This window comes from Carassius carassius, chromosome 36 (assembly GCF_963082965.1).
Source record: "Carassius carassius chromosome 36, fCarCar2.1, whole genome shotgun sequence".
NCBI classification, from domain to species: domain Eukaryota; kingdom Metazoa; phylum Chordata; class Actinopteri; order Cypriniformes; family Cyprinidae; genus Carassius; species Carassius carassius.
In genome coordinates this window covers 3,559,859-3,625,601 of record NC_081790.1, presented here as the reverse complement: position 1 = coordinate 3,625,601, position 65,743 = coordinate 3,559,859, and the positions used below count along the sequence as shown (strand labels likewise).

Sequence of the window (65,743 nt, the reverse complement as noted above, 5' to 3'; positions counted from 1 at the left end):
AATCTAGAGCGACAGCGAAAATGTAAAATACAAAAACATATTTTGATAAGATTCAACATTTTTAATTTCTGGACACTGCGTTAGAAATACTGACATATTCTTATCTACTGTAATGGCATAGATAAATTGACACTTTGTATAAATATGTATATTTTTAGAATGAGGCACAAAGATAAAAAGACATACAATGAATTTGTCGCACTGTCCCTGTTCAAAACTGTCCGATTTACTCTCGAGTTTCATCTGGTCGCTCTTGCCTGTCTCCCCGTACACCTGCAGGAATACCTGGGCATCTGTGCCAGCACCTTTAATCTCAGATGTCCAGATCCACAGAGACCAGGGCAATTCTGAGAAACACACACACACACACACGCATGTCTCCATGGTGTAATTCAACAGTACTTTGAAATGTTATCATTTTTTTTATCATTTATTCAACTTAATTTTATTGTTGATGTTATTTTTATTAAGATAATTGTATCATCAATGTCATTATTTCTATGAAATAAATTTGAATACAGAATTGATCATTTTTTATTAATACAACTATTTGATTATTGATGTTATTATTTTTATAAGATGTATCATTGATGTAATTATTTCTATGAATATAATTTTATTTTAATACAGATTTTATCATTTTTTATAAATATAACTATTTGAATATTGATGTTATTATTTTTATTTATAATAAACTGTTTAATTTATGTTATTTTTTATTAATATAATTGTTTTTTATTACCGATTTCGTCAATTATTCATAGAATTGTGTTTTATAATTGATTTTAGTATTTGAATGATTGATTTTTTATCATTGATTTTATTATTTCTTATAATTTTATTATTGTTATTTTTATGAATAGTATTTTATTTTATAACTGATTTAATTTTGTATGACTAATATTATAGACATATTCTATTATTGATATTATTTTCATTTCAATATATTTTATTGTTGATTTTATAACTTTTTATGAACATACCTTTATTGTTGATTTTATTGCTGTTATGAATATAATTGTTTTTAATATTGATGTTAACCTCCTTTATAATTAGTTAAAAAATTCTAAATTTTTATTATTGATTTTATTTTTTATGAACATTATTTATCACTGATTTTTTTTTTCTATTTCTGTGTCAGCTAAAAGAATAACAATAACTTTTAAATTTAGCTTGAAGGTTTAGTTCACCCAAACCCGAAAAACCTCCATTCATACAAATTAAGATATTTCTGATCAAATCCGAGAGCTTTCTGACCGACAGCATAGACAGCAACTGAAATGTTCCCAGGTCCAGAAACATAGCAAGCACATCAGTAAAACGCTCCATGTGACATCAGTGGATACATTTTGTGAAGCTACCAAGGTCTTACTGGTTTGGAACAACATGAGGGTGAGTAATTAATGACAGAATTTAAATTCTTGGGTGAACTATCCCTTTAAATACAATGCAGCACTCTTTCTGCACATTTAGTGTCAGGTTACACTGGATTGTAGGTGATTAGCGAATAAGATGCAGGTCTAGTTTGATCACTTGCTCACTCTTTTGCTTTTTCTGTCTGAGTGAGACCATCTCATACAGTTCTCGCTCCACCAGTCCATCACCCTCATCTTCATCCAACCACCTGCCGCAGGGAAACACCTGCTCTAAACCTGTGAAGGGGCAGTATACCGTCACCTGTGAGAGAAACAGAGAGACAGATCACATGCTGCATGTATGAATAAGTAATGAAAGCTTCAAAACACCTTATAGCCCCGACACACACCTTTTCGCAATACCAGCCGCAGCTGATCCCAGCGTTGTCGTGTCCGATCGTGACTCTGCTGAGCGGGCTGATCAGCTCCAGCAGCTCCACGTTAAAGATGTCGATCTGAGCACGCTCAAATGTGCCTCCCTCCAGGAACAACTTACCACTGTTCTTAATACCCTTATGACCGTGCATGACGAAGTGGATCTTAGAGTTAGTTCCGGCTCCACGAATATCACCCGTCATCACCTGTACGTTATACACAATCGCTTCACGCACATACACAAACAAACAAATCCAAGTAAGTTTTAATCAAGTGCACTTATTCTAATAAACAAACACGCACCTTTGCTCTTACCCATTGGCTGTGTGGCTCCGGCAAGCACATCTCTTTGTATTTTGCCGTCTCCTTCTGAGATGTCAAACCAGGCATTGACCGGAAACTCATAAACCTCCTTATTCCCCATGTCATCTACTACAACCTAAAACACATCACCATAACACAAAGACATGATATTAATCACAGAGGACAGAGTCAGAGATATTCTTTATGAAGATTGTAGATGAAAAGTGCGTTTCTGTACTTTATCACACGCCCAGCCAGCAGACGACCCCTTGTTGTTATGTCCGATGGTGATTTTTCGAAGTCTGCCCAGATTTGGTGCTTCGATGGTGAATTTGTCTTCATTACCGCGCTCAAAATTGTCCTTTCCATCGCTGGCCAGCTTCCGTTCTCCTGCGAACATCACACCAAAAAACTAACACATAGAAACACTGACTGTATTTAGTACTGAAAATTTTAAGAAATTTGTCTAAATATTATAATTGTAATAAAATACTATATTTCTAATTAAAAAAATAAATGGCAATCAAAAGTATAACTTCATGGCACATTAAATTAAATTAAATTAAATTAAATTAAATTAAATTAAATTAAATTAAATTAAATTAAATTAAATTAAATTAAATTAAATTAAATATGATTTAACATAAAGGCATGTTTTATAATTGTACAAATATTCCAAATAATAATTTAAAATGTTCTAGGCAATTAAAGCTTGACCTTTGTGTGATTTTGTATGACATAAAATAACACGCACAGAATCATTGAGTGGTTTTACTGACCTGTATCCCCAAATTCTCCAAAAATATTGAGGTAGACATCAGCGTCTGTCCCACTGCCTTTAGCATCCATTGTGAAGACACTGGCTATGTATTTGTTTTCTGCAATATATGAACAGACAGACATTAACACTTTAAATATATGGTTTTTTTTTTTTTTTTTTTTTTTTGTGTGCACCGTGTATTTTTGACCATTAACTATCATTAAAACCACCAGTGAGCTCTTTCTCAGAAACAGCTTCTGCATCTAGTCTTTCTCCTATCTGTGGGATGTAATGTTATATTGTCTGTGGTCTCTGGGAATGTTGGATGGGTGATATTGTGATCCCCATCTGAAACTCTACTCTACTACTGAATTTCTCCTAATCCTTTCTATGCAACCTGAGTCTGGTGATGGTTGTATGCATGCATCATATATGATCATGATCACATGACCTATGTGATGTTATCTATGGGTTATATGGTATAAGACATGAAGTATATCTGTAGGTTAAATGTAGTTTTTTATTTATTTAAGAGTTGTAGTATCTTGTTCGAGGTTCTTTACTAATGCTACAGATCTTTATGGGATGTAAAATTACAGTGTCATTAAATGCACGTGTTATTTATGTAGTGTTAATGTGTGTATGACTAAATGCATAATGTTTAATAATTATAAAAAATGTGCCTAATTAAAATGTTTTACACTTGCAAGACATTTATCATTTATAACAACAACAAAAAATTTCAAAACTTGTTCTAGCCGATGAAAAGTTTGACTAGATTTTTGTCACACGTGATAATAAAATAAAATAAAATAAAATAAACTGGTCATGTGGTTTGTTTATTTGCTCTCTATTTTGCAAGCATACAACATACGTTTTGGGATGTCCATGGGGTTCAGGCTGCCCAGCAGATATCGGACAGTAAGTCCGTCCCCCTCGTCTCTGCTCAGCCAATTGTTGCAGGCATAAAAGAATCGGAGGTGTGGCCTGTTCATGTCAGTCACGATAACCCGGTCCAGGAACCAACTGGCACTCATGCCCGTGTTATCATGCTCGATTCTGCATTACAGGAAGTACATCACAAGATATATATTCTTGTAACATTGAAGACTTGCCTTTAAGGTATGTATAAGGATGTATACAGAGATATATGTACCTAATTTTCTTTATTGGCCCAACATTGTGTGTTTTGATCCGAAAGACGTCAGTCTTGTTCTTTTCAAAGGCTGTTCTGCTCCTGAAATGAATAGAAATCAATCTGTGAATAGTCTCAAACTAAACAATTTACTGTGACACTCAAACTTTCTAATGCACCGACATCTAAAAATGACAATGCAGGAGTGTGTGTTTATGAGAAAGAACCATCTGTCATTATCAATGACCCATATATCGCTCTAGGGTCTGCGTTGGCTTCACCAAAAGCATCTCTCTAATCAAAATGTAAAATGCATGAATTAAAAATCACCCAGTATGAATTACACATCCCACTCACACTGCCAAATTACTCACACACATACACACAGACTTACCGATGCGGAGAAACCAACACACATCTCACCTGAGATCAGCACACTGAAACCGCACCAGCAAACTTTGGAAATGATGACATTTAGACAGATTCAGAGATTCTGTTATATATCATCTCGATTCCAAAATGTTGCATTCTGACTGTCGGACAGAATTAAAGCATTTCTGTTCTATTCTGCTGAATCTTTTGAGTTACTGAACAGATCTACCTAATATATGATTCTTTCTCTGACTGGATGTATCCCATGAAAACATGTCATGAAGATTGTCACAATGCACAATAATCTTCCACTTCTGCGAACCCTGGAAATGTAAAAAAAAAAAGTGTCCAATGAGGTGTAATTTAACCTAGACATGTTCTTGACAAGATTCGTGAGATGCACCCAACTACCCAAATAAACAATATTTCTCAAATAGGTTGAAAAATCATTAATTTGGAGACATACAGTACAAACTAAGCTTAAAAATGATTTATGAATACGGTTAGTCTACTGGAGTCTTGCTTATGAATTGTTCTTAAAAATATTCTTCTAGACTTTTCTGAAGCTACATCTGATTTCCATTTCTGACCTTGTTTTAGGAGTCATTATGCAACATTAACCATTTGGACATTCATCTGAGCAAGTAAAAACTCTCCCATTAGTAATTAATTTCTGAATCATATGAATCATTGGACGATTGATTACTGTAGGGAGAGTTTTGAGGGTCTCTCTTTGTACTCATAAAAAATCAACATGCATACATGGGACATTATGTATGTTTGGAGATTTCTATGAGTAGCCTACCTGTTTGCAGTCATCATATGTGTAAACTTCTCATTTTTTGTCTAAAGACCACAAAAGGAAGTGATGTCACATGACTGTAGCCTCTCATTGGTTCAATGAGAAAGTCACATGAATCTCTTAACCTTCAGATGAATGTCGTGGTGATGCTGTACAGAGGAGAGCATATCCTTTGCTTCACCATGGCATTGTGTGTAATGGATGAGCCAAGCGTGATTAAAATTCATGCCATGAATAATTCATTTCATGAATAATCGTATAGCCCTACTAAGAAAACAATATCTATTTCCCAAAGATGTGATGGTGTGAATGTCATGGTCAAAGCACACAGGATGTTCTCTTGCAGCATTGTGCGCAAAAAAAGCAATGCACGGCCACACACGAGCAGATGAGGTGGCCATGTTAAAGTTATACCTCTTTTCTGTGCTGTAAATTAGAGAAGAATACAGAATTATAGAATTAACATGACATATATGCACTGTCCTGTCAAAATCCACAGAAATTTCTGCACTGTACTGAAATCAGTGTAGGATTTCCTTTGAAACTATTTTCACTCAGAAATCACTCGTAAATTAACAAAGAAATGGCAAGTGACACACTGAATTAAAGTTTTGAAGCAGAAATAATCCTGTCAAACACACTAATAGTAATCTTCAAAAATCCCTGGATTCACTGGCGAGCAAGCGATGTACAGTAAAGCTAAATTTCTCCAAATCTTTTCTGATGAACATCAAACTCTATATTTTGGATGGCCTGAGGGTGTGTAAACGTTCAACAAATTTTTAATTGTATAGTGAACTATTTCTTTAAAGTTTAACCACATTTTATCACTTGAGAAAGTTGAGAAAAAAAACTATTTTTGCATGATATTATCGGACCTATGTTGGAATCAGCCGATAATGATGTGAAATGTAAATATCGGCATCAGCCCGACATGAAAAATGCCGATATGTCTTGCTGATTAGATGAATATGTTAACTCACATGTGCTCAGGGTGTGCTGTCATAAAATCATGAGTGTGTTTTCATTTAAAGGTCAGAAGCTATAGCTTACATCTTACATTACAGCTTACAAAAATCACAAACATGACACTTGTAAATTAAATAATTTTATATATACTGATTTATTAATTAATGTGTAATGTATCATATTTTTTAAACAAATTATGAGCTCTAAAGATTTTCTCGCTTCAGACAATCTACAAATCTTAAATCTTAAAATAAAACGTTAAGGTTACTACTGCATCTTTCTGGGGAAATAAATGCAGTGATTGATATATAGTTTATTTATAGTTATTTTCAAAGCTTCAATGTACTGTCATTATAAAATAACTTCATTGTTGTTTATTTAATTCTAACAAATAAGTTCTTGTTAAAAACTAACCAAAATTAAAACACAGAAAAGACTTGGTAATGTTTCCAAACAAAAGGAAATATATCGGTATCTGCATAAGCTATTGGCCAAAATCGGCATATCGGATATCAGCAAAAATCCAATATCGTGTATCCTACAAAAAACAATTTGAAGTAGTTAGTAAACATATCTTGATATGCATTAAACCAACTTTATTAAGCTGCAATTATAAATAATGAAAATACTAGTACTGTCAAACAGTTAATCGCATTCAAAATAAAAGTTTAAAGTATGTGTGTACTGTATACATTTATTATGCATATACAAATACATATACATACAGTATATATTTTGAAATATTTACATGTATATATTTATATTCATATAATTTATATTATATATAAATATATTTAATATATAAACATAACATTTCTCTTATATATGTGTGTGTGTATTTAGTTATATATACATAATATATGTATATATTTACACACACACACACACACACACAGTACACACTCATATATTATGTAAACAAAAACTTTTATTTTGAATGCGATTAATTGTTTGACAGCACTAGAAAATACAGTACTAATATTAATAATGTCAAATAATAATTTGCAGTCAATGTCGATGTGCATCTGGAAACTCTCAAGATTAACATTGTCATGTAGAGATGCAGGATTGAGGCATAACTTACTTGCTGGCCAGGTGAACTTTGGGAGTCACTCCAAACTCTCCAAACAAGGTGACGAACACATTAGCATCAGTCCCAGCTCCTTTAACATCCCCTGTGACTGTCACCACCTCGTACACTGAGGAGAAACGAGAACATTCGGTAAACCAATTATACCTAACCCTCCGCAAAAGAAAGCATCTTGTTTTCATTTGCATAACATCAGAAGAGTGCTCAGGTATATCCCGTGTAACCCAACAACGTGCTTTTCTAAGCTCACCCATGTTCGTATATGCTGAATTGCTGTAAGCTATATCTCTGTAACCTAGCCATGTTAACTGAGTGAGAGTACGACATGGCCCTGATGCTCACCGTGTGACCTCTACCTTTCTCTGAACCACTGCAAGACCATGGAACAACAAAATACATGTCTGAAGCTGAGGAACAGCACGTCTAGAAGTAACGTTCAAACAGGGTTCATTTTGAATGTTAAGTTTCTTTAAAACCAAGTGCACTGGCCACCTGAAATGGGATTCAGAGACTGGACACCATCTGAGAGTAACTAATCAATATAGGTCAATTGTTGAGATATCCTTGTGCTCTTATTTCAGAAAATAACCCTGTACGAAGTTCCTTTATAACTCTTTAAAAATTAGAAGAGTTCTTAATGTATTTTATAGGTTATTTAAACAAATGTTTCTATTACTATGTCCTCCCAGCTCTCCTCAAAACGTACAGCAAGACTAGTGTACTACGATTCAACAAATTACTCTTATGAACCAGTTCACTTAAGGAATCGATAAAGAAAAAAAAACTACCAGGTGAATCGTTATCGATTTATTGGAATCAGTTAAAGTGTTAAAACTGCGCTCACGCTGACCCGAGTTCGAATCCCGGCTCCTAGTCCTTTCCCGATCCCACTCTGCTTTCTTGTATACTCTACACTGTCATTTTCTAATAAAGGCCTAAAAAAGCCCATAAATAAATCTACAAAAAAAATGTAACAAGTGATATATACATGCATGTGTGTGTTTTTATATATACATTATATACACAGTACATACACATATATTACGTACTCAAAAAAACATTTATTTTGCAATCACGATTAAACTTTGCCACACTCACACACACACGTTTTGTAGGTTTTATTATATTTTATTTATTTATTTATTCAGCTTTTGCTTCAGCCAGGGTAAATTACCCCTGGATCAGTGCTAAGCATTAACCTCGACCCGACGTGCTACGCCCGACTGAACCTGACAGCATGATGTCCATCTCGCTGAATGAGGTTTTGATGGCTCCATGAAAAGGCCGATTAGAGTGTAACGTTTCAGGACATAGAGAGGTGCCCGTCTGATTCAAATCCACTATTGGCCCACTGCCCGCTACCATTGTCTCATGATACCCTGCTGCCAGGACACCGTAATAGTCAGTCAGACACATAGTCCAGACACAACTCTGCTGTGCCAATCAGAGACCTCTAGAGCCGCCTGCCAATGTGAAATCCGGAAGGTTCTCTGACTGGACGTAAATGGAATGATCAGAATTTTACTGCAAATCAGTTAAACATAGCAGACACACTGAAACATAAAATTCCTATTAGAAATGTAATATATACACATTTTTTTATGTGAAGAACACTATAAAGAACCATTTGTGCATTGGAAAGATTTTAGTGATGTTGAAGGATCTTCATGGAACCACTGATGCCAATAAAGAACCTTTATTTTAAGAGTGTATAGCAACTCCAATGAAGATTCTTTATTTCTGTCTCCATTTCTCCCTTGTCTATTTCAGCTTGCGTTGTTCAACCTCCAACGTTCAAGTAATCAATTAAGAGATGTTCCAGGGTTAAAAGAAATCCAACCTGTGAGAAACCGAGAAGAGGGGTTGCCTGACTGAGAGTGAAAGCAGAGAAAGAGACGGACAGACGCAGTGAGAAAGAGAGAGGTCATCCCCAGAAGATAGTTTGACAGTAGGTTGGGTGCAGTGGCTTTACACTTAACCAAGTCTCCAAATGCGATCTGCTCATTTAAAAGGATAGTTCATCAACAAATGACAATTCTGACACTTATCCACCCTCACGTTGTTCCAAATCTGCATAAAGCTTCCAAAGGTGTTTTTTGCAGCAATGGCCAAAGAAATGTGAACAGTTCTTAAAAGAACCTTTAGTGTGAAGAACATTTTAATAATCTGAAGAAACGTTTGTGCATTCAAGGGGTTCTATATTGAAAGTTATTCGTAGAACCATCAGAGCCAATAAGGAACCACAAAACAGACATTTTGGGGGACAATTCATACTATCCCTGTTAAAAAGGACAAGAAAAGCACAGTAGAAGTAGTCCATATAACGTCTGAACTGAATTCCTTCACAAGGTGTGATAGCTTTGTGTGAGAAAGCTGATCATTGATTATCTTCTCCAAGTTCTGAATTTCAGTATTGGCTACTTTTATTTTTTTTAGTCTTTCATGAAACTCAGAGATAGTTGCTGTGTTCTGCATGATGTTCTTTCACAGTAAACCATAACAGCGTGTTTGGAGGAACAAATGATGGCAGAATTATCATTCTCGAGCAGACTATCCTTTCAAATAAATAAGTGCATTAAATTCTGACTTAATGTTTTGGGAAAACCACAGTTGATCTAGTTTTCTCTTTACTTTAATGAAAAGCATGAAAAGAAAAAAAGAAGAGCAGGGGAATCCTCTTCCAGAGTCTACCTTTCTTTTTGTTGAATTCATCTTCTTGATCATCTGATTCCTCCGTATGATAGTTCAGCAGCTCTTCCTGATAGACCTCAGCATAATCCACCTGTTTGACCTTTGACTTCTTCCCTTTCTTCGCTTTCTTTTCCTCGTCGCTGTCGGAGCCCTTCTTTTTCTTTTTATCCTTTTTCTTCTTCTTCTTATCCTCTTCTTCCTCTGCTTCCTCCTGCACAGCATCCTCATCCTCCTCTTCTTCTGCCGACTTCTTCTTTTTCTTGCCGTCTTTGCTCTTTTTCTCCTTGGACCCCATGTCTTCTTGTCCTTCTTCTCTTACGGATGGTTTACTCTTCTTTTTCTTCTCTTTCCTTACCTCCCGTTTCTCATTTGAGGTGTGTTTTTCTTTGCTGATGGGCTCATTGTTGTTCTGCTCATCCGTCCCGTTGTCATTCTCTGTCACCTCAACATCTTCCTTTTTCTTCTTTTTCTTTTTCTCTTTCACAGATTCGCTCTTTTTTCTCTTCTCTGTAGGTGTCTCAGTGCTTTCTGTCTTGTTCTCGGAGCTCTTCTGTCTCGTTTTTGAGTCCCTCTTACTCTTTCCTGTCACCGTTGGCTCCTTCTCCTCTCCTTCGTCATCACTTTCTTTGGTTTCTTTCGTTTTTTTCTCTTTTGTGGGCATCTTTTATTTATCTGGAGTGTGGCAGGGTGAAGGTGAGTGTTTCCTCGCCGTCTGCGGTGTAAGGTGTCACCGTCTGACCCGCGCCGGTCAATGGGCCCCTGGATGCAGCTGGAGCAGGGCCTCAGCTCGGAGCCAGAGGCTCTCTCGCGCAGGTCCTGCGGTGCAGCGCCGAGCTCATGAATAATTACTGTGCTCAGCATGGTCACATGATCTGTGAAAGAAAGCAAATGAAAACGGAGAGGACAGCGACAGAGAGGGGCTGGGCCTCTCAGCATTTATTATTCATAGTCTGGGGATCACTTTACTAAAGCACGGCGTGCATTTATATGCACACACAAACTTATATATGGCACATGTTTATAAAAATACATAAACATAATGACAAGGGAAATATATGCTCATTTATGCACATTGTACAATTCAAAGCCACATCAATAGAAAAAGGACATAGGGAGGAAAGGAAAGAGAGACTTTAACAAAGTAAGAGACAGACAGACAGACCGACAGACAGACGGAGAGAGAGAAAGAAGATACACCAGTAGAGAGGGAGTCTTACAGAACAGATAATTAAAGACGCTTCACTAACACTTGTAAATTATTAACAGTGATTTCATTAACACAAATAAATAAGTTAGTGCCACTGGATTAACGTGGTCAAACTATTTAACATGCTTTACCCAACCTAGGCAATAAAGAAGATCGGGATCCTAATTTAGGCAAATTGCCGTCTGGCTGTAAACGCAAGAGGAAGAAGTCACTCTAAAACACTTGTATAAACCCAAAGAGCAGCTCATAAAGACAGGTTTTTACATTCTCTTGACTGTTCAAAGCCCACTTTTATAATGTATATGATCATGAGTAGTTGTCAATTCCTAGTCCACCCTTGAACATGGATAAACAATACATTTTTTCTTTCTTTCTGCAGGCACTATTCACTAGCCTATATATATATATATATATATATATATATATATATATATATATATATATAATTTCACCAAATTGTACTGAAAAGAAAATTTGCAATAATACCTGGAAAGTTTACAACTGGAAAATAACTTCAAGGCACACATCAATTCCTGAATATTTCTGAAGGGAAATTATGGCATACATTTATTCCAAAACATTAATGATAGGTCTGTTATTTTCAGACATTATGTATTTATTGGTTTACCAATTAATATTAATATTACACCATGAGAAATTATATATACACATACAAAGGTATATACAAAACGAATGCATAATTTAATTGTAATGACAGGATACTAACGCTAATGCACATTTTTGTGGGAGTATGACTTACGTGTGTATTGTTTTGTCTTTGTAGATTCTGAAGTGTGGTGTGTGAATAGCGATTTGAAATTCTTGAGACGACATACTAATTTTATCTTCAGCCATTAGCTATATTACTATGAACACCTGATGCTGCTATCATCTGATAAACACAGGATCACACACACACACAAACACACACACACACCCTGCATGCACACGTTTTCATCTCTCCATCCCTCAGACACCAACAAGGAAGGTGTGTTTGTTTCAGGATTTATGAAAATTTCCAGTCCTGACCCTGTATCACAACAAATCATCATCCCTATACATATGAAAGAATATAACTCACCTTTTTTTTTTACTCAACTTATGCTGCACATATCTTGTTGTGGACACATACTGTAGTGTAACGATACCTGACATGACCAGCAGGCGGCGCAATGACAAAGCGCTGTCATAATACACATAGTGCGCATTAGGGCGAACACACACATAGAGAACACACACCATATGTTAAATAATTTACACTTCACTAAACAGTCTGTTGTAGAGACGACAAATGGGTCTATACTATACTTACATCTGACCCTCTTGTTTGCGTCCGTCCAGTCCGACGTCCTTGCAACTGTCCTTGCTGAAATTCTTTACAAGGAAAATTACATATTTTGTAGATGCTGCAATGGTTAATAAATTATGTGTTTAGAATAAATCCACTGTCAACTGTAAAAATATTTTGATAAAATCTATAATAAAAAAAGAAATCACTAAATTATTGATCGTAAGCTTGTAGCATGTTCCCCAATTAAGTTATTATACCTACAAAACGTGTTGTTTTTATTGCTTCCACTGTCCTCATTTGTAATTCGCTTTGGATAAAAGTGTCTGCTAAATGACTAAATGTAATGTAATGTTAATGTTTGTTTGTCCAATAACTCCAAAAAAATCTAACTGTGTTTGTCTTATTATCACTAATTAACCTCTGAAACTGATTAATTATTTACTGCTGGCTCAACACCCCACACAGACACCATAAAACTCACTTTAAAGAGCACCACAAAGCTTAGAAGCAGATCTGTGTTCTTTATTGGTGCTTGACAAATAACTGTACATTTGTGTTAACAATGACGGGACCAAAAAAAATGCAAATATGAATATTAAATTAAGAAATATTAAAAAGTAAAAAATGGAATAACTGATCAACTCTGTGCTAGATTTTTTTTGAGCAACTTAAGAAATAAATGGTAATGATAGATAGATAGATAGATAGATAGAGAGATAGATAGATAGATAGATAGATAGATAGATAGATAGATAGATAGATAGATAGATAGATAGATAGATAGATAGATAGATAGATAGATAGATAGATAGATAGATAGATAGATAGATAGATAGATAGATAGATAGATAGATAGATAGATAGATCTTGATGAATCTTAAAAAGTCGATTTCTTGGTAAAGTAATAGTCACATTGTTATCACAATATCATATACAAGCAACCTGAAAACAAAGTATATAAAGTTCAGCTTTATAAACATGATCAGTCGATTTAAAAGACACTAGAACCTCAATCACAGATTGTGTGTGAGAGAAAGACATAAACAACTGTGTTCGATTCGATTACATAAAGTTATACTTCCTTGTATATTATCATACATAACTTCAGAACCAGTGTATGTTAAACGTGTATTTACCATTATACATAAACGTTTCAACTGGATTGTCAAATTAAGTCTACTTTTATGCACTGATATGGTTGTTAATGAACAGTAAGCTTGCTCTTAAACCATGTTTGGAGTGGATTAATCTGTCTTAACCAGATGCAATGAGACACAATAACAGCCTGTGATGTAGATTTGATGTTAAATATACAACTGATAGGATTTGGACCAATGAGATTCCACTGTGGGTGGGGCTACTGTGCAGAAATAGAAATTGTAGAAATAGAACATCTCATCTGTTGCATTTGAGCCCGCCCACTTTTTCAATGGCGTTAGTTGCAGAATTATTTTTCGCATTCATTTTTTCTATAGGGATTTTTAAATGTCTTCTTTAAAGCCGGTATAAGCAATGAACCAAACCGACAAGCTACAAGGTGAATCACAACATCACAAACTTTGAAGATGTTAAAGATGCTGACAGCCAGCGGTTGGAATGGGTACTGCAGTCCAAATTCAAAATACTGGAGAGAGTCGTTTCTCCCGCCACCTCCTCTTCGAACTATATTTAATATATTTAACTTTTAATATGCCTCTGGTCAGAGATTTTAGATGGATGCAAAGGCTTTTTACGTCGGGTAGATTCTGCTGTCTCTGACAAAGTTTGTTTGCTGGCTTCCATGGCTGGAACATGCTGTCTTGCAAACAGGGATTGTATATATATTTTTAGGTTAACAGGCAGTGGGCGGAGTCACACGGACCAAAATAAAAACAGACATTCTGACAAAGCACAGCTGGCTGTAGCATTGTTTTTCAGGGAAACACATGTAAATTTAGCATGTTTATAAAAAAAAGCAGTACAATTGATTAATCACCTCAGCGCTCACAACAGGTCTGTCTTAAGAGTTTTATCATTAAAAATCAATTTCCCTATGGAAAAAAATGAATGAGTTTTTACTTCCAGAACCCAACTGTTGTGTGTTATTGCGTCGCACCTGGTTTGGCGCCTCCTCACAAAGATTAAATCGTGATATCTGCCCTGATACACAAATACGACACCGTTACGGAAAATCAGGAAACACGTACCATTTTGCAACTGTCCAGACTCGATATTGTAAAAACACGTAGAAATGAAACGCCTGGCCTTCAAGGCAGCGATTGGCGTACGTAAATCTGAATTCCGTAGCGCCAGTGAGTGGGAGGAGCTCTACAAAACGGACCAATCAAATTGCAGAGACACTTAGCGATTTCACGTGCAGGGGCCCGTGTGCACGTGCACGATGCCGCGAGCGTGCATATGCATGAAGTTGAAGATCTCATAGGGCATGGCGTGGAAACCGGGACGGGGCTTGACGTTGTCATAGTAGTGGTGTGTTATGAAGATTCCGGAGGGGTTCATGGGAAACGCCCAGAAGCCGTAGAGATGCACTTCTTCGCATAACTCCATGGCTGCGGTGACCAGCATCAGGCCGCTGCTGAGGCGTTTGGCGCGGACGCCCTGCACGGCCCAGAAGCGCTGCACATTCAGCAGGTACTGCGGGTGGAAGAAGAACACGCCACGGGCCGACTCGAAGTCATCCAGCATGTACTTCACGCGGAACGACACGTCGGTGTTCCGTGTGTTATAGAACGCCGGCAAAACCACAGAGGAGTTCACGTAATTCCGCAGAACGTCGTAAAACGGCTTTCTCCATTTCTCCAACTTTTGAAACCTGGTCCAAATAGAGAGAAAAGATTAGTGTTACAGGAACACAAACTGTATGCATGCAAAATGATCTCATTAGCATTCATAGGCATTTTTGCATAAAAATGCTAATTCTGTAATAAGAATAATATGAATAAAAAATTATTGTATTTAAATAATAAATTATTAGAAATGATTAATAATATATGAATATAACATTTAATATAGTTATTATATTAATAATAAATTAATGTTTTTTTTTAATTTTGAATAAATAAAATGAAGCTTCTAAGAATATTATTTATTAGTTTTTATTATTATTTATTTATTTTAAATTAACTTTATTTTAACACATTTTCACAGCAAACTCTCAAGATACTTATGTATTAATTCAATCATGAAGTATTAATGTTCGTCATGGTTGTATTTGCTATGTTACCTGTTAGTTATGAGCATTGTTTTGCTACCTGATTTCTTTTTTTTTTTAATAAATAAATATTACAGTACGATTATTATATTAGAATAACAAGGATCATTAGGATAAAATGAGAATTTGTAAAATAACTTAAAAGGGGGAAATATTGTCAACAAACAAGAAATAAATAAATAAGAATGAAGAGTCTTTTATATATATATATACAACCCGAATTCCGGAAAAGTTGGGACGTTTTTTAAATTTTAATAAAATGAAAACTAAAAGACTTTCAAATCACATGAGCCAATATTTTGTTCACAATAGAACATAGATAACATAGCAAATGTTTAAACTGAGAAAGTTTACAATTTTATGCACAAAATGAGCTCATTTCAATTTTGATTTCTGCTACAGGTCTCAAAATAGTTGGGACGGGGCATGTTTACCATGGTGTAGCATCTCCTTTTCTTTTCAAAACAGTTTGAAGACGTCTGGGCATTGAGGCTATGAGTTGCTGGAGTTTTGCTGTTGGAATTTGGTCCCATTCTTGCCTTATATAGATTTCCAGCTGCTGAAGAGTTCGTGGTCGTCTTTGACGTATTTTTCGTTTAATGATGCGCCAAGTGTTCTCTATAGGTGAAAGATCTGGACTGCAGGCAGGCCAGGTTAGCACCCGGACTCTTCTACGACGAAGCCATGCTGTTGTTATAGCTGCAGTATGTGGTTTTGCATTGTCCTGCTGAAATAAACAAGGCCTTCCCTGAAATAGACGTTGTTTGGAGGGAAGCATATGTTGCTCTAAAACCTTTATATACCTTTCAGCATTCACAGAGCCTTCCAAAACATGCAAGCTGCCCATACCGTATGCACTTATGCACCCCCATACCATCAGAGATGCTGGCTTTTGAACTGAACGCTGATAACATGCTGGAAGGTCTCCCTCCTCTTTAGCCCGGAGGACACGGCGTCCGTGATTTCCAACAAGAATGTCAAATTTGGACTCGTCTGACCATAAAACACTATTCCACTTTGAAATAGTCCATTTTAAATGAGCCTTGGCCCACAGGACACGACGGCGCTTCTGGACCATGTTCACATATGGCTTCCTTTTTGCATGATAGAGCTTTAGTTGGCATCTGCTGATGGCACGGCGGATTGTGTTTACCGACAGTGGTTTCTGAAAGTATTCCTGGGCCCATTTAGTAATGTCATTGACACAATCATGCCAATGAGTGATGCAGTGTCGTCTGAGAGCCCGAAGACCACGGGCATCCAATAAAGGTCTCCGGCCTTGTCCCTTACGCACAGAGATTTCTCCAGTTTCTCTGAATCTTTTGATGATGTTATGCACTGTAGATTATGAGATTTGCAAAGCCTTTGCAATTTGACGTTGAGGAACATTGTTTTTAAAGTTTTCCACAATTTTTTTACGCAGTCTTTCACAGATTGGAGAGCCTCTGCCCATCTTTACTTCTGAGAGACTCTGCTTCTCTAAGACAAAGCTTTTATAGCTAATCATGTTACAGACCTGATATCAATTAACTTAATTAATCACTAGATGTTCTCCCAGCTGAATCTTTTCAAAACTGCTTGCTTTTTTAGCCATTTGTTGCCCCCGTGCCAACTTTTTTGAGACCTGTAGCAGGCATTAAATTTTAAATGAGCTAATTAAGTGGATAAAAGTGTAAAATTTCTCAGTTTAAACATTTGCTACGTTATCTATGTTCTATTGTGAATAAAATATTGGCTCATGTGATTTGAAATTCCTTTAGTTTTCATTTTATTAAAATTTAAAAAACGTCCCAACTTTTCTGGAATTCGGGTTGTATATATATATATATATAAATAACCTGGACATGTTTTTGTGAGATTCACCCAGACACTGGTTTTTACAATATGAGCAAATCCTATATTAAGTATTTGTAACATTTGTGTGTGTGTGTACCTCTCAGTTATAATGCTGGGATTTACTGTAACAAGGTTAGTCTTTGATCCCACATCTTCACTGTATATATCTGAGATGGGAGGAATATTACATCTGAAAGAGAGATTTGACATGTCGTTTAGCAGATGCCTCTTTATATTCCCATGATGTCTAAACAAACCAACACAAACAACAGTATTTTACCGGAAGACAAAGTCAGCTGCGTCGATCTCTCGTCCACACTTGCTGTTTTTGATGATGCCGCCGTTCCCGATGACAGCACATTTCTTAAACTGGGATTTGGAATAGGGCATGTCCTGCAGTCAGAGCACAGAAATCATTCAGGAGCGACCCAAATGGGATTACAGGGATGATTGCTTGGAGATGGTTGCTTGGCAACTGTTGCAGGCATAGGGTTTCTAGGGTGTGATCACTGCAGAGGTTGCTAGGTAACGACTGTCTCGATACTTAAGGATAAGGATGGTTGATTGGTAATGTTCTTTAGGGTGTGTCTGTGTCATGTGAGAGTTTCAGCTGTGTGTGTGTGTGTGTGTGTGTGTAGAGAGAGATCTCAGCATATATGCAGATATCAATTCACCCATTTTGATTTACATTCTATTGCACTGTAGTCAAACCACTCGTGTGGAATTTACTTAGGATTTTTATTGGATTTGGAATAAATTCTAACTGAATCATTTGATAAGAATATATTGTGAATCAAATGTGCTAGCTAATGTTATTCTTTGATCAAGGTTATTATGTAGTTTTTAATTATAGCTTGGTAACACTTTACTTAAAGCCTTTGTGCATTATAAACCATTTGGCCTAAAATATTATTTGGCCTATAACCTAAAAAATATAATATAATATAATATAAGATAATATACAAATATTATAGTTTGGTCTTAACCTAGAGAATAGAATGGAATAGAATAGAGGATATTTTTTATTGGAATTATTCCGAAAACTACTTCTATTATATTGGAATAATTCAATTATGCTAAAAAAGGATATGTAATATAATACAATTAAAAAATATAGGATAAATAATATAATTTGGCAACAAATCTAAAAATTATAATATAATATAATATAATATTTATTATACATTTATAATAATCATAATATTATTACAATTCTTCAGAAATCTACTTCTGTTATATTGGATTAACGTATTTCTAGTAAAAAAGGAAATATAATACAATTTAATATATAATATAATTTGGTATCAAATCTAAAGATTTAAATAAGTATCTTATGTGAATCAAATTAATTAACTAATATTTCTACAGGTCTAGAATATTATGAATTCTGTCTTATTGTTGTCATATTTACAGAAATCAGAAATCTACATCTACATTGGAATAATGTATTTCTACACAATTTAATATATAATACAAATAATATAATTTGTCAACAAGCCTAAATATTATTAATTTCAATATATAATATAATATAATGTAATATAATATAATATAATATAATATAATATAATATAATATGGCATCAAACCTAAAGAATCAAATAAGATTCTTATGTAAATAAAATGGATTAACTAACATTTCTTCAGGTCTAGAATATTTTTAATTCAGAAAAGTAATTCTGTTACATTGGAATAATGTATTGTTACTAAAAAAAGGAAATATTTTAAAGGCGATAATGTTTAATCTAAAAGATTTTCATTTTGATCTCCTTAACTGATCTCATTTTATCCTCTCAAAATGATGTGATCCTATAACAAGGAATCTATTTAGAACATTCCAATTGGAATGAGTTCTAAATGATGATGAGATTCCAATAGTTTTGTCAGCTCATGTAGTCAAAGCCAGCGCTTTAAGTGTGATTGCACACTCACATCAGGGAACATTTTAAAGATCTCCGGGCTGATGTGCAAGATTCCACTCGTATCCACCTCATAACGCAGTTTGGTGCCCGAGGGAGTGTTTCTCTTCGTGGTAAACAGGAAGGAGGGGGCATTGCAGCAACGGGACAGAGACATTCTATTGGACAGCGGAGAGATGACATCACCGCATTGATATCACAAAAGAATCATATGGGGGATGACATCACTCCTTTGTTTCTACGAAGAAATCCCATTAAGATTGTGCTGACGTTAGGAGATAAAAGAGAACAGTCATAATGTACTCACTTGAAGTTATCTGTCTCCTCCTTGTTTTGCTGCCACTTACACACCTGCAGGTTTCTCCATCGCTCAAACAGCTCTGATGTCTTCACCCTAAAACACACGCACACATATAAAGTAAATTAAATCAGAGAAAGACAGCAGAAAGCAAGTAGCTTTCCTTATTAAACGAGGATGGAGTGGCAAGGAGAGAGTGCTCTTTCTCAGATATTGTATTTCTTTAAATAGATGCTCTTTTCACAGGGTTTGTCCTTCGAGACGAGACATTCATCAGGAAATGTGACTCCCGCTGGAACGCTCGCTCTGTACGGACACGGACGGATATCTGAGAGAGAAACTTACATGGTCAGTACTTTCACATCTGTGATTTCTTGCCGTAGCTCCTTGCAGGAAGTGGAGTTGAACTCTAAAGAGCCTTCGGAGCGTTCCAGATACCTGCCAGAACACAGAGTCAGACACGTGTCCTCTGAACACACTGCAGGAACAACCTGAGATCAGCTTCCAGCATGAAGAACCTAACTGAAGATCCTGAACGCTCTCGTCTCTGCAGTCTGGTCAAACAATCCTGAAGAAACGCCGGTGGATTTCTGTCACAACTTGGAACCAAACCTAACAGAATCAAACGTGTGTCCATTTTTTTCTTTAGTTGGCGCTGATAGCCTACGGGCAGTGTGCTGATACTGTTGCCACTTTACTTCTTGTCTCCTCCTATCGTAATATCGGCAAAATATATTTTCTTTATTTATATTGCATGTATCTTCTATATTAGAGTCCCTTCATTGTCAGTGTTTATGATATTTCTGGTACTTCTGCTGTAATGACAAAGCTGCTTAATAAAAACTTTTGTTGCTGTTGTTGTTTTGGCGATTCAAAATACTTAAATATTTATCCAATATAAATGTTACAATTATATTTTTTATAATACTGAATGTAAATAATTACATTTTGTAGCTCCAGAGGTAACTCTCAGTTTCAATAACTGAATGTTTTTCAGGGTCAAATGATTTTTGTAGTAATTTTAGTTAATTCTGATGACAGATTTTATTGTATTTTATGTATTTATTTATTTATTGTAATTGTATTTAATTATATTTATATGTATAAAATATTTTGGCGCTTAAATTATATAATCTGTAAAAAATATATATATATTTTTTTTATTAAAACTGATTAATTTGTTTAGTTTTGTGATGTTTGAGATGGGTTTTTAAATATTTTATATTATAACATATAATATTATATTTTAAGAATTATTTAAATACTAACAAATTGCTATTGCAATCTAAAAAAACATTTTTTGATCTTAACATAACTAAAAAACAAACAAAAACATAGGCCTAGTTCTTGTTTTTAAAAAAGTTTTTATTTATTTTTAACATTTATGAATTTGTAATATCCATGACTTTTACAGTTCTAAAAATCACACTTTTAATTCTCGCTCATATATTCAGGTTTTCCAAGATTGTGCATAAAAATTGTAGAAGAAATGAATTAAAATAAGTAACCTGACAACAGATTACACTTTGATTTTTAGCTTTTTCTAAAGCAGTGGTTCTCAGTTCCAGTCTGTGTGGAGCAGGGGCCCCCAGGACTGGAATTGAGAACAAACTATTGAAGTTTGAAGCATAAATGGGCCTATTTGTGCCATGCGTAGTATACTAAAACTCACTGAAAATACACTGGAGACCTATTTAGCTTTTCAATCTTTTGCAATATTGTCTTTTATGAAGCAACAGTGAACTACTTACTCACTGTTCACCTCTCGTGAGCAGAAATGCTTACACTCTCTATAGTGTGGTGTGAAACCGGATTCTTGTTTGATCCCATTTACGTTGGTTCCAAATTATGATAGGAATTCCACTTGAGGATTGTTGACAAGCCGCTCTGGAGACTTGCTCCTTCTGTTACGCAAGACACAATCAGCTTAAGACTGTCTTTTCTAGTGCTCTGAGGAGAAATATAAAAGAAATAACAGTTTCACCACAGTGAAGAAAGGCAGCAGGGTTGGAATGGATGGAATTTGAATCCTCACCTTGGTTGTGAAACAGAAATACAGAAAATAGGCATTAAAAACATGGATTAAATGAATTAACTGTAAACTATGAGCAAGCAGACGGCATCCGGAAGAGTTTTTCTCATTACATGTCTCTGTTTGCCATTTTCAGTCTAGCCTCAGGCATGGCATTTGTGAAAAGATACTCAATGATTCATGTTTCCATTTTAATGGGCTTTAAATGGACTTTAAAGGGATAGTTCACCCAAAAATGAAAATTATGTCATTAATGACTCACCCTCAATGACCTCCGTTCATCTTCAAAACACAGTTTAAGATATTTTAGATTTAGTCCGAGAGCTCTCAGTCCCTCCATTGAAGCTGTGTGCACGGTCTACTGTCCATGTCCAGAAAGGTAAGAAAAACATCATCAAAGTAGTCCATGTGACATCAGAGGGTCAGTTAGAATTTTTTGAAGCATCAAAAATACATTTTGGTCCAAAAATAGCAAAAACTACGACTTTATTCAGCATTGTCTTCTCTTCCGTGTCTGTTGTGTGAGAGAGTTCAAAACAAAGCAGTTTGTGATATCCGGTTCACGAACGAATCATTCGATTCGATCTTTTTGAACCAGTTCACTTTTGGACAGTTCGATTCAATAAACCGGTTGAAGAAAACGGTTCACCGGTTCTTTTGCGCTCGACGTAATGGCGTCATTGGCGATGATTGCCCTTGATTCAAGCCTTCGGTTTACCCGCGCTCATAACATTAGCACAGAATCAGTTCAGAATCAATCACCAAAAGAATCAGTTCGGTTCAGACGCTCTGTGTGTCGGTCTGCTTCATGCTGAATCACACATGCGCAGTATCATCAGCTCCTCGGTTCTCGAATCGGACACGTCTGACAGAAACGGTTCTTGACTCATGAACGAGTGATTATCTGGCTCGGCTCGGTGTTCATCTTCAGTTCTCTCTTCACAGCAGTTCAGTCAGTGTACTGTTTGAGTAAATGAATTACTCCGGGATATTGGTTTGTTTGAACTCAGAGGGAGTGTCAGCCACATTAAAAAGGTTAACAGCTTAAGTCATTTGTGGATTAATGAGTATTGGAGACGCGAACCATCGAATGATTCGTTCACGAACCGGATATCACGAACTGCTTTGTTTTGAACTGTCTCACAACAGACACGGAAGAGAAGACAATGCTGAATAAAGTCGTAGTTTTTGCTAGTTTTGGACCAAAATGTATTTTCGATGCTTCAAAATATTCTAACTGACCCTCTGATGTCACATGGACTACTTTGATGATGTTTTTCTTACCTTTCTGGACATGGACAGTAGACCGTACACACAGTTTCAATGGAGGGACTGAGAGCTCTCGGACTAAATCTAAAATATCTTAAACTGTGTTCTGAAGATGAACAGAGGTCTCACGGGTTTGGAACGACATGAGGGTAAGTTATTAATGACATAATTATGATTTTTCGGTGAACTAACCCTTTAATGGTGGATGGCTTGCTACTGTAAATGAAATCAGAGCCAAAATGGCTGCTAACTGCCTCCACAGAGCCAAAGACCTCCCATCTATCCATCTACTATAATGGATTATTTTATGTAAAAGGATACAAACATTACACCATTTTTAAAATGTTCTTCTTTGTTATATAATAACATGATTTAAATTATGATTTTATACAGTAACAAAATCTTTCTTAACTGTTTACTGTCTTAAGATAATGTCTTAGAGGTTGTATCTTGGCATTAGCCAAAAAACAAAGAAGGAAATAACTCACATTCAATATGAAAATGTATTATTATTAAAAAATATTTTGTTTAAATTTATTATTATTTTAATATATTACTATTTCAATAATACCATTGGAGTGTAAAATAAAAAAAATTATGATGTAATAATTAAAAAATATTATATATTTAAAAAACAAAATATCATCATTCTTAACAATATAACATTTCTTATTTTTCTTGTTATTCGTGATTTTTTTATTATTTAAATTTATTATTATTTAAATCAGGGGTTGGCAACCTACGGCACGCGTGCCAACAGTGGCACGCAGAGGGATAATCGCTGGCACGCAAGCAATAAGGAAAACTGTATAATGACGAACAGTTTGATGTAATAACTTCTCATAGTCACACAGCCTGTTAGGAGCTACAAATACTATTAAAGTGTGAGAATTAACTTGCATGGATGCACGTGCAAACACTGCACATACTAGGTGCTTCAGATCAAAGCCTCGGTCTAACAGCACTCGTCAATGTCAAAATGACTGAGATGGCCAATCAGATCAAAGTAGGCGGGGTTTACTGTTCACAGAAGCAGAGCGCGAAGCGTCAGTTTAACGTTAAAGAGAGTGGGGTAAGATGAAGCTGCAAATCAATTAACATTAGTCAACTTTTAATAATACGTTTTACCATAGAAATTTTAAATGACCTAAAGCTATATCCAGTGATGAACAATTTTCTGAAATATGGCCATTTTGAGAGAAAGAAAGTGTGGGGGGGGGGGGGGGGGGTAAATTGTCTCTCTCTGCTGACAATGAAGCGATTTTGCCCCTTTGTTGTTGAGAAATATAATGTAGCGATTCAGTATCGATTAATAAAAGTAGCGTGACAACACTCTGAATGCTACTTTTTGCACAGCACGATCTCAGATCTCTGTGTGCGAGTGGTGTGTGTGTGTGTCTGTGTGTGCACGTTCATCAATTAAAGCAGTGCATTAACGTTGATTAAACGTTAAAAAAACGTTTTTTTTATCGTATAATAAAAAATTGTGTATGTACCGCTTAAATACAGAATTATATCGGGGAGTGGGGGGGGGCTGTGTTGGCACAGTGGTTAACCATAAAAATAAAAAATGGCACGTCATGCCGAAAAGGTTGCTGATCCCTGATTTAAATGCTTATATTATTATTTTATAATATAAATATACATTTTATGATTATTATTTTTATTATTATTAAGAATATTTCATTTTATTATGTTATTATTTATTATTATTTTATTAGCTACTATTTATTATTATTGATCATCAATATTTTTATTCAAAACATTATTATTATTAATATATTATTATTATTATTAAATCTTATTATGATGTTATTAATTAATACTATTTCATACTATTGATACTATTGCAATAATACTGCATTTACTGTAAAATAAAGGGCTAAGTATTTAATTATAATAATAATAACAACAATAATAATATAATAACAAATTAATTATAATAATATTGTTATAATAAATTATTATTATTATTAAAATGTAATTCCATTATTATTTATATTTAATTGTTCTTATTATTTAATAATATTATTAATAATAATCAAAATATTTGTATTTATAGTATTAAAATTATTGCAATAATTTATAAAAAACATAAATAAAAGAGTATTTAATAATAATAATAATAATAAAAATAATAATAAATAAGATGCTGTTTCGTGGTTTAGGAGCAAAGCTATTCATGTCACCAAACTTATGAAAGATAAATGTAAGCTAATTAATTAAAATAATGGTTTGTAATGAAGAGCAATGACAAAAAAAAAAAAAAAAAAGTAAAGGAGCATGAAAAACTAGGCAGAAGAAAAAAAGTGAAACACATTTAGCGATTCCATACATCTCTGACTGAAGTGACGTCATGACGTGACTGTGCTGTAGCCTGAAGAGGTGCACACTGGGTAATCATGAACGCTCTTTATGTGTGATCAGTCAAACACCCCGATGACACATTACAATCTTCTGTGATCATTTAAATTAAAAGAAAACCGAAAAGACAAAAACTAAAAGTCTTTCAGGTCAAAGAGAGGCAGTGCAGTGTGCAAGCGGGAAAACAGTCACATGACACACACACACACACACATACACACATACTACAGAAACTGTTTGCGTGCACACACACACACACTCAAGTGTGCTCACCACGACACACACACGTGAGGTGTGGAGGGGTTTCAGAAATGCATGATGAGACACATGACATCCAGAGAAACACAAGGGAGGCCTCCCAACCTCAGGAAGCGGGGAAGGGGGTGATGGGGTCAAAGGTCGAGGGCGGATGGAAGGTTGCAGACAACATGCACAAACGGAGCGGCAGTGCACCGAGCACTGAGCATGAGCACTCGGACCCTCTCAGACCAGATGGAAAAGACGAAGAGACATCCTCAAGGGGGGACGTAAGGTTGGCAAGGAGGTGAACTGGAGATGCCATCAGTGTGGCCTACCTTTTCTTTTCTTTTTTTTTCTTCTTAATATCAGCTAGGCAGGGCGTGATAACTACGGAGATCTGAGCTTCAGAATGCTGAAAATTCTGACGGACACATCTGTCAAGATGCATACAAGTGGATTAGGTTTAGAGTTCAATGACCCTTCAGTTCCTGTCCCAGTACTGACAACCACAAAAGAGCACAAGAGCAGGGCTCCCCAATGTAAAAATCCCATTCGTTTCCTCCATAGAAAAAACTAACGCATTTAAATAGCAATGATATAGATAATATATTATTATTTGATAACATTAATATATCGTATATGAATGTTTACTTATTTAATAAGTATAAAGTTTAGTAAATATAACGTCTTGTGTGCATATCATCATTACATATTATATAAACAATATTATTTTTATCAGAAATAATTTAATAATTTTTTTTTTTTTTTTTTTACATATTTTAATGTTGCAATAAACTTTAAATTCAGATGTGTAGTAGTTTTTTTTATCTTAAATCAATAGTTTTTCAATTGGTTTACATTTTACTATAATCGGATTCAACTCTTGCTTTTATGAGAAAAACTTATTCTCATTCTCATTTGTGACACTAACCCTAATCATACTATTTTGGCATATTGTGCAATTTAAATGCAGATTACACCAATAATATTATATTATTATTTGTTTAATATTTAATGTTTAATCATTTTTTTACATTGCTATAATTTTTTCATATTGAATATTTTCCACCTAAAATCAATTATTATTAGTTAATTCCCATTTTAGTACAGTGAATTTGTTCAGTAAAGGATAGTAACGTGCAATTAAACAATGCCATTAAGATGTAAATTATACCAATGTTTAATCATAATGTAGTAAATATAATGTTTATGTATTTTAATGTTGCAATAAACTTCAAATATACTGTACTTAATTATACTTATATGCTTATGATGTACCATAATATGATTTATTTGTAATGTGCGAAGCTTTATGGACAAAGTAGTCCATTTCCAATTAAGTTCAGCGGCTTTGCTCAGAAAAGCATACTAATCTTATTATGCATATAACATTCCATATACAATAAAGCAAACAGCATGGGGAAATGTCAAAAAATGTCATCAAAAAGCTTAATAACCACAATATTTTCCTACACGACTGAATGCCGCTTTCTAAATTGAACATGCAGAAATAGCTAATTTAATGTCAAAATGTAGAAACGAAAATATATCTGCCAGTGGGGTTAGAAAATTAAACTGAACTCAAGGGGAGAACTATATTATCACATATATTTCAATATTATTTGTTATTGTTTTAAGCATAAACTCACTTAATTTGTGATAGATTTTTCAGAAAGCAAGGCTTCATATCTTAAGACATCATACATCTCAAGTAAATGTATCTTGATTTAAGAGTTTAGATATTTGTACTGGAAAACAAGACAAAATATTATTTAGCATATATTGTACAGTATGCAGTAAGCTAGTATTCCATTGTGATCAAAACCACACATTTATAGCTTTTTTTCTCGTAACTTGTTTCAAAACTTTTCGTTTCAAATCGGGTGTTTTGGAGAAAACGAATGGGAAAAGTACGTCCTGAAGCGATCATTGCTGTGCTTAATTTGTCCTTTGGAAATCTACAAGTGGAACTCTAATCAGTCCTGGTCCTCTGATTGGCTCTGATAAATTTTCTGCTCGTCTGATTGGCTGATGAGATTGGATGTGTCTCCAGTCCAGACATGCAAGGGCCTGATCAATGTCTATGTGGCATTCTCTCTCACTGTCTCTCTAGAGTGTTGGTGGTGTAATTGAGAGGTTTCTGTGCTGGTTTGTACCTTTTCCTCCCATTTCTGGCCGGCTTCATCCCTCCATCATCGGGGTAACTAATGAGCCCGCTCCAGTTGCCCACCTCCTCTCCTTTGAGGCGGGAAAACTGTTGCCCACTAGTGAGAAAATGAGGCAGGTCGTTTAAGCTTTCATGTATTCATATATTCAAGGCAGCAGAAAATGTCAAACACACACAGATTTGTAAGAGTTTTTCATTGGTTTGGCTTAATCAAAGAATGTAAAACTTGGTGTATGATGTCAGGAGTGCCACTGATAATCTTCAGTGAAAACGTGACATGATGAAGAAGCAATCCAGAACAGCAAATACCATCACATGTACAGTGAAGTGGTGCCAAAGTTTTTAGATACTTCAAAATATCTCTATATCATTGCATTACATGACAAAACCAAGTGGAATCTGCACACCAATGCTACACAAGCATTTCTCACAACATTGTTCCTGAGCCATATTTGCTGTAAATTAGTCACGTGTGCTTGCCCTTTCTTTCCTTTAAAATGAAGGTCACTTGGTTTGTTATTTTGTTATCTAATGCAAAGACATTCATACATTTGGAAGTGTAACAAACCTTTGAAAAAGCGAGAGTTGATACACATAATGGACACTTTTCTCTGTAAAAATGTCCAAATAAATTATAATTTTATCTGTAGAGGTTTTAGAGAGTGATGATTTAAGATGTTCTCTTCTGCTGACCAAGAATGCATTTATTCGATCAAAAATACATTAAGACAGTGACATCTGTGAAATATTATTATGGAATAAAACACTTTCAAAATAAAAAGGGGGGATTGCAATAATACTGATTATTTACAGGCATTCTGGGAGATAAGACATTGACGTCTTAAAACATATTGTAAAATCATAATAAAAAGTCAATATGTAACTAGGATAAAAAAAATTGCATTAACAAAACTGACTAATTTTACCATTTAGTTTCAGAATTTTATTGGAAAAAAGCATGCAAAATTGTTTCTTGGACTAAACCTCCGAAAACTTTGATTTCATGTGGTCTTTTTTTTAATCTGTGGTCCTAAACCAGTTCTAGTCGCTGTAGTACACACACAGCCATTTTCTACATGTATTTAAAAGCATTAATTTAATGTGGACATCAACTCTTCGACTTCCTGACCAGGACAAGAAACACAAACTCAGCTGCTAATGGTAAGAGGAGAGAGAAGGTGCATATGAATGACAGACGCGGTCACAGCTGAAGAAATAGCTAAATGTCAATCCTTTTTCTGCATGGCACAGCCATTAGCCAATCAATATCTCCAAGACAAAGAGGAAATTTCAAGCCTGGCACAAGACTGCAGAAGCGGATCCTAAATCTAGCACCAGTGTAATCAGAGCTAGGAGGAAAATGTAATAAAATAACCTTGCTGTGTTTGATTCATATGCACAAACGTCTATATGCAGCACTCACCTCTTGTCCTGGCCAGTTCGGTGTGATTTTATTTTTAGATGTAACTCTGTGCCAACCTGACAGCTTTAAGACTTATTGCAATGACATTAGAAGGCCAATTCCAGCATAAAGTGTTTTTAATAATTCTAAGTTGTAATTTCCCCTGGCAGGAGCGTTTAAGAGGACGTTTTCATCAGTTCTGTGGATGCATTATTAATGCACACATTAGTCAGTGTCTCACAGCGGCAGCCAGTCTGGTGTGTACCTGAGCTGCAATAAAAATGTGTTTGTCACTGCTTTAATCTGAGGTGTGAATATCAGAATATCTTCTGACTGTCACATGCTCACACAAATGCAAATGAAAATAAGACATTTTTGCTAAATCTAAACTTTATCGAGTAGATATCGCTCTTATCGCTCAATTAAGTCTCATAGCACATGAGACTTAATTGTGTTCTCAATCAGGTTTAATGTAGTGTTTCTCATAAAATGTTCTCAGAGGATTAAAAACAGACAACTAATCAGTGAGCATAAGTTCCATAAAATTGCATAATTAGATATATAAAACTACATTTTTTATAGTTTTACAGTTTATGTGAAGATTGTTTTAAAACCGCTTAAATTAAACATTGTTATATATTTCAGAGCCTATTAAATGTTAAAAAATAATGGCTTTCAATTATACTGTAATGTTGAATGGCTATAATTAATGGGTAAAATTGAGGGGAAATGCATTTAATAGACTCCAGTAGCAGTATTAGTATCAATTCTTCATTAATGCTATAAAAGATGCCATTAAACACAAAATTAAAATACTACCTTTATGTTGTACATTCATTTAGAATTTCAGCGTGCAATTCTGACAATATAAATATTTGATTAATCATGATTAATGAGTGATTAATGAATTATTTTTATAATTGATTGTCAGACAGCCCTCTGCTAACCTTTTATAGATCTTGGTGTTGGTAATATTAGTTCATTTTACTGCTGAATATGCATTTCAATTTCATTTCTAATTTTATAGGCCCCACCTTCTTGGCCCCCTTCAGATTTTCAGTTTGATAACCCAGCCCTCAAATGAAGCTAGTTAGCTAGCCCTATGTTGTAAATTGAGTACATTTTTGATCTGTAAAGCATGGTGGCAAGATTCACTGGATGTTGTGGTTCCCTGCTGAAGAAGTTCTAATTGTTTCCACAAAAATACCATTAAAAACATAACTAACTTCCCATTCAGATTAGGAGCATTGGATTGCTGGATTGGAGTTTTAAAGGCTTGTCTGACTTTTCAGGAATGTTTACCTCTGAAACTTTGAGATCATTTGAACAAATTAGAGAAGAGTTCGATATTCCCTCCGAAGACTTTTTCAAATATCTTCAAATTCGGCATTTTATAGAGTCTCTTTTAAAACAAAATAGATTCCGATTTAAATTATCGGAATTGGAAGAAACCATACTATCAGTTAAATCGTTCAAAGGACTTATTTCAAAATTTTATGCCTTATTAACTCATTCTGATTCTTCAGTGTATGATTCTTTGAAACCACTATGGGAACGGGACCTAGGAGTTCTGTTTAATTCTGAAAATTGGACCAAGATCTGCGATGGTATCTTTCCAAAATGTACCTCAATTTCCATACATGAACAAAATTTCAAATTTTTCCACAGAATTTATTTTACACCTGTTCGACTGCATAAAATGTTCCCAGGTTGTTCCGACCTCTGTTTTAAATGCAAAGCTTGTAAGGGCACATTCTTTCATGTATTTTGGTCTTGTGTTCACATCCAACCATTTTGGAGAGGGGTCCACTCTGCAATCCAGGAGATAACAGGGAAACGGTTTATGTTATCCCCCTCACTTTTTTTGTTGAATGACATTCCTAAAGACCTTTTTGACTCGGACCTCAAATCTCTGTTTACTACCCTCATATTTCTGGCTAAGAAATGTATATTACTAAAATGGTCTACATCTCAGATCCCTACAATTTCCATGTGGATTTCTCAGCTGTCAACCTTTCTTCCTTTGGAGAAATTAACTTATGACCTCAACCACAAACAGGACAAATTCAGGAAACTTTGGGAACCTCTCCAATCCTTCCTACACAAAATTTGAAATTTTATTTTTTAGAGATTTTTGGCTTCTTCTGTTTTGATTTATTATGTTTTTTGTTAACAGATACACTTGTAAATTTTATTTAACTTGCAGCACTTGGGGTTTGTTTGTTTGTCTGTTTGTTTGATTGTTTCTGTCTCGGTTGTTTGTATTATTTGAAAATCTCTAATAAAAAAAAAAAAAAAAAAAAATACTAAACACTAACCACTAACTTCTAACCATTAAACCATTATATGTAGTTTGTTTTGGCCATCACATTAGGATTAGTGGTTTTAATGTGCCTTCAATAGGCAATTACCAGTAGAAACCCACAGGGACCATCACAATTTCCATTAAAACCAATACAATTACCATTATAGACATTATAACCATTACAAATTCTATGAGGGTTGGTATTGTTTTTTGTTTATTCTTCAGTAGGGTTATGATATAGCTTAAATATAGCTTAAAAGTTAGCGGGATTTGGGAGTGTTTTTATTATTTGCCAAGGTTTGAGATTTGTTAAAATCCTTAACCAGAAATGTAATTACCTTTTGGCCATTTATCAATAGTAAATAGCATTTGTCTTGGCAAACAAAATATATATATGGCATAACCCACATAACATGGTCTTGGGAGATAAATGTTTCATATTGAGACTGTTGGTTTTGAGTTAAATTGTTTGGATTTGAGTTCATTTTCATAATGGTTTCTTGGTTTTCATTTGCTGTTTTGAAACACTAAGGTGACATACATGAGATGGAGGGTTTTTTGACAGAAGAAAATCTGAGAAGCAGAAGACTCAAACGTCTCTGTTTGGTTTCCATTTACTCTCATTGCTGGGTTTAAAGCTGCAGTTAAAGCAGTTAAAGCATTCACCCACCCCTACACTTCAGCAGAATAGATACAGGGGACAGAACAGCATTCATGCAATCCGCAGCCGTCAGGCTCTGATGTCATGAATCCTGAGTGTGTGTGAGACGCAAGAGTGGGGTTCAGGTGGGAGTGTGAGAATGCTCTATGCTCTTATTCAGCATATGGGCATCTGCTGGGACGCAGGAACCATAATGCACTGGGGGCGCTCCTTACGAGATACGCCATTTTACATAGACAAACACGCACACACACACTCAAACACCCTCGCATTGCTGAGCCATCTCACTCTGCTTACCTCCGTTTCCAAAAAAAAAAAAAAAACTAAAATGATTCACCTTTTCCGGGACTTATTCTCGGTAGGTATGATGTCATTTTGATGCAAGTGGCTCCAAAAAAGGCATGAAATCTGGGTCTTACGAAACACCACCATGATTTAAATGCATAATTAATTTCTAGTGCTTGAATCTAGGCTATGTGCTCATGCAAAAAAACAGAGGCTACATCACAGTCTTCCAGTTTATCTTCAAAGCCTAAAGACGCAATTGCTTATGATAAGGTTCTGCACTACATGGCTTTTTGCTGTCACACAGGTTTATGCAAGATGTATGAGCTGTTTAAAGGGCTGAAGATAAAAAAAAATCAAAACGAGAAAAATAAACATAGAGGAAGAAGAAAAACAGACTTAAGCATCTCGCTGCATAGACAGTCATTCAGGGGACTGTGTATGGCATGATTGAATGAAGTTTAAAAGAGATTTTGGAGCAATATGGGTGCAATAATTACTGACGGCTAATTTGCTTTATTATTCACATACCTTCATAGAACATGGATTTTTTTTTCATTATGCACCATTTAATCAAATAATCACCTTACCTTTTAATATAGTTCTTGCCATAAAGGATTTGCTGCAATAACGTCACCACTCCAAAAGCACATATGAAAATAAAACACAGGGATCTGTTTCCCAACAGATCTCTATTAGCTGTCGGATCTGCGTAGCCCATCCTTCAGAAGAGAAACCCACGGTCGCGTTTGCCCTACAGAAGACACGTTGAGTCACACCCGCGCGTGTTTACCGTCTCCACCGATGCGCGCTCAGTCTCCATAGCAGCTGCTTTTAGCCTCAGTATAGCGTTTGAGCAAGCTGTCAGATATAGCGAAGGTATAACTGCCCTCTGAGCCTATATGTAGACGTGTAGTAAATCTCGCATAACCTGCATCACGCGACGCTCCTGCGGAATGCGCGTCTCAGATGCGTCGACGCGCTCCACTCCCTCTCATCAGCACCAATGATGCAGCGAGAGACTGCAGACTCTGCTTGTCATCAAACCAAAGAAAATGTGATGATTGCAATTACACGATGACGAATTTAAATAAAATGTAATCAAAAAACGTCACCCTTTTCAACATTCATTGTAAAGTAGGCTCACCATTCTTCAACTCCCAAACCCATAATTTTACAATGTTTTTTCCAAATAAAATGGCACATCTAATACTTTTTCACAATAATAATATAGGACAGAAAACCCTAGAAAGTTTCTACTGTGTATTTTTATTATTAAACTATAGTATTATTTTCTGGTAAAATGATTTGCATGTTATAATATTGTCTTGTCTTAGTAAAAAATACGCTGTAAACATATTATGTTTTCAACCCTGTTATGCTCTAACTCAAATCAAATTTGAGAGAATGACATCATATTAATGCTATAACAAGAGTCAAAGACTTGAAATGCATGGAGAAAAAAAAAATGCTTCGACATTCAGTAATATCAGATGCTTGTGGTATCTAATGCTTGTGGTATCTAATCAATTTTTATTTTTATTTTATTTTTTTGTCTCAGGGATGATTTGAGTCCAGACGTTTTTGGCAGCTGTGTAATTTATGTTTATGGTTGCCTGCGGTGGCTGTGAGCCCTTGCAAAGCCCTTGAAAATACAAATCAATTAACCTTGCTGGTTTTGATTCCACAAGAATAAACCCACACACACAGAGAAAGAGAGAGAGAGATACACTGTTATCAAATATTACAGGACTTTCCACTGATTTCTGTTTTTATACAGGCTAAGGCTAATTAGCCTACTACACCAAATCCTCCTTCTTAACTTAACCTCTAAAAATACAATGTTCAGTTATTAAGGATAACCTAGCCCATGTAAAAACACATATCCTTAAGAAGAAATGTGTTTTCACTGTGTAAATATAGGGTATATACGTCTTATTATCACAGATCTACATATTATTTCTGTAATTAATTTAAACCTTCTGTGAACACAAAAGGTATTTTTTAGGTTGAACATAAGTTCCATAAGTAGGTTGAACATAAGTTTTAAAATAACTGGTGTATTTTCATTTGTTGCCGTTGTGAATGAAGTCCGCAGTGTAACAGTAGGGGGACGTATTTAGTTGTTGCACCGAAAGCGCGCCGGTGGTTTTTTAATGGTACACAAACGTCTCTTCCGGTCTCTTTCGAATCAGCTCTGAGGAAAGATGGTGAGTTTCGCAGCACCTTGCGTCAAAAATCCTCTAACATCTGATTCATGGCTTGTTGTAATCACCGTCCCATTAATAATTTCACAAGCATATATATCCAAGGCTCAATATCATCCATTATATCGGTGATTCCTCGATAGTGAGAGGTTATAAATGATTTTTATTTTTTTCGGTTAGCATGTCGCTTAGCCTTCCATACATTTATAACGAGCTCGAGAAATAAACCGCTTAGCTTTTAACTACCTCCAGTGTTCGTTTAGATTAATAATAAATACGTAGTTTTGGATGGTAGTATGTCTGAGACCGTGTAAATGAAACCGTCAGACAACGTTAGAGTGTTTAGAGTTTAGGTGGTTAGCCTTTCTGCAAAAATGCTAGATTAAGCTTCCTTTCTAGACAGTATTTTTGTGCATTATAATCTCCGCCAAGTTAGTTTTCCTTCCTAAACAGGTTTGTTTTGGAAGTCATAGTCTTAAGTTACACTTTATCCTAATTGTTTCTAAACACACTTATTGACCATCATAGTCTAAACTCATTTATCTACCCTCATCTAACCTAACTAGCTGCCTAGTTAGACAACATATTGAGGGCCATCTCAGAATCCAGTGAGCTGTCATCATAAATATTATTTATGGACATGATGATGTCCAAACCAAGCATGCTGCACATGAATGAATGCTATCTAGATGGACAGCTTGATATGAAAATGATATGATTGCCGTCATGAAAAGGAACATTTAAGATACAAGTAGTTATGTGAATGATGAATTTCTTGTGTTTTTCAGACGAAGGGTACGTCGTCTTTCGGTAAGCGTCATAATAAGACGCACACTCTGTGCCGCCGATGTGGATCCAAGGCGTATCACCTGCAGAAGTCCACCTGTGGAAAGTGTGGCTACCCTGCCAAGCGCAAGAGAACGTGTAAGTGTCTTGATTTGTATGTCAGCTATCACAGCTCGATATTTGGTTGTTTTTCATTAATTTTAATTCAAGTAGCTTTATTGGCACCGCTACAAGCGGAAACATAGGTAATATGAAGGAATAAGTTCACCCAGAAATGGAAACTTTTTGAAAAACTCTCAGGCCATTCAAGATGTAGAGGAGTTTTTTCATGGTAATACATTTGGAGAAATGTAGCATTCCATCACTTGCTCACCAGTGGATCTTCTAGTCCAAACAGCTGATAAAATCATCATATTAATCCGCACCATTTCAATCCATCAATTAACGTCTTGTCAAGAGAAAAGCTGCATGTTAGTAAGAAACAAATCCATCATTAAGTCCTCTATCAGTAATATTGCTTTCTCCAGTGAAGATTCATCTCTTCTGAATCGGGAGAGAAATATGCCCATATCAAGCTCTGCGAAAACAGTTCAAAACATTTTTATTCAACTGCAAAAACGTATGTGTTCTGTCTGGCGTATCAAAGCTTACCAGTGATGTCCAAAAATAAATGTCTGAACAAATGACTGTCCAGTGATTACAGGTTTTAACTGAGGTAAGCCAGAGATGTTTATGGACTGCCGGAGGAATGCATTTTATTTTCATTTATTTTATAAATATAATTGTTTTTGTTTGTAGACAATTGGAGCGTTAAGGCCAAGAGGCGCAGCACCACAGGAACTGGCCGCATGAGACACATGAAGGTTGTTTTCCGCAGGTTCAGGTGAGTAAACGTGCATACAGTGCTCAGATTTTCATGCTTTTTTTTTATTATTTTTTTTTATACTTTAATCTTTTGGTTTAATGTTTTCTTGAAGCATTTTTGCACTTTTGTGTGTGTTGACTGGCATCTTTTTTTTTGCCTCATATATATATATATATGCATATTATGTGGTATTTATACAGTGAAAGTTCAAAGCAGTGTTTTTTGCACAAATTTGCAAACACAAATTTGTGTTTGATGCTGAAACATTTGACTGCCAGTGATAGAAACTTTCATGTTGATCCTGAGATTTGATGTTTGCTTAAAACCTGGGTGGCTTTTTAAATTTAGCATTTGGTCAATGGCTTACCAATGATGTCCAAAAATAAATGTCTGAACAAATGACTGTCCAGTGATAATGATTTTGTACTGAGGTAAGCCTGACCCCCATACATTTAGATGGGTGTCTTTTAGGATCTGTTTTCTGTTCAGTTTTTGTACAAACCAGTTGGGTTCTTCAACTGCTGGGACTTGATCAATAGATTTGAGACTCATGCAGTCATGGTAGGGGCTTGTGAATTATCTTTAGGGTCATCTCTGACATCCTGTGGTGTTATGATGACTGAACTGTTTTTATGTGTGTGTTTCAGAAATGGATTCCGTGAGGGAACCGTGCCCAAGCCCCGTCGGGCAGCAGTGGCAGCGTCCAGCTCCTCATAACCTCTTTCCAATAAAAAGTGGTGTTTGAAATCTGTCTGACTGCATCTTTTTGTCTCACAAACACGCTCTGAACCTCTCAAACCATTTGAAAACAAGTTACCTTTTAACATCGATGCAGACTGTATACTTGATTGAAAAGGCTTGTTTTATATAAAGAGTAACATTGTAAAACTAGTAGGTCTTTATCAGCTTCCATGATTTAAGAGTTGAGATTTTAATCTCAAGATCAGCTGTTCTGCTATATAAACTCCTTATGCATATGAAACGGTGATCTTTGATTTTAGTGTTCTTTTAATAACTATAAGATGTCCACAGCAATAAAATGAGACCCTGTATTTTAAAACTTTATTCAATTCCGGCACAATCTAAATACTATATTTACAAATGCAAGAACGTGTAGCATGTCAAAAATGTGAAGTACTCAAAAACAGCCTCTTCTGAAGACCTCTAACTCCATGCTGAGAATCGTGTGCAAACATAAAAATTTCAATCGTGAGAAACTCTACGTGTAAAACAAAACTGTCAATCCAAGTGATATAAAGTGAAAGAAATAGTGGGGTGATTGTATAAATGCATTTTTGTAAACTGAACAAACTTGTTTGGAGTTGCTGCAGAAGCAAGCAGTGATTGTGAAGAATTTTTTAAAATCGTGTGTGTGTGATTTGACAACATGTGATGTGTTGCAGTTAAAACAGCAAGTGAACATTAAGTCCACTAAACCCAGACAGAAATCTAGACTCAACTGATCTTCTAGAATGAGAATGGCTGACTTTAGTCTTGTGCTGGAGTTCATCAGGCTCTCTCTCTCTCTCTATGGAGTTCGGGCTCTAGACCCAGTACTGTTTGGTAGTGATGGGTGGTGCGTGATGTCTGTGCTTCGGGATGTGGTTCTGAGTGACATAACTTGGGTCGTAGTAATCCCATTCCAGAACAGATGCCCAGGCAGAGCCCTGGAAACCGTCACTGTCCATAGAAAGGATACGCAGAGATACACCTAAAAGTACAGGAGAATTCAAAGAATGGACAGACTCCAAATATACACTACCAGTAAGAAGTTTTTAATTTATAGTGTATATGTAGTTAAAGCATTTGAAGTCTACTCAATTCAATGAATGAGATCATGAAACTAACCTGCACTGGCTCCAAAGTCACTGTCCAGTCCTGAACCCCCAGCTGAGGGGCTTGGTGACGCCACATAACAGGAGTTCTCCGGCTGGATGATGCTGGCGGACTCGCATTCCACACGGATCTTATCCAGATGAGCACTCTCCAGCTCCATGGTGCTGCTCCTACGCATGGAAGTCATCCGCATTGAGAACTGTAACCAGAGCAGTTAAACGGTTAAATTACTCAAGGGCAAGTTTGACGTCATATTTCACTTGGAGCCAAAACTGAACAGAAAGTAACTGTTTTCATCATCAGAAACTAGACTACAACTAATAAACCGGGCTGTTTTACAAAAGCTTTGAGAGAGATACCAGTGCTGGATAGTAACTGATCACATATAATCTGGATTATGTAATCAGATTCCAAAGTGTGTGTAATTAGATTGTAATTATATTACATTTTCAAAATACTTGCAATCAGACTAAAGTTTCTTTTTTTATTGATTGCATATTATTCACAAAAGTCTTTTTCTTTGGAAGGCTTTTATCTTTCAAACGCATTAAAAGGCTTCATGAACCCCAGTTTAAGAAACCTGGACATAAATGTTTAATGTTGTTAATAAATAACAAATGAAATATATTTTTATTCTCTTGGCATTTGTATATCCATATGGTGCAATATTATCCTATTTACATCAGTGTGATAAACGAGTTGGATCACAAGCAATATAAAAGTTAACAAAAAGTAGTCTTGATTATATTACCTAAAATGTGTACTGTAATGAATAACGTTACTGACTACAATTATTGTCATGTAATTTGGAATCAGTAATGGACTGGTAAGGAATATACTCAGCACTAACCATTGCCACCAATCTTTTACTCCATACACAATGCATGTAGTAATTTTCCATAAATCTATGTTATTTTGGATCTGGTACTACGGTAATATCATGCTTTTTGCACATCACAGTGCTATGTAAAATTCCATTATACTATAAAACGGGGCAAGGTACCAGAATTTAAAATAACCATTTCAAAGAACCATGGTATTAAAACTACATTTTGCCATAATATATCATAAAACAAATTTACGGCACTTTTGAATATGGTGCTAAAGTAAAAAATATATAGATTTTTATAGCACCTTACTAAATGAAAATGGCGGATTTTTAAATTTACCATTTTACAGAACCATGGTATAGGTATTTTCCTAATATATATCAATCAAATCAAATATGTGCTATTTTTGGATATGGTATTAATACCATGCTTTTTAGACATTACATATAAATACTATATGAGAATGTCAATCATAGTCATGCATTTAAATTTCACAGAACCATGGTATTAAGACAAAATGTTCCCATAATATATCAATCAAAACAAATGACACTTTTACCATGTTTTTTTTTGTATAAAATACTATGTAAACACAATATGAAAATGGCATATTAGTCAAGTTTTAAATAAGCCTGTCATTGGAATTATATACAAGACCATTAGGCACTGACATCTTCCACTAATATTCAAATTAGTAGAAGATATTATGTAATATTTCATTGTTTTTGACCCTACCCCATTGGGAGTCAGATGCTGTGCTGGTGAGTTCGGGGGCACCGTGTTGACCCGCTCCGTGTCCGAATCACTGGACTGCAGCAGAACCGGGGCGCTCGTCCTCCAGTTCGGCACGCGCGCACGCAGTGACTCGGACCCGGCGTAAGTGGCCCCATCCGGGCGTACAAACCTGGCGCGCTGCCCGGTGGCCCTTCTCTCCGCTGAGGAGGTCAGGGACGAGCTGATGGGAGGCGCAAGCATCGGCTCCGAGACCGAGACGTAGTTGGTCTTTCTGTTTGGAGCGAGGAGAGGCTCATCAGAGAAACGGGTGACTCTCTGGCGGGTGGAAAACGAAGAGTGCATGAGAGAGATTTCCGACCCGAAGCGGTCTCTCTTCCTCTGGGTCATCCGGAACAGCTTGTATCCCACGAGCAGGCAGTTGAGCAGCAGGAGCAGAAGCACGCAGGGAATGAGAACCAGGATCAGAAGGGCCAAACTGGACACCGAGAGGCCCTCAGGTAAGTTTGATGAGGGCACAGCCGATCCCAGCTGCGACATTTCATCACAAATAAGGACAAAACAATATGATTTTGATGTTTGATTAATTGCACCTCTGATTATTTATGTTTTTTATGTAAAATAATATCAATAAAATGACTGAAACTGACAGCCGACAGTTGAATCGCAGGTGCGCCCCATTGACATCAATCAATTCCGCCAGAGTGCGTCAAGAGCTTCGGCTTTTCACCGACAGTTTGCAACAACTTTGCAATCTTACCTCAGAGATGAGAATTTCTTTAATGTATTAAAATCGTCTATTTGGTTCGTAAGCCCTCAAAATTGCACAGTAATGAAGTTAAATATGTATTGAGCACTTTTTATTTTTGAGAGTTTTAGCTTGTGTGATCTGACTGGAAACGAAACAAAATCATCAGGAAAGTTCAGAGAACAGGAAATAAGAAATTGGTGACTATATAAAATAAAATGTTATGTTACCAATTTATGTTACCAATTTATATTAATATTTATTCACTAAACGTCACTCGCATTCTTGTAAACCGGTTTAGTGTGAACACGTCAAAATTCATTTCTAATGTATCAAAATATAAAATTTTGCTCCACAAATTATTCTGATTAAAAAAGAAAACTATTCCTAAAATTCATACATAATTGCCTTGATGTAGGTTCATTCTTAACCAGTTTTTCTGAGTGGAACGTTAGTTAAAATAGCCATATCTGCTAATGTTTTTACTGTTAGTTAAATCTATTAAAATAAAACTGAAATGCAATATTAGCTATTAGCTATTAGATTAAAACGTACATTTCAAAAACTTGTAACTTTAGAAAAATGAACATTTGTTGAATTGCCAACTAACTTAACTACATTTACGACGAAGTAGAATGGAATGAAAGCTAAATTTAACTGTTAAAAAACTAATAAAATAGTCAGAAGCTATTTAATTAAATTGAAAACTGAAAATAGTAAGTGAATCCAAAATATTTTTAGTAATATAATAATATATCTATAACACCAAAAGTAACGCTGTTATCGCAAAATGTTTTAGTAATTATAGTAGGTACATAACAGTGTAAATTGTTCTCGAGGCGATTCTTTTAAGTTCTTACCATGCAATTCATTACTATGGCCGAGAGAGGCCAGTATAGTCTAGTTTAACAATTGTAGTTTCATAGAGTCTTTTAAAACAAATGTTGTTCATGTAATGGCAATCACAAACCCTGCACATCTTATTACTTTAAAGCCATCAAAGACATATTTAATATGCTAACCTAACCTTGATTCCTGTAGGCTTGATGCCCTTTAGATGGTCCCTTAAGTACTTATAATTGCGTCCATTCATTTTGTGGGAGGCTTTATGTGAAGCAATTTAGACATGAGTAATGCTTCCACAGGGTATACTGTACCACTTATGCTGGAAGGACAAACACACTGTCACTGTATGTGTTGTGAAATGTCATCAATGGCCTTGTTTAACATTGGAAAAAGGAAAAATTGCAATGTTTTCTGCATACGTAGCTAATTAAAAAAACACAACTGCATAAGAGTGGATTTCCCAAGTGAAATAGATGCAGTGATGAGAAAACATTACACTTCTGTTATAGAATTGGCTTTTGTAGTTTTTCTAAGAAGTATCTAGGATCACACCCTGCTAAAAACAGCCATTGTGACCCTGAGTAAGTGTGAGTTTCATTTTAAACTGTGAGTATGATTCATGGCCCACAAACATGGCAAAGACTGACACAAGACAATGTTCTTCTCACTCAGACAGTTTATATATTTGCACATTTCCTGTGAATACCAGTCTGTTGAGCTTGAAAGAATCACTCCCAAATGTGTCCTATCAAGTACACTCTTAGAAAAAAAAGTACCATTAGGCGAAAAACAGCTTGAGGCAGGCAGTTCCCTCATATAATTTGTCATCTTTGTACCCTATTTACATAAAAAGGTAATACTAATACACCCCTTTTAGGCGTGTTTTGCACCACTAAAGGTATATTTTTTCTGACTGTATTTCAACTATGGAGGTCCTTCCTGGGAAAAAGATCACTTGTACACAAACTGGAAGATATATTTGAGCAGAAAATTATATAAACCATGCCTTTTCTTTTTTTTCTTTTACTTTCTTTTCTTTGCTTTGCAGCTTTTTGCTTCACAAGATGGTATCTGATGGACTGGAGTGGTGTGGATTACTTGTTGATTATTGTGATGTTTTAATCAGCTGTTTGGACTCTCATTCTGACGGCACCCATTCACTGCAGAGCATCCATTGACGTAATGCTACATTTCTCCAAATCTGATCCCATTAAGAAACAAACATCTTTGATGACCTGAGGGTGAGTATATTTTCATCAAATTTGAAATGTTTGGGTGAACTATTACTTTAAATTCAAAATAATTTGTTTTAATATGAACTTTGTTCTCCATTTGCTGCTTTGCAGATTTCTGGGAAGGTTTTCTAATAAATTATGGCTCATGGATGGAGGGATTTGCTCTTTTTCAGACACACACATCACTGAAGTCAGGTACTGATGTTTTTGTGATAGAGTCTGGCTTACTGTTTCATTGTTGTTTGACCTTTGCACAAGTCCTTCCATTTTTCCGTAGACAACATTTTGTGCACTGCATGGGGCATTTCCAGCAGATTTAGTCTTTTTTTGTATATTAACAACTCTTGGATGTATTCTTGATTAGTTTTTCCCATGGAGCACTTTGTGCTATACAAGTAAAGTTACTATTTTCATCTTCAGAAATCAGTAGGGAATATACAGCAGGCTTTGAAACTATTAAAAGCATACAGATTAAATATTTAAAGGCTAAAACTTTAGCTACTGAGATTTAATCAACCACACCATGGCCTCATATAGCTTTTGTGTTTTTAGTATTAAAATCCACAAAGCAAAAATGCCATCATTTCTGGTGTGGAATATGAATATCACAGATGATTAATACATGAAGTTCTACTTTATTAATCTTTTATCTTTTTGAAAGTTAATTTTGAAGCAGGACATGACAGGTAACTAGAGTAAATAATGTAATGCATTAAGACATTAAATGTTGTATTACATGTTTTCTGAAACTTATATTTTAAATATGCAATATGTAAATACATGTTATATATATATATATATATATATATATATATATATATATATATGTAAATAAAGTTTCTTGTTTTATAAGTTAGTTAAGTAAAGATTTTGGTCTCAGTGCATGAAATGATTTTATGAAAATTGACTTTAAATATATGTTTTGTGATTTCTACATATGCAAAAACTTGTGCAATTAAAAAAAACAAAAAAAACAAAAAAACGTTTTTTTAGGAAATTTTGGATGTTTTCTTTCCACTAGTCTGAAAGAAGACAAGCTATAGACAAAACAGCTCAAAAACTCAAAATTGACCATAATCAATAAACAGCCTCTTGTATGTAATTTAATGCATTCATCATTCATGGTTTAAATTCATGCATTTTTCTTCATTCTTGAGTGTGCAACACATTAAAGATGGCAACACCAAATTCCAGTTATTTCATTAATAAAACTTTATTTCTGCTTACAAAACATGCGTTCATCATACATGCCAGGTCATATCTGAAATTCACATTTTCTCTATATAATCTTTACAAATAATTCATTGGAACATGACACAGGGATCTCTCATAGAGACTAAATCACTGACAGTTCTGTACATGAGTACAAGGTCGTCATGGTTAAAGAAGTATGCTAACACTTCAGAGTAGCACCATCACTGCAGGTGTGTGTTTAGTGCGTGAGCATTTCATGTGTTTCCTCAAACACTTCATCTCTGTACGAATCACACTTAACACAGGTATTACATACCTATGTAATGAGTCTGTGTGAGCATCCCGTCTCACACTTGAGTGCGTGTGCCTCACAGAGACAAACAGCTGACGTTAAGTCCATCACCAAAATTAGCATGTTTTCTTTAGCTAACACTGTCCCAAGCTGTGTTTAATGATTTCTTTGCTGCTCGGGGGAATGCGATCAGGGAAAACGACTTGAAATTCGACCAGCAGGTCTCCACGCTGGGCGGGGTTCTTCACTCGGGGAAGCCCCTCCCCTATAAGCCGTCTCAATGAGCCGGGCTTGATGACATCACTGCATGGGAGGGGCTTCATCTGTCCGTCAAGAGTAGGGACATTAACCGTACACCCACACAGAGCCTGGAGAAAACACAAAGAAAGAAAACCGTTGAATGTTGTGTCAATGGATCATCTTTGATTTGTATAGCTATAAAGGTCTGTATCGATCCTCGGCAGCTCTCTTTGTCTTGAGATACAGTCTGTTATATCACACGCTGCAGTGTTTTGGCAGCATAAGAGCTATAATGCTCCTCCGGCATATGTAATGAGGTCTAATCCACTTGTCTATATATGATGCTTTTATATAATGTAAGTATGAGCGCGGGCGGAATATAGGCCAGACAGATTGAACATTACCGTTACGCAACAGCAGGAAAGAGCCGCTAATCGCTCTCATTTCTCAATGATGCTCCAGTCTGCGGGGGACGGGAGGGTAAGCGTGGGAAGAGAAAGATGAAGTGGATGTGGAAAATGAGAGCGGGAGAGAGAGCGAATGAGGGCGGAAATGAGCTGGAAATATGAAGAGTTGTTTTTAAGAGCCGATGGTGTCTAGAGAACAGGATGGGTGATTTGATGAGCACTTTTGTTAATCGGCCAATTCATTTGTGATATTTTTTATTAAATAGTGCATAAAATAATTAATTCTAGCTTGCTGTTTTATGAATATTTCTGCAATATATTGTCCAATCAGGCAAAGTCATCAATACCAATAATCTTAAAATGGCCATATATGGACTGAATGTTTACTGATATTTCAGCCAGGCTAAGAAATGGACCATGAATTGGCCATTTTAAGATTGCTGGTATCAAATGATCAATGAACTCTTGTCTGCTAAGGAGAAGTGTTACCCAACAGTGTCACTTCCCAAAATCTGTCCAAAATGATTAAACATTTCTGTTGTTTTTGAGTAAATATGGTGTAAAATAAGTGCTGATTTGAAATCATAGTTTACTGTCTTGTGTATATATCACTATTGTATTTGTCATCATGCTCTCTAGATATTATTATTGGTCTATTCATAGAAAATAGATGCATGAGGGCGTATAGGCAAAATAAGATCCACTGCTGAAGAGGAGTGTATGACAGAATGTATGTGAGACGATGCTGAGAGCTGAGGAGGTGGTGTGCGAGATGGGAGGAGGAGTGTGTGAGAGTGTGTGCGCTGAGGTTGCGGGGGAGAGATGCTAAATTTAGATGCAGCTCTCTGCAGAGGCTTATTGAGTACCGGCAACTGCGAGGGAACATTTCGTACCGCCATGCACACATACACATCTCACCTCTCGCAGCGTGATGGTGGTGGTGTACACAATATGCGAGCCGTCTCGTCTGAAATGGGCGTGTTTCTTCTCCTTGATAACGAAGGCCAGGTCGTTAGGGGCGTGCCCAAGCATCTGATGGCCTTCCTTAGGGAAGGTGATCCTGGTGCCCTCCTTCCACCCTTTCTTCACCTCCACGTCGAACACGCTCTCTTCCGGTCTCAACGTGTGTTTGTCTGTCTGCCGGAGGCGTGTAACTTTCACACGCTTTGTCACACCCATCAAAATGTCCTCCAGCGATACGAGGAGCTCGTGAACTTCGGCCACACCCGATGGCTTGGGCCCGCCCCTGTTACCATGATGCCGGCTGAGGTGGGGCAGGGGGTTTCGCAGGAAGGGGTTAAACAGGTCGTCGTCGGAGTCGAGTTCGAAGTTGAAGAACACGCGCCAGGAGTGGGCGTCGGCTTTTGAGGAGCTGTGGGAGGGGTCACTTTTGTTCCCAGCTGGAACCACACCCCCTTTGGTCAAACCTTGAAGATTAAAGATATTTTATTAGTGTCCATGCTTTCGGTTTTGCAAAAGGTTAAAGGGTTCATTCGCTGGTTAAAGTATGGATAAATAATTGATCATGATTGCAGATATTTTCGCCCCGTTCAGCTGTGATTGTGAGAACCCATTGAACTCAGTGTGCATTTGAAATGAGCATTCGTGGGACACTTGAAATGGTGATTTATCTTGCATTTTTGACCTGCAGGTGCATGCATATTAAATATGTTTGTGGTTGCACTTTAATCTCACCTTGTTGATCATAGACGCTTCGTTTCTCTGGGTCTGTCAGAACATCGTAAGCTTGTGCAATCTGTTTAAATTTGTCCTCGGCATCTGCATCTGGGTTCTTGTCTGGGTGGTAACGGAGTGCCAGACGCTTGTACGCCCTTCTGATCTCCTCCTCGTTAGACTCACTTGACACACCGAGCACAGAGTAGTAATCAACACACTCTGGTGAGGACGGTGGGGTTGAAACCTCAGGTTCTTCATGCACCTCCTACACACATACACACACACAGACAGCAGGAGTTTAAAATATGATCATTTCAAGTTCTCCTTGGATCACCTACACAAGGTGATCCCAAATAAAAAGATGAAGTTTCTTGGTTCAGGCGGGGATGCAAGCACCATAAAGGGAGTCCCCATAATAGTACTATTTTTAGTGACCAATTTTTTATTTGGTCATTTAAATGCATACTTGCATACATATATTCCACTCAATCCAAACATATATAACAAATATATTGTATTTTCACTCAAAATACTTAATAAATAAATAGTTTCTATATTCTCCACTCTGTGAAGTTTGTGAGTGGGGTTTGTATATATATATATATATATCTCTCTCCACCTTCAATACCATGACTTAGGTGCCCTTGAGCAAGGCATCGAACCCCCAACTGCTCCCCGGGCGCCGCAGCATAAATGGCTGCCCAGTGCTCCGGGTGTGTGCTCACAGTGTGTGTGTGTGTGTTCACTGCTCTGTGTGTGTGCATTTCGGATGGGTTAAATGCAGAGCACAAATTCTGAGTATGGGTCACCATACTTGGCTGAATGTCACTTCACTTTCTTTTTTTTGCACAGATTTTTTATATGCTCTATTATAATATACACTCAAAGTAATGTATAAAAAAGTAATGTATTAAAATGTACACATCTATATATAAGTCTATATTCTGCACTGTATAACAAACTCAAAACCTTTGTGTTTATTAAATAGTGAAGAATATAGAGGTATATATAAAAATCATATGCTCTCCAATATATAAAACAATATGCATTGTATTTAGTGGGTAATATAGAGTTGTATACACCTTTATATTCTCCATTATATAACAGACCTCAAGTATTTGGTAAAATGTAAAGAGACATATATAACAATTTAGGATTCTATATATACCTCCTTTCCCCACATTGGGGAATATAGAGGTATGTATGGATTTAATATATACCTATATATTGTCCAATTTTAATAAACACTCAAAGTATTTGAGTGAATATTATGTCGTGGAGAACATAGATGCATATATATTTTTGCATGAAATTTAAATGTGCAAGCATCTCACCTCTGAGGTCCATCCCTCCTCTCCGTGGATCACTCGCACTTTGCACTTGACATTCTTGTGTTTGACGCCGAACTGAGTCCAGATGAGAACCATGATGCTGATGCTGATGCTGCTGCTGCCGGTGAGTGTGAGCCGAGCGCTTGAGCTGCTGTCTGCTGCATCTCTCTCCGCTCTGCTCGAGCTTTTATACCCGCGCTCTACACACGGCGCCCACGCTGCGTGACCGAGCTTCCCCGAGCACGCCTATTCTCCGCGTACACGAGAGGGAATACCGCGTGCCCACCAATCCACGCTCGATGCCGCTGCGGAATGAGATGAGCATCACGCGGATGTGGCAGCCCACCTCTCCATGTGGAGGAACGTTTCCGGAATTCTCAATGAGTCTCATATCTCCCTCCCCTCCACTCCCTCCCTCCATCCATCCTAAATTGGTCTCCCGTTACAGACTGTTCTTTCGGCTTATCGGACAGATTTTTGGATTGAAAGTTGTCAATGACGGTGACGATGGATTTTCGCAAAGAATGGTAGTAAATGAGCGCGAAAAAAACATGCATATAAAGGGCTAGAATGATAGCAGATGAACACCGGGACATATCCACACACACACACACACACACACACACACACACACACACACATATAACACTAACATTGATAGAACTACTAAGAAACTCAAACAATTCAGAAACTCACGCATTCAACTGATTAAATAAAATCACCGCGTGACTTCGAGCTTTTTCGTTTATAACTTCAAATTAGCACTTTCAAAATTATAATATCTGAATTTATTATTATTTGGAAAGTTATAAATGATCAATGGTGAATGGGTTGCCATTGAATTTCTAAGTCTAATACCACAACATCTGAATTGGATCAAAAAAGTTAATCAAAGTCCTAAGACAAGAACGCAATTTGGTTTTAAGTATTAGGACAACCTTGATGAAAGGTTTTGATCGAATTCAAATGTTGACTAGTGTATATTGTACATTGACCCCTGGTTGAAAATCTTGGCCACATGTGGGAAGATCTATGCTTGAATGTCAGTTTTATTATTAGATGTCAAATCATGTCCGATGCTTTGGGCAAGCAATAAAGTCTTATTAGAATTTAGCTACACACACGCACGTACTTTAGGCTAATGTCCCTTTGTGTCAAAGTGTAATTAAAACAGATGAAAAATGCAGCCAGCACTGCTTCACCCACACATGCAATTACAGGCAATTAACGTGTCAAGTCTGGTGGCTTGTGTACCAATAGTTCTTTATGCTCGTCAGTGTGATAGTTCAATGTTCCCATTTCCACGGGAATAACACGTCTTTGCGCATTCACAGACCTGTCCTGGACGTTAAGTGATCGCTAGTACATTAAAGCGGAGCCTTGGGAATGTCGCATTACGCAACGTACGTACATGCAAGTGAATTGGCGCGCATTCCTCAGTACATAAATGGCCATATTTCCTCAGACGTTACGCTTCCAGCCAATCACAGACGAAAGATGCTTCAGGATTCCCGCTGGTACCGGAAAATTGGACAAATTTGGTGTATATGTCCCTGTCAGAAACGTCATAGAATCTCTTAGCCAGATTTCGTCCATTTTGAAAAACTAAAGAGAGGGAGCGCAGGAAAACCGAGCCAAGTGGTGTGAAAAACACATCGAAATCTGTCATTATCGATCGGCCGGACATTTCCGTTGTGTCTGGAGAGATGAACGTGAGATCAGGTGTCTCTCGCCGTTAAAATGTTTATGAGGAAACCGAGGGAACATTGTGCTAGTGCAGTGTCGAGGGCATTGTGGGAACATTGTGCTACTGCAGAGTAAAGCTCAGCAGGGGCTCGTAAGAAGTCGTGATCTCGTGCTTTTAATAATAACTCTCTGCTCGTGACCAACGGATGCCCAACTGTGCCGCGTAATTTTCGCGCCCTCACTGTGCCGAGGTCTGTTATTCGCGCTCATTGTTAGTGACCGTTATTAGCGTCGACTAAAGGGCTCCTAAATTAATTCCTGTTTAAATTAGAAACCATCTATCATACAAGGTCAGAGCGAATGAAAGATGCCCAGTAAGTTAAACGTTTTCTCTGTTTTAGCCGATAAAGCGGTCTTCAGCGACCCTCCGAATAATAATAATAAAATACCTTAACAAAAAGTACGTAACAAATTTCTATAGAAAATGTGGCTGTTTGTGACATGTTGCTAGGCAGTTGTTGGGTTGTCTATTGTCTCAAATCCCCATCCTCACAGTTTTCATCATGTTTTGGTCTAATCTATGGAATTTTACCTGTTTTATCATCCTGTAGGTGAAAGTGATACACCTGATATCAACGAAATAGCACATCACTTTTCAAAAAGAAACAGAAATTTGAAGTATCATTTATGTTTGCGGGAAAAAAACGAAACATAACCCTTGTATGAACACTTGTAAAACCAAGTTAAAAATACAAAATCTATTTTATTTGAATATAGTAACTTACCATATTTCTGGACACACAGCTATGGTAATACCTTAGGGTTAGAGTGACAGGTATTGCCTATACAATGGTAAATGTATATATTAATAGCTTACAGTCAGCTTATGATATTACTACATTAACTTTTTACTAGTAAAACAGTAAAAGAAATCATATGGTTTTTGAAAAATATTTACCATCCTACACTGTTTCTAACCTTTCCCCCATTTTATCATATGTTTATGTGTTGTAGGATAAACTATGTGTTGCAGGTGAGTGATATTCGCAGGTTTGGCTCTTCCTACACCACCTTCTCCTTCTGTGCTCTTTCTCTCTCAGTAAAGGTTATGGGGGGTGATTCATAATGAGTAAAGTGGCATTTGACAGCACTTCTCGCTTCATCTCTCAAGTCAGACTCATTCGGTTGTGTAACTATTTTCATAATAGAATGGTTTGTAAATGAATTCGATTAAGATTTGTGGTTGTCTTAAAAACATTAATATTCAGATGGTAAAACAAAGACATAAGGTAAGGCGGAGAAGGAAGAACACAAGCTAAAGAGAAAGGACTGTTCTAATAATAGCTCACAGCAATAGTCAGAGAATGTTATGGACATACTGCCATCTGCTGAGCATGTTGTGCAAATTTCCTTAACTGTCGTGATACATTTAAAAGCTTTTCCCTCTTTTAAACACTAATAAAACAGCTTCTACATACAGGAGGAATGTGAACAGAGGAAAGAACTGCTGAGGTTAGCATGAGCTAAGAGCAAAAACAGCAGGAGAGACTCTTTACTCTTGCTATTTTAACTAACCCTGGCAGTAATGCTGCAGAGCGAACAACCTTTAATGTGAACAAACTAACTTAGATGCCCATCCAACATGAGCCCTGGCAAAACCCTACTGAACTGCCTGCCAAAACAACATTTTAGGCATCTTAAGCTCATTCATTATGTTCCAAAGGTTAGCTGGCATAATTAAAAAACCTTTTAGCCAAATTCTAAGGTAGAATCACATGTATCTTTATCATTACTGTTCTAATAAAATATGGCTAAACTAATGGGAAGTTTAGATATGTAGACTTTAAATACACCACCAACAATATTTAATTTATTTGTCTATGGTGAATCAAGTCTCCCAAATTCAGATCATTAATAAGGTATCATTTCATTTGGGATGCTACATTAAAAGATAAGCTGGTTATTTTGAAACGGGGCTATTGTTCCTGAGCCACAGAACATACAAACATTAGTAAGATGGAAGTCATACATGGACAGACTAATGTAAAATGTCGTCACATGTCTTGAAATATTTTTTTATTAGTGTGAAACAGAAATGATAGACTCCGGGTTTAGATTTTGTAATCTTTTATTGTAATACTTTGTGTCATTCTTTCTTGTAAATGTTCTCTTTACAACGACTTGATGCAAATCTACCTGCATTTTAGGCAGGTAGCTAATAACTGTAACTTCTAACTGACTTTAAACAGGAAAAACTGTCCATCTCTTATCTATATGTTATATGATGTAACTAAATTGCTGAAGTTTTTTTGACCAGAGTAAACAAACAAAAAAAAGTAGATATTTTTTTTTAAATGGCATACACATTGTGTATACACGTATCCCAATTCTACACACACATTGTGTACGAATGTGTTTCACACGTTCAGAGACACACATAAGACTGTGTGTAATGGTGTGCTGGTACAAACAGCATTATAGGAATTATTTACAGGGGATCCATATCATTTTTTGTACTGAACTCCTGGAAGTCCTCTGGAATGGTGTCTGGAAAAGAGATTTAAGTATATGAAACAGAAATATTTTGTAACATTATAAATGTTTTTGTTTGTGTTCTCACCATTGCAGCGATACTTCAAGTTTGACCAGATGATGTTCTCTTGAGAGAAGCAGAACACTCCCAGTCTTCCTCCTCTCATTGTGGTATCAATTGTCACTCCAGAATCTGCCACCAGCTCTGATCCCTCATAGAAACGAACCCTAAATACAAACACAGAAGTCTGTACTGAATCATTTTTATTTCTAACATAATCTTTCTCAAATAACAGCTTACTTGGCTTCAAACTTCAAGTCACCTGAATTTTGATTGGCTCACCTGATGTATCCGACTTGTGGGCGGTGCTGCAGATACCAACGGTATGATACCCTATCCTTCCAGCCAACGTTTCTCGGATCCTTCCACAGGAGACGCACCTGATCATTAGTGTCCCCTGTATGCCAGAGAGAGTTTCTCAAATGCTCTCCTGGACCAGTGTTGGACTTCACTGCCTAAGAGCAAGAGACAAAGACAGATTCATCTTAAATCCCTGCAAGACTTTCTCATAAGCTTTTCACAAAATTCAGCTTATCAACCTTCAGCTGAATGCCAGGTTCAGCTACAGCTCTGAAGGGTGTGGCCTGCCAGTATGTCTGCTCCGTTTGCTTCCACATCACCACATAGAAACTGGAAGAGTCTTGGTATCCAAAGATGAAGCCGGCATAGTCGTCATCAGTTACTGTATTCACATGGAAGGTTCCCTCGAAATCAACACCGCTGAATGCAGTGTAACCTGGTTATCGGAGAAGGCAATTGAATCATCTATAGAAATAATTTTATATATCATTAACTGATGGACAAACATGCATCCAACTCACCAACAGCAAGGCCAGGGTCACTATTCATAGTCTGGACAATCTCCATTCCCTTTAAAGCAAGGCAAAGTATTTGTCAGCATTGCATGCCTCAAACACAGTTTTCTGTATGATATACTAAATTCTATGTATCTTTTCCTGATCTGTCACCTGGTTAAGAACCACCCAGTTGGGGTCAATCTGAGCATCACCCTCTGGGTCCAGTACAACCGTCTGATAGGCTCTGAAGTCTGTCAGTGTGATCTCTGCATTTTCTGGGCAGTTATCGATCCTGTCAATCACCTTGTCTTGGTCAAAGTCTGATTCGCATATGTCTCCCACTCCATCATCTGTGGAGAAATGAACAGGTGAGTGAGGGATGATTGAAAAATTATTCCTATAATGAAAAATACGAGACTTTCTGAGAATAATGGGATATTTCTGTTTCTTACACGAAGGTATCGTATGGCTTTAGAAGACTTGGAAGAGAGTGCAATGTCATTTGTCAGCTATTTAAATGGAGTTTGACAATTACTGTTCATTTCAGTTTTCATTCTACTGCCGTTCTACTTTATGTGTATTGTTGCAGTGAAGAAAAACATATACATAGAATAAAATACAGTGCATACTGTTTCTGTTTCAGGATTAATGGTGTACTCACTGTTGTCATCAATTTGGTCAGGGTTGGGCACCAACCGGCAGTTATCTGGTCCAGGAGGCAGTATGTCGGGAATACCGTCATTATCATCATCATCGTCACATTCATCTCCCAGTCCGTCTTTATCTGTGTCCAGCTGGGAGCTGTTTATTACCAGTGGGCAGTTGTCTTTGCTATCTTGGTGACCATCACCATCGCTGTGGGATGCAAGTAATGATATCACAGGAGTGCTTGGAGAAATTTGACAGTATTGTCTGAAAATTCATCATTTGGTGTAAAACAGAAGAAACAAGGAAGCTGTATCTCTATTGCTCAAGTGATGGACCATTTCATACCTATCTTGATTTGTATCGCAAGAATCTCCGACAAGATCATTGTCTATGTCAGACTGGGAAGAGGAGGAATGAATGTAAATATTTATAATAGTAGAAAAGTACAGCATTTGAGGAATATAGAGTTGTCTGCCAATCATGTACCTGATTTGGATTTGGGATGTCAGGACAGCTATCACATGCATCTCCCACCCCATCCCCATCACGATCCAGCTGGTCACGATTTTTCACACGCTGGCAGTTATCCAGGAAGTTTTTCAACCCTGACAATCAATAAAAGCAGACACCAAAAATGGGGATGACACCGTACCAGAAAGACAAATCTTTTGTTCAAACACGACATTGAAGACTTTTGATTTTACCATCTCCATCCATGTCGTCATCACATGCATCTCCGAGGCCATCAGAATCTGTGTCTCTCTGGTCTGGGTTATCCACTCGGATACAGTTGTCACATGCATTGCCATGGCTGTCCTTGTCAGTGTTCAGTTGGTTTATATTTGGCGTCAGCCAGCAGTTATCCTATAATACATACATATATAGAGGAAAAATGTTAACTTCATAATCAGAGATAGAAATTGAAGATTTAAGAGATTTTTTAAGAAATTGGTGTGAGATTCTGCATTGCAACCACAACACAAATGGGTGCATTTACCTGCTCATTCGGTATTCCATCTCCATCTGCATCTGGGTCACATGCATCGCCTTTCCCATCGCCATCTGCATCCTCTTGTCCCGAGTTTGGAACGGTAACACAGTTATCCTGGTATTGAACAAAATAATCTGAATCAGCTCTCCCGGAGACAAGCAACTGATGTCACCGGAGCCCTAAGCAAGTTCGATTGCATTGTTGCCATAGTTACCTTTCTGCAGGTTGGGTCCCTGCAGCGCAGCTTCTCATCAGGGTACCCGTCGATGTCAGTGTCTTTACCGCAGAGATAACCATTTCCTGCCCATCCAATGCCACACTGGTACACAAACACACCCTTAGAATTTGCCCTTGAGCATAATGCCTTTTTCATACATATGTGTGTCTCGAAAGGGTACCTGGCATGTGATGGTGCCATCTTTTTCCTCTATGCACTGCGCATTGGGGTCGCAAGGGTTCTGTAGGCGATTTCCGCAGCTTTTTTCTGGCTTACAACCTCTAATCTGGTCACCTGTGAATCCGTTCTTACATCGGCCACATTGATATGATCCCTACACAAGATAACACGCATTTTGAGGCACTATTCTTTTACTTTGCATTTCTGAGGGACACATAATGGCACATCACATCATAGAGACGCATTGTGAACAAGTCGGTTCTCACCACAGAATTCACACAGATGGAGTTAGGGGTGCATCCTCCATTATCTGGTCCTTTACACTCATCAATATCATCACACACCTAAAGAAAATATAAGGATTAGGAGATAAATTACTTTTAGGTCTTTCAATCATTGGCTGCGTTTCAAAATTTCAGTGGTCATGTTTTGAACTGCCTAAACTTTGCTTTACAACATATGACCTGCACACAGTGGTGCTGGGGATAATGCTGCAGCTTGATGCTTCGCTTTGCTTAAGGTCTAATGCATTAGGGAACTCTGACACAAATCAAGCATGTACCTGCTTGTGTGTCTGTGCATACGCCACTCCAACACCCTCCAGTGGTTTGCCAGTGAATCCAAGAGGACATGCCTCACAGCGGAAACCTGGAGCCATGTTCACACACCTCACGCCAGGGAAGCAGGGATTAAACTGGCACTGCAATAGAATGACATTTATTCAACCCTGAGCTTGAATTCTGGCTCGTGGTCCTTTCCTCTCCCATGGTTTCCACTCTATACTGTCCTATCAAATTAAGGAACTGCAGGTTTCATCTTGTTTCCTAGTAAATGTTTTATTTCAGAAGATCAGCTTGAAAAAATGCATCAGTCACACGTGTTACCAAACTCACATCGTTACAAAATTTTATAAGCAACATTTTGATCATTTGATCTTTCTCAGGTATTACTTGGAGATCAAGAAAAAGCATTTGTCTTGATATGACCCCTTGAACAGATATGTACCTCATCAACGTCATCACAGCTGTATCCATCTCCAGTGTATCCATCAGGGCATGGACCACACTCCACTCCCTCAGCTGTTTCTATACACATGTCATCACGGAAACACACTCCAGGAGTGCACTTTGGTTTCACCACCTCCGTTCCACCCAGCCCTAGAAATAACCAATCATATTTAGTATTTATGGGGTGGTTGGAAGCATTCATGATACATCTGTAATTGAACACTCCATGATTGCAATTCTGCTTCAAATCTGCTTCAGCTTTGGTGACTTTGAAGTATTGACTGGAGTATTTGTTTGAGATGTTGCCGTGGATATTTGTGGAGACTGAAAAATGTATTGTTTGGGTTTCTTATCTGGATATCTGCCTCAACAAACACACATGTCTTGCTCATCATAATGTCTTACCACAAGCCTGGCATTCAGAGATGGTGTTTCTGAGGAAAGATGTTTCCTTCACCTGTAAACATGCATGCAAACACAAGAAAATCTTTGCAAATAAGGGATGGTGGAAATTAAGAACATTATACAAAAGAGTTATTGTCAGGAAGGCTTTACCTGCTGAATAAGCACATCTTTAAGCTCATTAATGACCTTTGTCAGCTCCAGCATCTGATTTGTAAGCTGTTTCGTATTAAGCCCTTTATAAACAACAAAAACATTGATTTTATCATTTTAGCAGATAAACAAAAAAATCTCAAATTTCTCTCTTTCTTAATCTCTTCCTTTAGAATCTGTTCCTTAAAGGTGCACTTAGTAATTAAGCAGATTTTTTGACTGTCAACGTTTGATGATGCCACTGAAAGAATGCTTTATTTGTTTACAAACCCCTAGCAACCAATCAGAACACCCTAGCAACACCCTGGCAACCATCAATAACTTTCTAGCATTGCAGTGGAAGATTTGCACACGCACCACTCATGTTTTCTTCAGAAAATGTAAAAATTACCTAAAGTCTGTACAGAGTCGCTCTGATGAGTGTGGCAGTCCTGGAGAGATGCAACATTTTCCATTGAATCACCATATGCCAGTTTGAGTTCCTCCAACCCCTCCTGCCAATCAGAACAGAAAGAGCTCAGTGGGAAGTTTATGGTAGTGTATTAATGCATGCATTGAAAATCTCTAAATATATCTCTCAGCATGTGAGTGTATAGCTGTTAAATATGTTCTTACTTGTGCTTTCCCCTGCATAGTTTTGAGCTCCACTCCCTGTTGATTGTTTAGGCCATTAAACACAGCTGGTAAATCTCTCAGCGTCTCCACCAGCCTGCAGTCCAGGTGGAGCTCCACCCCGGGCACCGGTAACACTCCCTGGTTGTGCGGGATGCCCCCTGGTTTGTCCACCTCCAGTCCCTTCAGATGGAAGAGCAGTCGATGCTTCTCACCATCAGCCAGTTTCAGGTTACTGAAGGTGACGGTACTCATCCTACCATCTCTGCGCAGGTATCTTAAAGTAGCTACAGAGAGAGGAAGCAATAGATAATGTGAGTTTCTATATTTTGTCTGATAGCACTTCTGTTTTTATCCATTACCTGAACATTTCTGTCATTTTTTAATTGTTTTCAGGTCAAAGTGGGTTGCAAATTTTCAGTTAATTATGAAATTAAGCAAAGCCCATATTAAATGTTTAATCATAGCAACTACTCACAACACTCCTGAAACTTTCAACGGTAGCAGTGCCCTAGCAACCTCCCACAACACCTCAGAATCCACCTAACATTGCCCAACAACCACCTAGCAACATCTCACAACTCACCAGCAAGACCCCATTTCAACTAACCAAAACCCCTAGCAACCCCATAGCAACTAACCCCTACCTCCAAGCAACCACCTTGGCACCATGGCAATCTTTGCAAAAAATATAAAGGTTTCAGAACTCAAAACTTTCTTGTTAGTCTAAAGGCAGTTTATATTAAAGCCAATCTGCCAAAACAACATGTGGAATGTGCCACTTTATGACGTAATAGTGTGGTTACATGCGCCTCCGTAGAAGACAAGCAACGCCTGCTTCTACATCGCTGCCCGTTTAGCCACATCCACTGATTCATGCACAAATAGTTGATAGACAAGGGCAACAAAAGCAGGTCTACACAGAAACGAAACGATAAACTGTATTTGATGAACCTTATTTTTAATTAAGTGCCAGACTGCATCAGCAAGAACTTGTTCTTTGTTCAATTTATTTTACTGCGAATTCGCTTACAAACGAGGCACAATTCGACACAGGATTTTCTGAAAGATGATGCTATGCTGACTATATTATATGCGATGTAGCACTACACAAGAGTGAGTATCTCTTCATATTATGTGATCTCAAACGTAAACTTATATTAGCCAATCATTTCAATGGCTGTTTACTTCTGAGTCTACAATCCACCATGCCTATTCAAACATACATTCTGATGAGGGGGGTTAAAACGGGACAGAAAATATCCAGAAATATCAGAAAACAGTACAAAAAAACAAAAAAAAACAAAGGTAACTCACGATCACTTTTATGGCAAAAGTATGGTATAGTCAAAGTTTACCCACCTTTATTGAGTTTCCCAAGCACAGAAAACTCAAAGTACTTTCTGTTGTCTTGCGGATTGTACAGACTGAATATGGTGTTTCCGGTTTGAGGCTGGAGACGGAACGTTGTGAGAATAAAGAGTTCTGTTACTCCCTGCTCTGCCAAGCCTCCGTGCAGTAGATCCGGTAGACAGTCCGGTGACGTTAAGAGGTTATACACTGCAGGAAAATGTTAGGTTAGTCAAACACAAAGCATACTGCTCACAAACATGTAGTGGTTTCTCAGGCTAATACATGCTGGGAGTGATGCCCAGGTTGATGTCATTTCTGTTAGACTGTAAATACTGTTCCTGTTTATTTAGCCAGTTGCATGTGGCCAAATAAATGTTTAGGGATTTGTAGCTCTTTGAAGTTTGCACATGGCAAAAATTAGATGCTTTTTTTTAAAGCATAACACAGCTTGACTGTAACCAAAAGTCTATTGGCTTTTAAACGCATTCGAATTTTGAATGTTTTGGCATTGCCAATGGGATAATAAATGTGTCTGAATTTTGAAACCCAGACCGTATCTAACGTGCTTGATGACTGATGAGTGACATACAATTTGGTGAGCAACATTTGTCAAAAATATAAACATTTCTTATGTTCCAGAATTAGCAGAAAAAGCTTGAATTTCAAATTAATATCTTGAGTTTTTAAACAGAAACTCCTGTAATTGAAGCAACTAGTATAAGTTTGTGAGATTGACAGGGGTCGAACTGGATCTTATCCATTGAACACTTTTACTGGAATATTTCATGGAAACCAGGTGAACGGACAGCCGTTGGCGTGTCACTGCCGGATGTCATATACAGATGTTGATTGTTATGGCGATGGAAGTGTGCCATTGACTGAATAGGCAAGCATAATATTGAATGAAAAAATGTTAATGACTCAAGGATGACGTCTTTCCAAATATTTTAACCGAGAGAGATGGTCTGACTCATTTTCATGCCTTAGCAATCAGCACATCAGTACAACTAAGCAATATTCCCTGTTTATATTCACTTTCTTGGGAAGTAAGCGTGTAGTTTGCTCATTTCAGAGAGCTGTTTGTTGCTCAAAAGATAAATTTCTGTTCACAGATGGTGTGCTGAAATATTTACATGCTGGCCGTGATTGCCAACATGTGTGATTTGACTTTATGTATTATTTGTCATTTTAATGTTTAAAGAGTCACATGTCTTGAAGTAAATATTGCATTGACATTAAAAAGGGGGAATGTTTATGGTCTGGTAGGTGGTAGAACTCGGTGTGTTTTTTTCCTAAGTATCATGCGTCCGCTTTTCAGATTCAATAAAATAATGCAATATCATCCTTGCTGCAAAAGACATTATGACTCCTATATCCCAGAATGAACTACCGTTCTCACACACACACACACACTCTCTCTCTCTCTCTCTCTCTCTCTCTCTCTCTCTCTTTCACACACACACTTTAACTCTCTCTCTCTCATACAAACAGGCAATTACCAAAAATCTAAATTGGAGCCTGATGCTTTGTGATAAACATCCACATTGTAGAGATGGATAAATTGAGAAATTAAAAGGGAAATGGTAAGAAAATGTGGGATACAGAGAAAGAGAGAAAATGAAAGTAAAGAGGAAAAGAAAAAAAATGTGAGAAAACAAAGAAATCAGCCATTACAGAAGAAACCAGACACTTTTAGACTGAGATATACAGGTCAGTGTGAGTTTTTAAGAGACAGACATTGAAACGGTGAGAAAAGGTGAAAGAAAGTAAATAAAACTAGTGTCAAATAAACTTAAATACAGGCGGCTGAACTATTCATGAATTAAAGAAACATTTTAACCTATTAAGGAAACTTTGTGTACTCACCGGTTGTTTCTGCGCTTGCTGAGCTGAAAGTCAAGATTAGAGAAACGGCCACAAGGAGATGCATCATGCCGGTCATCTTTATCACAACCTTCATCCACCCCACAGAAGGAGTGTGTGAGAGAAAAGTCTTATGAGAGCTGATCTTAAGATTCCTTTATGCCTTTTGGCTTCAGTGTCTTGTATGTGAGAGTTTTATAGGGAACATCTGTGTGAGACTCCTTGAGCAGGACTCAGGAGTGAGGGACAGAAGAAAAGAGTGAAGTCTGTGTGCCTTCGGGTTTTAATGATGTGTGTGTGTGTTGGGGTTGAGGTAACAGGCTGTATGTCAACTCACAGCAGCTGTGCTGGGCGGAGCTATGAGTTTAACAGACGCCCCCATACCGAGGGGGCGGAGCAAAGAGCGGTGCCGTATAATTGGCGAGCCTGGTATTATTGGTACCTTTTATGAGGTTCCATTTGTTCCACATCCTTCACTCCGTCCTCCTTTCCCCTTCATCCCTTCTTGCTTTCTCAGGTTTTCACATACTTTCCTGTCATTTTGACTGGCAGGTGCCGTAAAATATGTCTGCTTAGGTGGATCTCTGGGGAATTGTTTAAAGATAACTGGATGGAGGGTTGCTAATGTTCCGTGAAGGTCTGATTCTTGCGCAAAGGATTCTGTAATAAAAAATAAATTAAAAAGTCAGATACACATGTGAGGCAGGCGAATGGTAACAGCGGTTTAATGATACAGCAGCAACTGGGACCAATTATCTCATCTTTCAACTCAATGGAAGCTTAATAACATTCAAAGTAGAACTGTACAAAAGGCAAAGAAACATCTGTGAGACTATAGGTCATTGCACACTGAGTATGAAATATTCGCACATTAAAAATAAATATGACTTCACGTTGTGTCAAGCATGTTTACACACTGCCTCAGAATCTTTCATCTGTCATAAAAATCGGATCAGGTTTGAGTTTCTGCATTTATGCATGCGTAAACATGCATTTTGATAAGAAAGGATGACGAATATAAAAAAGGATGAAAAATATAAAAAAGCACATACAAAAATGTCAGACTCAGCGTGCAAGTACCTTATGAGTTATACGTATGTTGTTATGTCTATCTATTCAATTCAGTTGGTCAAGCATCACTATTGTCATACTCATACTTTTATACACAGGGTCAGTGATCTGAATAAATGTAAGTATTAAACTCCACTATTCACACTTATTATTACCCACAATGCTCAAGAAACATCCTAGCAGTGGCAAAATCCTTTGTTCACAGTAATGGCTAGACTATGATGACAGAGAGAAGAAATCTACATATCACTAGTCTGGTGGCGGATCTCCAGACTGTTACTCATGTGGTCAGTATCCCTAATAACAGACTTGTCTGATACTGATGTAGCGCATAATACTCATATTCACAGCACCAATTGGCCGATCACACTGACCACTGACCAATCACGTGACGTTGTGGTGAGTGACATAATCCCACATCCTAATCAGAGCGGTGAATGCTGCCCAGTGTGTGTATGTGTGTGTTAAGACCTAAATTACAGTCTTTATCCGAAGCTGCTCTGTCATTAAAGCTTTCTGAAGCTTTATGAGTATGTTAAGACCCAGGTGGGCAAAGTTCTGGAATGTTCTGATTTAAGCCACCTTCCGTTGGTGCGAGCCTGTGTTACAATCTCTGAATGTCTGGTTATGTTGGACCCGTCACTAGAACAGCAGGAAACAGACAGACACACTCACACTGTGTCCTTTTGTTTTCACCGTAGGTTGAGATGGCCTGTTAGTTTGTGGTAAGACGACCCCGCTAATGATCTTAGCATCTGGTTAGCTCTAGGGTTCGGTTGCACACGTATCCCCGTCAATGTTTGTGTAAGAATAGCCGCAATCATGTGTTTTTGTGTCAAGAATCTCTTTAAACAGACACTGTTGACTCCTGATGGCGTTCGTACCTGAGCTACAGCTCTCTCGCACTCATGTTCAGTGTGTTTATTGAGGCTGGTTATGGTGGTGCTTTTAACAGCCTGTGTAACAGTGCTTTAGGAGCATGTAATTGTTCAAACGGGGTAAACTGGGGCAGGAGAATGTTCTCTTGAACTCTGGAGGAGTATAATTTTCCCCTGACCTTCCTTTGGGGGAAGCACAGTGTTCTTCTGACCTCATCCAGGATGGTGGAATGTTCTTGTACGTGTGTGGGACAATAGATATATATTACAAAATAAACGGTATATAAATAGATTAGTGCTGTCAATCGATTAAAAACTTTAACTAGATTAATCACACATTTTTTCTGTGATTAATCACAATAAAAAAAGAAATGTTTTTGTACGTTTTTAATATATTTTTTAATGTAATAATTTCACAGTTAATCAAATTAATGTAGAAACAACATAAAGACAGTATATTTTAAATACTTGTTTAAATGGCATCTTTTTATGAATGAAGGCCAGTATTACTGATATTAATACAGCTACTGATTTTTTTTTATTTTTTATATTTATTATTAGGCTTCAAAAATATAACAGTTTTTAATTTAAGTAAACTTAAAACAATGCTAACATAATAAATGTCATGTTTACTCCTGCCCTTCCTGTCTTAACAGTTAGGAAATATACAGAAATTTAATAAAGTTATCAAAGTTATATGCAGTCTGCACTGCATAAACTATAAATTAAATAGTTAATCCTTATTAAAGCTACAAAAGTTATTTAGTCAAGAGCAGCGAGTCATTTTCTCTGTTCCCTTTGTTCTTTAACTTTACTGACAGGAAGCTTTATTGGCAGCTGTCCCTTTAAGAGCAGACAGGCACGCGGATCTCACCGTTTACTTTCTATGGATCTCGCCTCATTCTCTCACAACTCTTTTTGTTCATTTTAGACTTTATATAAATCATTTAAGATTGCTCTTACGAGGATAATCGACAAAACTGGCACTTTGGGATGTTTATTGTTAGTTCAAGCGCTTAAGAGAACTGGATTCTGGCGCCCTGTCTATGCATTGTGTGTGTGTGTGTGTGTGTGTGTGTACGTGTGTATGTGTCACATAAGGGCATTCACAGACAGCGCATTCTCTTTTGTCTTGCCACGGTTGAAATGTTTAAAAGCATTTAAATGAATAAGAGCGTGATCATATAATGTAAAGCTAGCCAACGGATGGCAGAAAATACCGATGCTGCGTTAATTGCGTTAAATATTTTGACACGTTAAACCAGACAAAAATTAATCGCATGCGTTAACGCGTTAACGTTGACAGCACTAAAATAGATATATAATTATGGAAATAAAAATAATTCCAACGTATCATTAATTTTGCATTTACAGTAATGCACTTATGGAAGGCATTATGGAGTATTTTAAAAGTGTAAATATTTTTTGTTTTTCTCTTATTTATATTTTTGTTCAAACATGTATAATAAGAGTTGTCAATGTAATTTCTGTGGGTGAATTTTCCTTTATGTAAACAGTACTTCACCTATTGAATTATTCAATTTCTGGATTATGCCAAATTAACTGGAACATGGTAATGACAAGAATATTCAAATATTTGATATAACTTTATATATAAACGAGATTAATAACCAGTTTCATATACCTACTCACTGCTGTGTGTATGTGCACTTCGATGGGTTAAATGCAGAGCACCAATTCCGATTATTGGTTACCAAATGTCACGACTTTCACTTTCATATATAATTTTTTTAATGACACAAAATAATTTGATTAATTAAATATTTTATCAGAAATTTAAAGCCTTTTCGCTGTATTTTTAAAACGGCATGTATTTAAAATGTATCCCTGTGCAATGTCTTGCCCACAACAGACTTCCATTGTAAGTGCTTTCCTGTAAACGCGATTCTAAGTTGTTTTTACAAACTGATGGGCAAGCTGAATTTCTGTCCTGAGGTAATCAACAGCATGCCAACACACTTCAAACCCAGAACATTCCTTGCACAAAAGGTTGTGGAAATGTAAGGAATTTTCAACAATTGAGCAATTTCCTAACCTCATAAACATTATTCTTGTTGTTTTCTCAGAAATGAGGGTACGGGGTAAAAGTACAACAACAGGATTCGATTATCAGCTTCTGTTGCGTGTTACGCTTGATGCTGGATGGACTAGCAGCGCTGCCGATCAACAGGCAAATGTGGGGCTTTAGAAGACAAGCACCTCAAATGCGTGGTCACATGCTACAAACCTCAAAGACACATCAGCGGAGATTGATGAGAGTGTGTGATGGATAATATTCAGGGACATTCGCGCGCTTTGTGTGTGTGTGTGTGTGGTGATGCAGGTTGCACATGGAAGCTATTATTCAGGTACTTAGCCTCCTTACGCACAAACACACAGAGAGAGTGTGCATGTGTTTGGGAAAAAAAAAATCAGGGCAAGTTTAAGGCAAATGTAACAGCAAACAATATTGATAAAATATGCAATTACCAGGACTTTGAAATCTGGTTTTGCAATTAACCGTAAAACACCTTTATCTCCATCAACAAGTTTCTGTGTTGAAACCACAGAAGCTTTGAACAGGTCTCACATCTCGTAACCCAAACAGACTGACATTCGTTCCACTCCCAGTTCCAACTTAAATCCGAGCTAGACGTCTGGATCGGTGTTTGTAACACTGGCATCGGGAGAGAAGACGTGTAACTACTAACAATATTTTCTCGGAATGTTAGAAAGCCAGTCAAACAATAAACACAGCAATAAACTGTTTACCTGGAATGAACAAGAGGGGGAAAAGTTCTGGAGGTCTTCTCTTATAAACAACACAAAGTGTTATAAGCATGACTTTCTGTCAGATGGTGTCTGGGGGCCAGGTGGACCAGATCTGATGATTTAGAGAGCTTTAGTCAAAGAAAACCTCTATGGAGGCTGAAAAGGTCACACGGCGCAGGTAAATCAGATAAGTGGAACCAGCCCCAAAACACTGACATCATCGCTTTAATGAGATAATGGTCGCATGATGTCCGATAGAAAAAATAATCCTCTGTGTGTGTTTAGACCAAAAACACTACTGGATCATCTTGCTTTACCGTGTGTGTGTGTGTGTGTGCGTGCGTGTATTTTATATTATATAGTGTATGTGTGTGTATAGTGGCAGATAGATAATGGCTTTCACAGAAAGTGAAGCAAAAACACAGGAAATGGAGCAGTTTTCCAGACGGTTGCTCCATTCTGGCTGATTCCAGTGTTTAAAGCTTTCATCTCGCTGATAAACAGCAATAGAATAAAAAGTATGGCCTCTATGAAAATATTTGTAGCGTTCAGATGATCTTGGCTCTCTGGAGAGCACATTTAAAAGTAGCTTAACCTATTTTTAGACCCCAAACGGCATTTCAAAGAGAATTTTGCATACGAAACTGAAAATTATTTACTCACCCTCATGTCGTTTCAAACCTAAATGACTTTCTTTGGGAGAATGTTTAAGAGAAATGTTCATGCTGCTCTTTTCCATTCAGAAAGTGAAACTTGTATATTATATTCATTCAATACACACAGACTGATATATTTCAAATTTTTATTTCTTTTCATTTTGATGTTTATAACTGACAACTAAGGAAAATCCCAAATTCAGTATCTCAGAAAATTAGAATATAACTTAAGACCAATAC

The 65,743-nt window shown here is 36.9% G+C and overlaps 7 protein-coding genes and 2 non-coding genes across 13 annotated transcripts in view; 3 read left to right on the top strand and 6 right to left on the bottom strand.

The window, feature by feature from the left end:
- LOC132116534 (lipoxygenase homology domain-containing protein 1-like) overlaps positions 1-4,273 on the bottom strand; it is a 4,502-nt gene extending 229 nt beyond the window's left edge. The window contains exons 1-8 of the mRNA XM_059525416.1: positions 4,010-4,273; positions 3,728-3,912; positions 2,873-2,971; positions 2,332-2,483; positions 2,106-2,229; positions 1,766-2,016; positions 1,542-1,677; positions 75-347 (exon numbers count right to left, since the gene is read on the bottom strand). Coding sequence (XP_059381399.1) covers positions 75-347; positions 1,542-1,677; positions 1,766-2,016; positions 2,106-2,229; positions 2,332-2,483; positions 2,873-2,971; positions 3,728-3,890 — 1,198 coding nt within the window. The 5' untranslated portion in view covers positions 3,891-3,912; positions 4,010-4,273. The remainder of the gene's footprint in view (positions 1-74; positions 348-1,541; positions 1,678-1,765; positions 2,017-2,105; positions 2,230-2,331; positions 2,484-2,872; positions 2,972-3,727; positions 3,913-4,009) is intronic.
- Positions 4,274-7,211: 2,938 nt separating this feature from the next.
- LOC132116533 (ABC transporter F family member 4-like) lies at positions 7,212-11,498 on the bottom strand. Its single transcript, XM_059525415.1, has 2 exons — positions 9,913-11,498; positions 7,212-7,330 (listed from the first exon to the last, which is right to left on the bottom strand). Exons 1-2 carry the CDS (start codon positions 10,571-10,573, stop codon positions 7,212-7,214), a joined length of 780 nt encoding a protein of 259 aa, XP_059381398.1. The 5' UTR covers positions 10,574-11,498.
- Positions 11,499-14,430: 2,932 nt separating this feature from the next.
- On the bottom strand, positions 14,431-33,409 carry LOC132116940 (alpha-2,8-sialyltransferase 8E-like). 3 transcript variants are annotated; one of them, XM_059525849.1, is made up of 9 exons: positions 32,989-33,409; positions 27,735-27,842; positions 25,914-26,012; positions 20,019-20,111; positions 19,683-19,769; positions 19,389-19,533; positions 17,738-17,850; positions 17,555-17,647; positions 14,431-15,222 (listed from the first exon to the last, which is right to left on the bottom strand). In XM_059525849.1, the coding sequence occupies exons 1-9, from the start codon at positions 33,117-33,119 to the stop codon at positions 14,760-14,762; spliced, it is 1,332 nt and encodes a 443-aa protein (XP_059381832.1). In that variant the 5' UTR covers positions 33,120-33,409; the 3' UTR covers positions 14,431-14,759. The 3 variants fall into 3 exon arrangements, with proteins under 3 accessions (XP_059381832.1, XP_059381833.1, XP_059381834.1); XM_059525850.1 differs by lacking the exon at positions 25,914-26,012 and having other exon boundaries at positions 32,989-33,408; XM_059525851.1 differs by lacking the exons at positions 20,019-20,111; positions 25,914-26,012 and having other exon boundaries at positions 32,989-33,408.
- Positions 33,410-34,486: 1,077 nt separating this feature from the next.
- LOC132116635 (large ribosomal subunit protein eL37-like) lies at positions 34,487-37,007 on the top strand. The gene is made up of 4 exons (XM_059525492.1): positions 34,487-34,608; positions 35,394-35,529; positions 36,190-36,274; positions 36,904-37,007. The coding sequence occupies exons 1-4, from the start codon at positions 34,606-34,608 to the stop codon at positions 36,971-36,973; spliced, it is 294 nt and encodes a 97-aa protein (XP_059381475.1). The 5' UTR covers positions 34,487-34,605; the 3' UTR covers positions 36,974-37,007.
- LOC132117593 (small nucleolar RNA SNORD72) lies at positions 36,036-36,113 on the top strand. The gene has a single exon (XR_009425784.1). It is a non-coding gene; the product is annotated as a small nucleolar RNA SNORD72 (small nucleolar RNA).
- Positions 36,617-36,694, top strand: LOC132117594 (small nucleolar RNA SNORD72). The gene has a single exon (XR_009425785.1). It is a non-coding gene; the product is annotated as a small nucleolar RNA SNORD72 (small nucleolar RNA).
- Positions 37,008-37,517: 510 nt separating the features above from the next.
- On the bottom strand, positions 37,518-40,515 carry LOC132116634 (protein huluwa-like). 3 transcript variants are annotated; one of them, XM_059525490.1, is made up of 4 exons: positions 40,016-40,515; positions 39,658-39,928; positions 38,105-38,291; positions 37,518-37,967 (listed from the first exon to the last, which is right to left on the bottom strand). In XM_059525490.1, exons 1-4 carry the CDS (start codon positions 40,192-40,194, stop codon positions 37,801-37,803), a joined length of 804 nt encoding a protein of 267 aa, XP_059381473.1. In that variant the 5' UTR covers positions 40,195-40,515; the 3' UTR covers positions 37,518-37,800. The 3 variants fall into 3 exon arrangements, with proteins under 3 accessions (XP_059381473.1, XP_059381474.1, XP_059381472.1); XM_059525491.1 differs by having other exon boundaries at positions 39,658-40,185; positions 40,305-40,513; XM_059525489.1 differs by having other exon boundaries at positions 39,658-40,514.
- Positions 40,516-43,671: 3,156 nt separating this feature from the next.
- LOC132116938 (dnaJ homolog subfamily B member 5-like) lies at positions 43,672-47,796 on the bottom strand. Its single transcript, XM_059525848.1, has 4 exons — positions 47,628-47,796; positions 46,312-46,558; positions 45,535-46,043; positions 43,672-44,337 (listed from the first exon to the last, which is right to left on the bottom strand). The coding sequence occupies exons 1-4, from the start codon at positions 47,718-47,720 to the stop codon at positions 44,104-44,106; spliced, it is 1,083 nt and encodes a 360-aa protein (XP_059381831.1). The 5' UTR covers positions 47,721-47,796; the 3' UTR covers positions 43,672-44,103.
- Positions 47,797-51,434: 3,638 nt separating this feature from the next.
- Positions 51,435-60,429, bottom strand: LOC132116937 (thrombospondin-4-B-like). Its single transcript, XM_059525847.1, has 22 exons — positions 60,130-60,429; positions 58,273-58,470; positions 56,914-57,197; positions 56,690-56,792; positions 56,299-56,381; positions 56,149-56,200; positions 55,742-55,893; positions 55,299-55,436; positions 55,003-55,080; positions 54,738-54,890; positions 54,554-54,658; positions 54,346-54,453; positions 54,053-54,212; positions 53,835-53,953; positions 53,694-53,746; positions 53,362-53,555; positions 52,872-53,050; positions 52,725-52,773; positions 52,443-52,639; positions 52,186-52,358; positions 51,931-52,070; positions 51,435-51,857 (listed from the first exon to the last, which is right to left on the bottom strand). Exons 1-22 carry the CDS (start codon positions 60,221-60,223, stop codon positions 51,799-51,801), a joined length of 2,871 nt encoding a protein of 956 aa, XP_059381830.1. The 5' UTR covers positions 60,224-60,429; the 3' UTR covers positions 51,435-51,798.
- Positions 60,430-65,743: the final 5,314 nt, after the last annotated feature.

Excerpts from the sequence above, each read along its gene's own strand:
- LOC132116533 (XM_059525415.1), bottom strand. The coding sequence starts at position 10,573 with ATGCCCACAAAAGAGAAAAAAACGAAAGAAACCAAAGAAAGTGATGAC. Across the intron at positions 7,331-9,912 it reads TGAATTCAACAAAAAGAAAG|TGTACGAGGTGGTGACAGTC; the intron begins GTAGACTCTGGA and ends GTTTCTCCTCAG.
- LOC132116635 (XM_059525492.1), top strand. Across the intron at positions 35,530-36,189 it reads TGCCAAGCGCAAGAGAACGT|ACAATTGGAGCGTTAAGGCC; the intron begins GTAAGTGTCTTG and ends TTTTGTTTGTAG. Across the intron at positions 36,275-36,903 it reads GTTGTTTTCCGCAGGTTCAG|AAATGGATTCCGTGAGGGAA; the intron begins GTGAGTAAACGT and ends TGTGTGTTTCAG.
- LOC132116634 (XM_059525489.1), bottom strand. The coding sequence starts at position 40,194 with ATGTCGCAGCTGGGATCGGCTGTGCCCTCATCAAACTTACCTGAGGGC. Across the intron at positions 38,292-39,657 it reads AGCATCTGACTCCCAATGGG|TTCTCAATGCGGATGACTTC; the intron begins GTAGGGTCAAAA and ends CTCTGGTTACAG. Across the intron at positions 37,968-38,104 it reads TGACTTTGGAGCCAGTGCAG|GTGTATCTCTGCGTATCCTT; the intron begins GTTAGTTTCATG and ends CTGTACTTTTAG.
- LOC132116937 (XM_059525847.1), bottom strand. The coding sequence starts at position 60,223 with ATGAAGGTTGTGATAAAGATGACCGGCATGATGCATCTCCTTGTGGCC. Across the intron at positions 55,894-56,148 it reads CTCTGAATGCCAGGCTTGTG|GGCTGGGTGGAACGGAGGTG; the intron begins GTAAGACATTAT and ends GGTTATTTCTAG. Across the intron at positions 54,213-54,345 it reads ATGGAATACCGAATGAGCAG|GATAACTGCTGGCTGACGCC; the intron begins GTAAATGCACCC and ends TATGTATTATAG.
- LOC132116938 (XM_059525848.1), bottom strand. The coding sequence starts at position 47,720 with ATGGTTCTCATCTGGACTCAGTTCGGCGTCAAACACAAGAATGTCAAG. Across the intron at positions 46,559-47,627 it reads AGGAGGGATGGACCTCAGAG|GAGGTGCATGAAGAACCTGA; the intron begins GTGAGATGCTTG and ends GTATGTGTGTAG. Across the intron at positions 44,338-45,534 it reads CCACCATCACGCTGCGAGAG|GCTCTGTGTGGGTGTACGGT; the intron begins GTGAGATGTGTA and ends TGTTTTCTCCAG.
- LOC132116940 (XM_059525849.1), bottom strand. The coding sequence starts at position 33,119 with ATGGGCTACGCAGATCCGACAGCTAATAGAGATCTGTTGGGAAACAGA. Across the intron at positions 19,534-19,682 it reads GAGGAGACAGATAACTTCAA|AATGTCTCTGTCCCGTTGCT; the intron begins GTGAGTACATTA and ends GCTGTCCAATAG. Across the intron at positions 15,223-17,554 it reads CCCAGCATTATAACTGAGAG|GTTTCAAAAGTTGGAGAAAT; the intron begins GTACACACACAC and ends TATTTGGACCAG.